At 36.1% G+C, this 72089-nt stretch overlaps 1 protein-coding gene across 1 annotated transcript; it reads left to right on the top strand.

The window, feature by feature from the left end:
* The first annotated feature begins 49453 nt into the window (after positions 1-49453).
* Positions 49454-50647, top strand: LOC145667925 (uncharacterized). Its single transcript, XM_081735349.1, has one exon. The coding sequence runs from the start codon at positions 49454-49456 to the stop codon at positions 50645-50647; it is 1194 nt and encodes a 397-aa protein (XP_081591475.1).
* Positions 50648-72089: the final 21442 nt, after the last annotated feature.

Below are 72089 nucleotides of genomic sequence, written 5' to 3'. Positions count from 1 at the left end.
AAGATGAGCATACGTTCACGCGAGACTTGCTAATTTCTAACACAAGATTACGGTATTTAGTGGTTCTAAATTTCTATGAGGTTTGAGTATTCTGGATATTGAACAAGAATGTGAGAGGGTGCTCAGTGGAATGATACAATCTCCACAATACTAAGTAAGGTTGATAAGAATGTCCAATAGGCAAGTGTGAAAGTGACATTTTGACTCGACGAGTAGTACATTAAACAATCTAACAATTGTACAAAATAGTTTTACTCTGTGGGATTTATTTTCATTGGCCTGATTCGAGTCACGATAACGATGAGAGCACACACGTTGAACAAGATAATTACAGATATCTGAGCACGGGAGAGAATACTCCAGTGCAACACGTGCTAATGTGGCGTTCGTAGCTACATTGTTGTTAAGAGGCTAATTTCCGCCAAATGATGACATAGTTTTCTTGCTCATAGCTTCTCTCAAGAAAATATTATGGTGAACGTGTTTAGTGAAGGTACTCTGAAGGTTTGTAATAAGGTTTGGTTTGGATAAGTTCACTACACAACGAAAACTAAAGCGTGTAATAGAGTGCCAGTTTTACAGCTGTTAGTTATAGAGTAAATACTAAATATAATCGTTGCAGACTAAATTCCGAATTGTTCACGTCTCTGACAAAGGCACAGCAAACAGAATTCTGTTTCTTCTTACACCGTTACTTTGGTTCGTGGATGATATCTCCAACATAAAATTTCTTGGGTTAAATTATGGTATATATTTATCTGTATTCTATATCTGTGACATACCAAAATTGTTATTGATACAGAAGTATTTTAATATGTAGTGGATAGAACTCTAAGCACAAAGACAGAAAAATACAGAAAGAATTGATGTCCACATTGAGCAGCAATTACTTTTGAGGAAGATATAATAGAAATTAGAACACAATCATTGTTCTTGAGGAACCCAGAAAATAAGTATTGTTTCATTAAATCTGAAGAAATCGTCTAATTTTGTCTAGGATCGAAGTAGTCCTTACTAAATTTAATGCTATTCCCACCAGGATTCTGCCGGCTACGGTCGGACAATTTGTCCGTGCCGACCAGATGCAGCGGTTGGATTGCCGGGGCCGGCGTCTTTCAACGCAATTTTCGACAGCGACGAATAGTTGTCTTGCTGAGTAGTCGGCAAACAGACGGAAATGAGCATTAAATACGCGGGGATCGCCGTCGGAAAGTTGTCTTGCCAAGCAGTTGGCAAACAGCCGTAAAGGTGCAGTAAATGCGCCGGCGCCGCCGTCGAAGTGAGGTTGGCATAAGCCGTCGGCAGAGGGTCGGAAAGAGGCCTTTCCGACTGTTTTGCCGACTCTGACGGTCGGCAACAGTCGGCCAAGGGCATTTTATTTTACGAATTTCCTGATGGAGATTCATGTGGTTATTACAACAGCAATTCATACATTTATTTCAGAAAACCATGTTGGAATTGTATCGGAGGATAAAGACATCCTCACTTTCTGTTCGCTCTAACTCCAAATCATCTTAGCTTATCCTCCACTTAGAAAGCAGATTGCATTTGTTTGCTAAAGTGTTCGCAGTAGTACAGGGCGTAAAATGGCCGGTCGCCAGGTTGCCATTGGCACCTAGAATTTTAGAGTTGACGACCAGCGTTCAGTAGTAATAGTTTCTGCCTAAACTCACAGGGCTGCTCAGTTTCTGTTTCGCACGAAAATAATTGTCACTGAGTGAGAGAAAACACAGAATGTGAAAGAGATTTATGATGTAAACTTCAATACGAGATTTGCAACTTTGCTTGCAATTGTCACATTTTGTGCTGTTTTACCTGTGAGTACCGCTTCATGTGAGAGACGCTTCAGCAGTCTCAACAGAGTTAAGACTGGATGATTTGCTGACAATTTCTATCAATGTCCCTTTACTTAAGGTCTTTGGTCCGAGAATTGCAATCTACAACTGGTACTTCAGTACAGAGAGAGAGCAAGTTACACAAACGTGAAGTCTTAAGGTAAGATATTTTTTATATGCAGGCTACATAAATTGTCCAATTCAAAATTCATTATCCTGAATCTAATTGTCTGGTTTTGAAATTTTACACCCTGATGTAATCTCTTTCTTTGCCAAACAAAACGCCGGAGGGGAGGGGAGGGAGAAGACCCGTCATAATGTGTACGTGAGAGATACTGGCGACTATCATTTTTGGATTGGCGAGTGCGCCTGACTTTGAAATTTTGCGCCCTGGTCTTGATTATGGTATACTATATTCCGTGTGTTCGTGGTATGATAGTTTCATTACTTGATGTTATTGTAGGAAACGTGTGGTAAACACAATTATTTTAAAATGGAAACTAAGTCTTGCACATTTTATAGTTTGTATTTCTTTAAATTTATTTTCTGTGCTTAGTTTCAGTATAAAATATTATTGCTTGTACGTATTCGAATTCCATAATCGAAATTTGTTATTATCTTTCGTGCACAATCTTTAGAGTGGCCTGTTATAATACAGTATTATTTCTTTCTTTTTGTAACAGAATGTAATATTCTGATATACTGTGTAAACATTATATGATTATAATCATTCTATACCCCTGAAAGTATCCATTTGTTTCGTGTTTCTATGTGCAAGCATAGAAACAAATACGAGAGAATAAGACTCTATTTATTCGTGCAATAAATTTCATCGGAATATTTTATGACTCTGTCTTTGTCCGCTATATTTCGATCCAGTATTTTTATTATTAGATCATATCTCGATGTACGCTAGAAAGAACAAACAATTTCATAATACTGAGTTGGTTGGAAGTTTTAATGAGCTATGTATGGCACCGTTATGTCTATATTTAGTGAGGAACAATAGTCGAATGGAAACTTTCGAAGTCTCACTTCGCAAAGATATGATTTCTCTTTTGTTTTGGTGTTTGCAGCATAGAGAACAAGGAGTACAACATTTCTGTTCTAAAGTTATACCTACTTGATTTTATAGTGATGAGCGAGTATTCATCTAAAGGAGTGGCGGCTGGTGAACTATGATGCCAGGTGTTGCAGTAAGAATAATACCAGACAGAAGGTAGAAATTTTACTCAAAAACTAACCAAAGTTACTGCGACGCATACACTAAGTGATGAACATTTGAAGCGAGTTCCCTTGAAAGCGTCGAATTTTATGTTCATATTTTACGATTTACAAAGTGAAGTTGGTTCATTGTCAGCTGGCGAGATATTATCAGGTGTGTAACTTGTTCGTCGAGAAGTCAAACGCCATTGACATTATACATCTTCCTATTTAGTAATACGTTAGATATCTAGGGTATAGCTATTGCACATAGAACATAATTATACTGGTAGAGAATAATAATGAACCAGGAATAATTATACGTAATCATTAAAGATAAACATCGGTCCAGATTGCCATTACTATGCATATCGAAACTTCCGAAGTTCTACGTAACAAGGCAGCGGACGTAATTTGCTTTCACACTTCGGAAACTGTTGTTACGGGATAGCTGTTGTTGATACAGCAGCCAGCATCATCTGTAATTTCAAGGAGAAAGACTTAACACTCTGCTTAAGTTCTTTATATGAGCAATTCAACGGTTCAAGTGAAAAAATAGGTGAGTTTTGTTTCACAGTGTGAAACTAGGGTACGCTCCCAAACTAGGGAATTCAATATTCAAACTCTAACATACATAACTATTGGTTGCAATAGATAAAGGCGATAGAATCAGTTAGTTAAATGCTGAATCTATATCAGAAAGTCGTTACTAGTTATGTCTTACTGCTTTGTTCTATGACGATATAAGTTGAAATATTCGGAAACGGAAATCGTTAATCTGGAGAGATTGCAGATTGATGGATGGTGAAAGAAGAGGATAGATTCAGTTTTAGTTAGAGTGTTGTGCGTTATGATAATATGCTTCCATGATACCTTGAAAAGATTGCAGAAAATCTCTAGTCGCTATCCATTACCGTTTTTGTTGTATGGCGACAAATGTTGATCGTTAATTTTAATCGCTTCCGAGTTCAATTGATACTTGTGGTAGGAGATAGAACTTACACTAGGGAAGTTGAATCGGTTACAAAAAATCCTTATCTCGATATCTGCTATCGTTTGTGCTCTATGGAAATCAGTACTGAAACAGGAAGTAGTATTAAATTCCAATCACTTCCGGTTTCAGTAGAAGGTTGCGAGTTGTGATAGAGTGATTTTTTGAAACCCTGAATCGATTGAAGAAAGATATTTTCTCAATCCTGTTTTGTTCTAGGGAGATAAGTGTTGAAACAAGAAATCGTTAATTTGAACTAGTTTCAGTTTGAATATGGAGAGTTAAAAGATGAGAACATCTATTCTTGGAAAACCAAATCGGCTGCAATAAAGTGTATCTCAATATCTCTTATAGTTTCTGTTCTATGAACATTAGTATTGAAAGCGGAAGTAATAGTAAATTTCAACCACTTAGTTTTGGTAGAATGTTGTGATGGTATGACTCTAAATCAGTTGCAGAAAGCCGTTTTCTCTATATTTTACCAGTATTGTTCCATGAGAAGTTAATTAGAACCCCTTCTTTTTTGAATAGACGGTTAAGGAAGAGGATAGAACCTATGCTTGGTATATACGATAAATGGATTACAAAAGAGTCGCAATCTCGACATCTCATACCATTTCTAACTTTGGAAATCAGTGTAGAAAGAGGAAGTAATAATAAACTTGAACAATTTTTGGGTCTGAAGAGTGTTCTAGGGAGTCATAGTAGGTAGTTTTGAGACGTCGAATCATTTGGCGTAATGAAGCATTGGACGGAAGTTTGTTTTACATTTTGTTAACTGTTATTACAGGACAGGAAATGTTGCTACAGCAACTGGAATCGTCTTTAATTTGGAGAGGAAGCTTTACTCATGCTTTCGAAGCTTTACTCATGCCTTTTATGGACTTTATATGGGCTGAAGCTGTCCAAATAATATTTAATATTAATAAAACATTTCTATTAAAATTACAATTGATCACCGTATTGTATGAGATTGATCGCGTTTTTCCAGCGTGTAGTGGTCGCTAGTATAAATCGAATGAAAAGCTTTGAAGAATAGTGTAGATCTGTGGATGTATCGAAAATACAAATAAGAAGCCATTTCAATTTACCAGGAAACGGTGCCAAGCTCTGGTGATATATATATTTTGTTTAATATACACTTCTAAAAAAAAATATAATTACATAACCGATTTTTTTAAGTCTCTTAAAATTGTAGGTTTGGCAACAATACATTCGAATTAATGATACGGGAAGTTATTGAAAAAAAATAACGAGACTTCCGAACACAGCTCGCAGTTTGTTGTTTGAAATATACAGTTCTCCTTTTCCAACTTAATGTAATAATACATCCCTAGACAATGTTATTTTGCATGAGTTACCGTTATCACGAGTCATGTAGTAGTTTTCGGTTTGCAGTTATTTAGAAACGCGAAAGTAAATACCGATTTTCTGAATGGTTGGAAATCGAAAGCAGATAAGAGAGTCATAATAACGGTATAACACGTAACATAATATTGTCTAGGGAGGTCTTGTGCCACTTCTCGATTATCTTTAATCTATTGTAAGATATCACACAATTACTGTAAAATTAGCGGTATTTTAATTTCGCAGTGATAGGGCCTCGTAAGAATATAATAGTACTTGATAAATGCAGAAAACTTGGTTGTAGGTAAAACACAGACGCATTTCGACTACAAAATTCGTTGAAAAAAGGGAGAGTTGTTAAGAAATTCGTTCTCTATCCATAAGATTGGAATGAAAGTTCGCAATTGCTTCGATAGCCATGCGTGCTAAGCCTGTACTTTCTGTGTGGATTTGGTACTTTTGAACCTGGTTCAAATCCCACTCGATGCTCTTACTTTTTTCATTTTGTAATTGTTCAGTTATTCTTGCCGTACACTTTTATGGTATATGTATTACACGGCAGTGATTGGCAACATTATAATTTATCAAAAATAGGAAGGTGTGCAGGCGTAAAACCTTTTCTATATATCCCAATGTGATTTCTCCTTAGTGCAAATCATTTCTTGCGTCGATCCGTAAATCTGAAAATAAATCCGGAGTTCTCTTGTCCAGGAGATCACTATCAGCTCTAATACCTCCATCACTACCAGAACGCAATTCATATTATTATTATTATTATTATTATATGCATCTTTGGCGTGGGAGACTCGGGTTCCATTCCCAGCGGGAGCTCATGTAGTTCGGAGCCTACGTTAAACAGTAGGTTCACGTATCATATAGCCTCGCTGCTGATGGGGCGCTAAACTTAAAATCAAATATTATTATTATTATTATTATTATTATTATTATTATTATTATTATTATTATTATTATTATTATTATTACTATTATTATTATTATTATTATTATTATTATTATTATTATTATTATTATTATTATTATTATTAAGCAGGGAATAGAAAAAGGTTTCAAGGTACTAAATTTGGTGAGACAACATTTTATTTATCTCCAGTTTGTTTTTACACCTATGTACTTTATGTTGCGTTGGTGTATCAGAACCATTTTAGATAGGGGTTCACGACGATCTCACATTTTTTAACTTAAACGACTTAATAGCTCTCAATAGTATCACCGTTTTCTAGAATCTATCTCACAAGAATGCCCTCAGTTTCATGAAAAATTGCCCATCACCTTACTCCAGACAATTTGACATGAGTATTTTGCGAGTGGAGATGAGGTGTGCTCTCTGCTCCTTTCAAATTATGTTTGTCTCAGGTTCAAAATAGTAGTGTTCTCAACGGCTCGAGCAGCTCGGATCACGGCTCAGTCACCGCCAAGTCGAACCGAGAACTGAGCCAAGCCAAAGCTCACCCAACCGAGCCCGCTCAGTTGGGCCGAATCGAAACGAGTGATAGCTCATCCCAACCGAGCCGGCTCGAGCCGATGGCTCACATGAGCCAAGCCGAACCGAGCCTGTGGCTCACCTGAACCGAGTGGAACCGAGCCAATGGTTCATTCCACTCGAACCGACTAGAGTTGTTGGCTCAGTTGAACCGAACTAGAGCTCGAGGTGAGCTGGACCTCAAGGCTCGAGTCGAGCTGACATGACTATTTTCAACTCGATAAAGTTTCTGCATAGCTATCTTAAAGAATTAATGGATTTAAGAAGTGTTTAGTAGTTTTCATCGGTTCTGGTGAATAGGGCCATGGTTTTCTTGCCTCTCCTTTGGTTATGATCCTGGTACTCTAAATCATATCTTTAACTTAAAGAGTTTTCTGAGCATACAGAAAACCAACAGAAAAAGGTGATAAATTTCCTTTTACCGCTTGTTGAAATCGTGGCAAGCAAGCTCACCGAGAATAGATCCGAGACGCACACGTAGAAGGCATGCGTATTCGCCATTTGCCATTCGCCAACATTATTTTAGTATGAGGAGTAATCAGAAAGCAACTTTTCAAAAGTAGCAGCACTACAGCTACAGCTACATGATATAAGTTGTAGCTCGCTACAGCTATTAGCTAGTTTTCCAGAAAAGTAGCTGAGCTACGGCTACTTTTAAAATGAACAGCTCTCTCTCTCTATAGCTATTCGCTATTTAAGCTCTTGTCACAAATACAGTTTACTTGGCATCATGCTTCATAATATATGTTAAGGCATCTATATGCGTAACTGAACTTAAAGTTTGGTTCAAATATTACATAAAAACTTTGTCTGCCAATTTGCATTTCACAGTAAAGTATGCATTTTTATGTTCTTTTTAAAGTATATAAAAAAATTGTATATGGTTTCCTTGCTAGAATGACATGTAGATCCATTTTAAGAGTCATTACTATCCTTTTGACCCATCGTTAACACACAATTTATTTCAAGAAAAATTCTTGTGATATTGTTGGAAAACAATTGGAGACAGAAATCAGAACACAATCATATATTCTCCGTATAATCATATAAAAAGTTACTAAAATTGTGAAGAAATGTTGGAGTTACAATTTTTTTTTTTTTTGCGTCCTGAAAAGGATTTATTTGTAGCTGTAGTGCAAAGTTCGCTACAAACTATAAAAATATGTAGCTCAGCTATAGCTACGAGCTACAGGTTTAGACTTCTAGCGCAGCTACAGATAGAGCTACAAAATTTATAGCTAGCTATTGTAGCTTCACTACAAATGACACACTACTTCCGAACCGAGTATAAGTTATACTAGTAACAACTATCACCTAGTATAACTTGGGTCATATAATGTATATAAGAAAAAGTTGATGACAAAGTAACGCGTTATATTTCAAAAGTAACTTAAAAGATTGAACTCTAGGTGAGATATTTCACGTTTCTGTTAAATTATATTTTTATATCAATGAAATATTATATCATTTGCTTTTAATCTGCCCATATTAGACCTATTCAAAAATCTCTGTGTATATTCAAAATTTTGGAATACTTTTTTTTAGAAAATTTATTTCCGATAATTCATGAATCTTCACGCTTAAGGTGTGAAGCCTCAGAGAACATCAACGTTTCGTTGTTACCCAAATTGATACTCATTAAACACTTTTCCAACTCCAACCAATCTCCAACAAAACATCAGTGTGCATTCAATAAAGAAAAAGTGGGGGTAATTGTCACTTGATTTTTTTTTCAATAAAAATCCTGTAGTGCTGTATGGTAATGTAAACAAAAACTGTGAAGCTTTATTTTCAATGAAAAAAAACATTGTTCTTTTAGTGTTTTTTTAATGCCCAATGAGAAAGCAGAGACCGTTGACTCTTTTCCACGCGCTTTCCTTATTAGCGAAGCATTCAGTCTTACAATCCAACTGCAATCATTTGGTGGAATATTTACTATAAACCTAAGGCTCAAAGCTTCTTCCAGTGCCGCGAACGAGTGATAACCAAACAAGTATCTAAGACTTTCTATAACAGAAACTGGAAGTTGCTTTTAGAACTTGACTATAGATGGATAATTTGACTATGTAAAAGTAAAAAATATAAAATATTTTCACCATTTCTGGGGAACTCACCCTGTCACGATATTGTAATAAGCATATTAAGATATGGGTGTTGATATCTGAATTTCTTCTAATTGATGTTTTCATTAAATATGTAATTTTTTAATTCAATTAAAAAGTATAGCTTTTCTCTGCATGAAGAAAGGAAAATTCTATTTGACAAGTCATTGCATTCAGAGAAAAGAATCCACTATTGCATGTAAGAGTGCTTTTATACCTACACCTCGGATCGGACTTAAAGAAACATAGACAGTATGGAATGCAGTCCTTACACATATAAATTTTACAATTAAATCGTAAATATCCCTTTCGTTCTACAGGGAGAAAAACACCATGATATGGGTAATTATTAACTAACTGTCTTGGGTACGGCATCCAGCATATAATACGGTGAGTTCACTGCACAAGGAAATCAGATCCATTTTTGATTAGTTTGGACGTATTTCATATTTTACGTTCTGATATTGTAAATAACCTATAATTAAGAAACTAGTATTAACGTTTCCATGTACATAATTTCAAATAACTCACCTCATCAAAACTTTCTTTTCAGCATGACCCCATTCATTGTTCTGTTATGTTTTATACAAACATTTGTTGATATATCTACAGAAGATATAAACAAGACGTTTCCAATCCAATATCAGAATCAAAATGATCACACAATTCTCATTGATTGCATCATAGATGTTGTTCAGAAACATTTCAGCATAACAAGAACTCTTATCATGTTACAAGAAGACAACTCAGAATTAGCTGACGGATTAGGGAGATCATACAGGAATCCACTACAAATCGTTCAGATTAATAATAATACTAACTTCCTCCAAAACAGTGACAATTGGATTGCATCTAAGTGGCTCTCCTCAAGACGAACTTTAAATTACCTTATTATATTGAGAAACATAAGGTCTTTCAGCCATGTGATCAACACAGTGAAACAACTTCCATTTTGGTATTCAAACTCAAAGTTTATTGTAGTTCTCCCAAGTACAAAGTACACAACTGAAGACATAACCGATATGTTTGAAACTTCCTTTAAAAATGACATACTGAATATTATCCTTGTGACCTGCATCAAGAACGGTAATTTCTTTGGATTTCATTTTGAAGATAACAAAAAATCGATTATTGCGTACACGTATTTTCCTTTCGTAGAAAATTGGGCAGATGGTTTACGTGTACCGGTATTGGATATTTGGAACAACAAAAAATTTTACTTCGGAAATGATTTATTCCCCAACAAACTGGTGAATTTGTACAAACGTCCTCTTTCATTTGTATCACTGTTGGTAACATCAACACCAACCTTTGTACGAAAAGCAAATGGCGAAATGGAATTTAAAAGTCAATTTGGTAAAGTAATTGAAGTCTTTCAAGACAGTCTCAACATTACATTGAACTTAGATGAAATTCCTTACAGAGACCTAGGAGAGAGATATCCTAATGGAACTTACACAGGCATTTATGCAAGCATCATTTCAGGATTGTATCATGGTTTGTTAATACCTAGAGCAGTACACTACAATACTTACCAATATTATGATTATATTTTTTCTAGACGTACAATTCAGGCTGTATGGACGGTTCCTGCACCTGTTATCTACCCTCAATGGATGAATATCTACTTTCCGTTTCAACCTGCGTCTTGGATTGGTATACTATTGTCTTACGTACTCGTGTCCATTGTAACGAACATCGTACATAGAATAGTGTTTAAAGAGCCAATTTCAATTCAGTGTTCCCTCCTAGACAATTTCGGTTTGTTGATGGGAATATCCATGAGGCCTCCAAAAAGTATTGCTATTGTGAGGACATGTTTTCTAATTTGGGTTTTACTTGGTTTCGTACTCAATAACTGTTATCAATCTGCTTTGTTCGGATTTATGACAAATCCCAAGAAATGTCCCCCGATCAATACAATGCAAGAAATTTTGAACGCTAAACTACAAATGGGAGGACTTCCGATACACAAGTTGCAATTTCAAGCACATGGAAACCGTGTATCGGAAATGATATCCAACCGTTGGATTAGCGTAAAGTCTCATATCGAAGGATATCGTAAGATAACTGAAACAAGGAATTTTGCTTTTTACTGGTCTGCAGGCGCTTCCAGGTATTTTATGTTCAGAAAGCCATTTGTCGATTATGAAGGGAATTCAGTGTTACATATAGTGAGAGAAGTTGTAAATTATTTACCTTTATTTTACATAATGAGACAAGGGTCACCTTATGGGTATAAGTTGTGGAAAATAATGCAAATATGCGATTACTCTGGCCTTTTTTCAAAGTGGAGAATGGATATTATTCATTTAGGTGCCGAGAAATCAAGAATACTTAGGAATTCGGGAGGTGCTAATCCTCTTAGTATTTTGGAGCTACTTGGTGCTTTTTCTGTCTGTACTTTTGGATTGTGTATAAGTGGTGTTGTGTTCATAACAGAACTTGCAGTTTACAATAGTGCCAGAAAGAGAAAATGAACTTGATGAGAAAGCTACAGTACATATGGATGTATAATATTCTGAAAGGAGGAAATGATGTTCGTATTGTATAATACTTACATATATAATCGTAAAGTTTGGAGACAAAAAAGGGTACGTAGAATAGCAATAGGGATGTTTTGCTTTCTAAAATTATCCACAACATTAAGGGCCAAGGACTGCCTTAAATCTGGAAAAAGACTTTCAGAAAACAGGCTGAAACATTCGTAGTCTTTACTAGTAACACTGAATCTTCTTTTTGTATTTGTTATTGTTCACGTGGAATAAGATGATCTTGAGTTGATACAACGTATCTTTAATGTGGGTAATAATGTAAAAGTATTCAGTGAATAATTATTTCCTTTGTAGGTACAGCAGAGCGTCGATTATCCGAAGTAATTGGGGGACATGGGTGTTCGGAAAACTGGTTTGTTCGGTTAATCGAACTGTACATGTTTATTTGTTAAAAGGAAGTGTGCTGATTGTTGAAACACAGTGACTGGCGGCTTGGCCGGTCAGCAGCGCCTTATGAAGGCCCCATTAGAAGCAATGTTCCGCCAGCGGTGGCTCAGTGCGGCGACTACTGTGGAAAACTTGGGTTGGGAGTGAGGAGGGTGACGGACGGTAGGGTGGGAGAGTAACAGGTGCGAGCGAATACACAGTTCGGATAAGCGGTCGTTCGGTTGACCGACGTTCGGATAATCGACGCTCTACTGTAATTACAAAGGAGATGTTATCGAAGGCCTAAAGTATACAGAAGTACCTCCGTAGCTTTGTCTAAAGGGCCTTCATCGTGGACCTTTTATAACACCTTTATACAAATTTGAAACAAATCAAATTATCATTATGAATTGTAGTTAATCCAATAAAGAAAGCACTTCAATATTTTTGAAGTTTAACCTAAAATTTGTATGTTTGATGTTAAACTGATGCCAAATAAAAACAAAGCTCTTAGCTCTTTCATACTTAAAGTATGTGATGTTAAAACTCAGCGTTAATTTTTGGGTTCAATTCTGTGTATTTATTATTTGTGTATTTCGACAGTAGTATACTGTGCCGATTTAATTGCAGCTTAAATGGTATTGTTTCAATTTAATTGTTTGGAAGGTATTTGAAAATATATAATCATATAGCTGAACTTGAACGTGGTTTCCGCATATATTTAGACAACAGTTGTGATTATGATTCGACTTGAGTATTAAATTTTCGCAGCTTTAAGTTAGTTCGTGGACAGGCAAAAACGTTAAAAGTAAACAATTAGAACTCTTAATAATAATGGTTTTAACCTACAGTGTACAGGGGACCAAAAGCTCAGTGAAATCAACTAGTATAGTATTGAACGTATGCGACGAGTACTTCATGACACTATGTTCAGTGTTTCCATGATATAATATTTTATAACATAAACTTATTTTAGGAAATGTGTGACAAACGTTCATTATTTTTCAATGAAGTTATATCATTCATATGTTATATCTTGTCAATGTGTTTCTTTCCATTATAGGTAGAGATCAGAAGGAAGTAAGAATAGGTAAATTAGTAAGGTAAGGATGTGAAATTTTACTTCTCTTGTTCAACGTCTATAAAGACGTAAGACGTCAGGTGAAGCTATGAAAGAATTCTTTGAGAGAAACGAGAAAGGCAAAAAAGTAAATGGCCAGACTTTCAGAACTTTAAGATTTCTAATGGCATAGCAATGATAGCGGAGAACGAAATTGACTTGCAAGAAGCAGTTTCAAACTTGAACGACCAACCGGAAAATCATGCAAAACCAAGATTAATAAAGAAGAAAACGAAAATGATAAAGTGCACAAGAGCAGGTCAGGAACGGGCAAACGTATGGATAGATGGAGAGAAAATCGAAGACGTTAAGACATTCTCCTATTTACAAAGTCTAATATCCTCGGACGAAAGAAGTGAAAAAAGACGTACGTTCCAGAACAGCGAATGCTAAACAAGCATTCAATAGGAAAAGGGGACTACAAACATCAAGAAATGTGTCGCTGGACGTTCGTAAACGATTTATTAAGACACTGGTATGGAGCGTGGCGCTTTACGGATCAGAGACGTGGACATTGAAAAAAGATGAAACATCCAAGCTGGAAGTATTTGACATGTGGTGTTGCCGCAGAATGCTGCGCATATCATGGATGGAAAGGAGAAGGAATGAAGACGTACTAAAGGGAGCTAATGCAGGACGGCAGATCATTAAGATGATGGGAAAAAGAAGAAACGGAATGCTCGGCCATGTTATTCAGCACTCCGATTGGTTCACCGTGCTGATAGAGGGAAAGGCAGAAGGGAATCCAGGAAGAGGAAGACCAAGGATAGAATATCTAGATGCAGTTACGAAGAAGAGACCTTATCAAAGTGTAAAACAGCTCTCCGAAGGGAGAGAAAAGTTTCAAAATTTCCATGTTGAGGTGAACAAGAAGAAATCTTTTTTCGTCTGATATTTTTTGTTTCTTTAATCTTTATGTATTAAATAGTTTTATGCCTAATTCCAGAATAAAAAGATTTTACTTGAGATTATTCGGGTTGTATGATCTGAGTGTGTTATTATTTTTTAAGATATGATGTTTAGGGAAACCCATAAGAAGGTTATTTTCTTCTCTTTACCAAAGAGTATAAATGTTTCGTGATACATACAATATTATGTGATTATAATCGTTCTATATTCCTGAAATTGTCGATGTTTGTTTTGTTTTTCTACAAAGAGAAGAGAGACAAACAGCAAAATAAAGTCATATTTATTGCGTGACCTAGTTCATTCGACTATTTAACGAAATTATATATGTTCGATTCGTTTTGAGCCAATGTTTTCCTTCGTATATCATATCGCTTTGCTCGCTATAAACAACAAACAACTTGTATAGCACAATGATGTTTATATTCAGCCAGAGGCTATATTCGAATGAATACTTTCAAAGTATCTCTTCGGAATAATATTTCTCTCTTGCTTTAGTGCTTGCAACATTGTGTTCAATGAAGACAAGATTTTTGTCCTATAATTATTCGTACTTAATTATATTGTGACAGGTAAATATCATTCTAAATGAATGGCGGCTGGTGAATTGTGATTGTGGGTGTCATACTACGAACAAGGCAAAATTGGGCTGAATAATTAACCAAATTCTCTTAAAAGCGATATATATATATATATATATATATATATATATATATATATATATATATATATATATATATATATATATATATATATATATAATTCTTAAGATAGTAAATAAATATTCGGATTTAAGAATGAGGAATAGAATCCGCCTTATAATCCACTAGTTGACCTTCAGAACTTCACTCTCTCGATTAAATCTATAGTTACTTTTGCACATATTTATTCATTAGTGTAGGGGTTAACGCGCTCAATTTCCTTCGTCAGTTCTGGCATTGCTCTCAAACTGTTTGCATGGACCTTTCATACTTCAAAACCTCTAACTGGAAGTACTTGCAAAATATAAAGTCACATGACTAAGAATAAACGGGAGACAAATATCGCACACTTTCTTCAAAATGTAGAACGCGTAGTAACTTGCGTTTGCAAAATCATGTCGTGGAATTCACTACAGGTAAAATTATAGTAACATTTGGTTATTATTAGCTGTTCAAGAGTTTCATTTTTTAACTCACTTCTTATTAGTCACGAATTATTCATTATAGAAAATATCCTCTCAGTCGAAACACTCGTGACAGGGAAGCACATACTGAGCTTCGCAATGTCATATACTTCGGAATATAGAATAGAATTTTCTTCAAAATGCTCGAAGAATTCACTCCATCCTAAATCTACCCTCATTTGAGCAGTGTTCTATTTTGTTTCAGAAATAACACACTTCTTTACATTTGTGATCTCGTCCAACAAGTAGGAATCCTTTGCTATCTTCCTGACTATTTATTAATGTACTTTAAGCTGATGTGGATATTATCCCATTCAACTACTGAGTTATGTCTTGTACCTGCCTTACTGATATCTCAACAAGGCTTTCTCGGTAAAAACAATGTATTCCAAAACAATCGTTCATTATTCTCTTTTCCAAACAATAATCTTTTGACGAGTGTTGAAAAACACATGTTCATCATTTCAGAAAAAGAGTCTCTGTAGTTCAAAATAATGTTTCATTCTTTATTCACAACAAAATGTTGCAAATAAGTTAATTCAGGACATTTCGCAGGACATTTTTTAAAAAGAAGGACATTTCTCGATTTTCTAGGTATCTTCGCACCAAGCAGGACAGCTCTTTGAAAAACAGTACTGTACTGCGAACATCATCCTATGTTAGGGTCATCAAATCTAGGAGTCTCAGGTGCGTAGGTCACTTAGCTACGATGGAAGAAAGTAGGAACGCTTTAAAAGTCTTAACTGGAAGACCAATCGGAAAACGACCGTGAGGAAGACCTAGGCGCATATGAGAGGACGAGAGATCTCGCAGAAATAAGAGTAGAAAGAAGAAACTGGATCCAGTTGGCTAAGGGTAGAACGTAGTGGGGAGCTTCTGTGAATTCTTATTGAACCTCCGTATAGTTACTTACACACGCCTAGGTATTTCATACAATAAAGCTGTGTATTGCATATATGCCATTATATTGTTACTCAGTGGCTTAGTTACTTTATGGCAATGGGAGATCCTGAAGTTTATGGGACGTCTGCGTTGAGCGACTAGAAACTAATAAACTTACCTGTATGAAGTGAAGTTGCAAATGTCTTGTGAATAAACAGGCTACGCCTATCGCCAAACTTTTCTGTAACTGACTTCCGTGATACCATGTTTTGAATTTGTATATGAATGCAATTTGTATGTGATCCTAAGTTACCTTATCGAATTCTATTCTATTATTTTCTCTTTAGACATTGTGCACTTGGCTTAATGTTCGAAGAATTGACAATTTTTCCAAAGCCAGTTCAGGTGCGATATTATGTGATAAGTCATTGGACTGTCTCGGAATGTTTCTTTATTCGATACGGAATGCTGCTTCCACTAGCCGATGTGATCTTTAATACTTCTTCAACGTTTAATACTTTGTTTACGTTACATCTAGAATTTCTCCTGTTCTCGTTTCTTTTCCTTTTCTTCTTAATTTTTGCCCTTTCTTCTGTTTTCTTAACATCATCTCCCCTTCAGTGTTGTTGCTGAACACCCTTAGAACTGTTTTGGTAGATGCCCTAATATGGGAGCTACTCAAAGTCGGCTCTCCTGATTTGTAACTAAATCCAGTTACGGGAATATTTTGAGAGCCTTATATATGAGTATATATTGGTATAGAACTAAGATGTAACATTTTGATATTTAAAAACTTTAACCATAGAATTTTCACTTTAAAACCACAGAGTTTTAAAAGAAAAAATCATCAGGTATAGTTTGAAACTATGTTAATGAATTTGTATATTATAATAATATCCATTTTGTACAATAAGCAAAAGAAATTACGCCAATCTTAAGAAGATGCCTATTTTTTCTTTTGATACAAGATAAAATACGTATTTGATATAATATCCCTTAATGGAATACACAAGAAGGTCTGTTTTCCATAAATAATATTTTACCGCATAAAGTGAACATGAAACAATTTTTATCCTATTAAAATTTGTTTAATACATCTATCATTTTAACGGTTTTGCATGGAATGATATTTTTAATTTTTGTTATTATCATTTCACCTTAGTTCACTAAATTTTCGATTATTTAAGTAGCACTTTACCGTTATAAGTAATGGCCGGATTTGTATGGAATTACATATTTTTCCTTCATATGTAGGTTCGTCAAATCCTTAAACGTTTGTGATTCACATCTGTAGAGTGCTTCAACTCAAGTTTCATATTACATATTTTTACATATTTTGACGAATATTACATATTTCTATGGTTTCTACATATTTTTTACATAAAACTGTCTTAAAATTTTGCGTTTACTGAAATTTTAATTTAAAATATAAAAAAATAAACTCTCCAAATGTGCAAGGCTTGCATCTAGATTCAATTTTCTCATATCTATCTTTTCGTTTCTTTGACGAAAGAGAAATCTCTCTCTCTTTTTTTTTATTTGTGAAATCATGTTTCGCAGAATTTTTGTCGATAACAAAAGAAATATAAGAAGAAAGAAGTGAAAATCCTCCCTCCGGGGTACATTAACAGCGCCCTTTATTCTCAACTCTGGAGGAAGACAGATCGCTTGGCTGACAGGCGACTGGCCAGGAAATTCCTAAAATGAAGTGTATTTGATTGTTATCGGAGGTCGGACGGGGAAAAAGATGAAAGCAAATCCTGTAATTTAAATTAAAACTGTATGCTAGTGTGTTTCCAGGAATTTACTGCAAGAGTTCGTCCCAAGTAGTTGGCGACAATGGCAATATCATAGCAGGTAACCTAAGTTTTCAAGAACTTCGCTTGTTCAACAGAATGACAGGAAGAAAGTACTCTAGTATTGCAGTTGCAAAACGCACGTGTTCTGTATTGACCGTCAAAGTTAGAAATGGCTCCGGTTGCCTCAACTTTATCCGCGAAATTGCGGTCGTGGGTAACTATCGATGATGCGTTTACCACGGACGGTAAAATGGTGTTGTGCCAAGTGTGTGATAAAAAAAATAGGATGTTCAATGAAATCTCAGAACAACATGTACGAAGTGCACTCCATGAAAAAAATAAAAATGTGCGAACTGAAAAAAGCAAGTACTCTTGACGCAAATGCATCAAGATACGTCAGTGGGTGAGTTTTTGAAAGACTTGCGCCAAGCAATGATAGCAGAAACATTCCTTGGAACAAAGTTCAAGTGCCAAAATACCGTGCTTTCCTGGAGAAGTACTGCGGGCGTCGAATTCCTGACGAATCCACTCTTCGAAAGTGTTATCTTGAAGTTTGGTATAGGGAAGCTAGGGCAGATACCATTAGGGCAGAAATAGGTAGCTCATATATTTGGATTTCTGTGGACGAAACAACAGACGTTTTGGGACACTATGTAGCAAATTTAGTGATTGGAAAGTTAAGTGAAGATGCTCCATCTAAATCCTATCTTATTGCGAGTAAATTGCTGGAACGCACTTATCCACGATTGCTTGCTTTGTAAACGATGGTCTTAAAGTGTTGTGGCCGGGAGGAGTTCAGGAAGAAAAATTCTGTCTTCTCTATACAGACAGTGCATCGTACATGTTTAAAGCAGCTAGAGCACTTACAGTCTTTTTTACCCTCACTTAATTTATTTCACCTGTATGGCCCATGCTCTTCAGCGTGTTGCTGATGAGGTGAGAGAGAATTTTCGCGAAGTAAATCAACTAGTTTCTTCCACGAAAATATGTTTGGTAAGGCGCCATAACGTGTTCAAGTTTATAGAGATCAACTGCCAGACGTGCCACTTCCTCCAGAGCCTGTGCTAACGCAATGGGGCACTTGGATACAGGCAGTACATTTCTACAATGAACATTTTCAAAAAATAAATAAATACATAAATAAATAAATAAAAATAAAAATAAAATTAAAAAAATAAAAATAAAATAAACCTGTTGTACATTCATTTCCATCGAAGTCTGCTGTGTCAGTTGGCATTGGTCAGAAACTGTTTAACGACTCAAAAGTAGCGTGTGATATCGCATATATACATAGCAGTTTTGGTTGGATACCTACAAGCATTAAAAAGCTAGAGACGGTTGGGCGCCCTCTCCCGGAATCCATGGAAATCATAGAGGATGCAAAGAGACTGCTGCAAGGTCTGTGTGTGGAGATATAGGAGAAAAAGTTCGAAAGAAACTAAATGCAGTGCTGGAAAGAAACCCGGGTTTCGACAGCCTATTGGCAGTATGAGAGATTTTTAGTGGTGAAACAAGAACTCCCCTGAATATATTTCCCCCAACTACATCTCCCTGTTAAAATACGCTCCTGTTATCTCATGTGATGTGGAGAGATCATTCTCTGCATACAAGAATATTTTATCCGATCGCCGACAAAATTTTACTTCTGATAATTTGGAAATGTACCTTGTAACCTATTGCGCAACAACATACAATTGAACTGCAGGCACATCGTTTGTAAGTACTTTATTTCAAATTAAAAATGTTCATTAGTGGAAATTTTCTTCAATCTTAGTTCAGCTGATATTGTTTAAAAGATATAGGACTGTTTTTACCTGTCTGAAATATCTATATATAAAACAATGCATTTCATCTTAAGTTTCTTTTAGTTTCTAAATACGTATATTGCGTATAATTCATTTCAAGATTGGGCCGTGGTGACGGATGCACATTTAGTGTAAAAGGTTCTAGATTTGAAACGGGACCACACCACACCACTTGAGATTTCTGACGTATTTTGAACATTATTCATAATATTTTGAAAAAAATATGGGAACGGTCTTCTTGCCCGCCCCCTAATGTTGATGACAGATTTACGACGATGGTGGACAAGAACAACTTGTACAGAGTTGATTTTTCTTATCATAATTCTCCTCTAATGATCATACGTGGCTTTAGTTAAGCTAATAGGCAACCCATATACTACGCACAGATTACCATCAAGGAACCCAACAATAATATTTATAGAGAATTTCCAATTTTTATTCAACTTATCTTTCTAGTTTTAAATGAAACATTGGTACTTTAATCTTTACATACCTACCTCATTCCTCATACTGGGTATAAATGTAAGAGAACGACCATACATAAATTTGAATTAGAGATTAGGAATTATTTCTGGGTTATCGGCATTTTGGCTATTTTAATCTTTCACATATGAGGGATGACGTCTCGATGACACATTACCTGGCGAAGTGGGGAAGTTAGACACAAAGTGGAAGGAAGGAAGACTCCTGGATCTTTTATTTTACGAACCATCCCAGTACCTGCCTCGTGTGAATGAGAAAAACCCATCCAAACCCTCAGTGAGTATGGCTGGAATGAAAACGCTTTTACACCTTTCTCTCTGAGTGTCTCCATCACAAGTCGAAACCGGGAAGGGGCGGACCAAGGCAAAATTTTCACCGACCGACCAAGGCAAAACTGACTTTTTTGGCGCCCTTCTAGTCCTAGTCTATATTTTCCATTTTATTACAGTGATATAATATTTTAACCCAAATGAGTACTCAAATACATGATATAGGTACATTTAGTGTTTAAAAATATACATATGGTATCAATAACATTGTGTTTTTTATTATTACTTATGTAGCAACATGCATAAACAAAAACAATATCGAAGAACGTGTATTGAATACTACTAATAGTAACATAATTACTGCTATATTGTAAATTGTTTTGTAATATCAATAACACCAGGAGTCATTCTATTATATACCCGACTATGTAACCATCTATTCTTATACGTCAAATACCAATAAGTACATTTGACATATGTTGAACGTGTTTTACGAACAACAATATAAACAACTCTTTTTATCGCCTTTAGTGTGGGAGACCTGGGTTCGATTCCACATGTGGTTCGGATTCCACATTAATCAGTAGGTCCACGACTCATATAGCCTCGCTGCTGAACGAGACGTTAAACTCCAAATCACCATCATCATCATCATCATCAACTCTTTTTATGTAGGTCCTAGTAGTTGAAGCCCATAGCATTCATTAAAACGTATCTCATGAATTTGTACAAAAGCTAAACACAACTTTCGTAACATTGAAAAGTAACTAAACCATATCAACGTCAATCTAGGGAAGTTTATGAGAAGGCGTTCATATCTTCCATGAAAACAGTAGCTTAAAATCTAGAATAATTTACGCAAATTGTGTTCCTAATTTTGCAAGCTTTAGCCTGAGGCGTGATAATTAATAGGATAATAAAAACTTAAGAAAAACTAAATAAAAAGTTAAATACCACTATTACTGAAAATTAGCAACAGATTAAACAGTTTTAAATACATTTTTTCAGCACCACACAACAATTACAGCATAACCATCTGAGCACTTTTGTCTACAAAATCTATATCAATGTTTGGAAGAATGTCGAACTCAATGTTCATCATGTTCTCCGTGTACTACCACATAAAAAGAGTAACACCGATAAAATCCAATAACCCTCATTGCCTGGAAAAAGTTCAGAAAGAACTTAGACCGTTATAAACAATACAAATTCCCCCTCCTCTCTCTCTTCTAAATACCATATCTTCATTTGTCGATACAGTCCCCCTATTGCTATGAAACTCTCTTCTTCCGTTATGGAATAGAAAAAGATAATGTAATTGACGCTGCTTTACAAGAATATAATCCAAAAAAGTCAGTAGAAAACACGTTATAAAATTTACTTTTTGAGGCTCGTTTTAGCGGTCCCTTACTGTGGCGCCCCAGGCAGTCTCTCTGGGTGCCCAGCCCTTGGTCCGTTACTGAACCCGGCACCGCTCTCATACCCAAAGCGTGTGAGTTTTAAATCTCCAATATTTTTTGAAAAATGAAATGAAATCTTTAAGTTTTATGCCCCATGGTTATGCCGATTAGGCTAAAGAACACGGTGATGATGAGAGAGGAGTGAAATGGTGGAATGAAGAAAGTGGGAGGAAACGGGAGGACTCCGAGAAAACCCACGAGCACGGTATTTGTGCACCACAAAGTCCTACACGGTGCGAGCTGGGTTCGAACTAAGGACCCCAAGCACCGAAGGTGAACGCTCTACAACTGAGCCACCGCGCACCCAATATTTTTTGAAGTTTAACCAAAAAGTCATATATTTGAGGTTAAATAGACAAACATGTTTTGCTACTTATTAAGTGAAGAGTTGAAGTTATATTTTTCAGTTTGAGCATTAATTATTATGTAGCTGCAAGTTACTTATTGGACAAGACAATAACGTGTTGAATATAAACAATTAGAGCTCTTAATAAGAATGTGTTTAACGTATAATGTACGAAAGCAAAAGTTTCGATAGGATTAATTAGTATAGTACTGAATATACTCGTATGTTATATTTTTTGATAATATGGTAGTTTTATTATTTGACCTTATTGTAGGGAACGTGCGACAAACATGTCCAGTTTTATAATGAAGGTAGTTCACCCACATTGTATAGTTTTGCAATGTGTTCGTTTGTTTGATATATATTCTGTGCATAATTTCATAATAAAATGTTTTGTTTGTACATGTTCGAATTGCATGCAAGAACTTTCTTTAATGAACAGTCTTTACGGACGTTGATCATTTGCGATAATATAAACATTATGTGATTTTAATCACTCTATATTCCTGAAAGTATTGACATTTGTTTCCTGTTTTTCTATGTATAAACAGAAAAATAAATATCAGAATAAAGTACCACTTATTTGCACGATACATTTCATTGCAATAGTTTGTGACCTTCTGTTTGTCCAGTTCGTCTCAGTTCTTTCGCTAGTAGATCACATCTCTGTGCACGCTAGGAAGAACTAACAACTTCACATTATGGAATTTGTGTAAAGTTTTATCGAGGTATGTTTGGTACCGTTATGTCTATATTGTGCCAGCTAGGCTATAGTGAGTGAATGAACACTTTCAAAGTCTCAGTTAGCAATGGTATGATTTCTCGCCTGCTTTAGTGCTTACACCATAGGGAACAAGGAATACAAAATTTTTGTCCTAAAGTTATAGTGTTTCATTTTATTGTGATAGGTGAGTCATTTTCTGTCCTAAAGTTATAGTGTTTGATTTTATTGTGATAGGTGAGTCACTTTCTAAAGTAGTGGTGACTCGTGAATTGTGATGCCGGGTGTTGTAGTAAGAATAATAGGAGACAGAATCGTTGACCTCTGCTGCTTGGGGTCCCGGGTTCGATCCCAGCCCCCGCCAAGTGAACTTTGTGGTGGACAAACACCGTGTGCGTGGGATTTCTTCGGGTTCTCCCGTTTCCTCCCACTTTTTCATTCCACCATTTCATTCATTTCTCATCTTCGCCGTCTCCTTTAGCCTAACCGGCATAATTAAAGATTTCATTTCATTTCAATAGGAGACAGAAGATAAAAATTAGACTCAATAACTTACAAACGTCACTATGACGCATACACTGACAGTAAGTGGTATATGAATACATTTAAAGCGAGTTCTCTTGAAAGCGATGAGTTTTAATACAGAATACTTACAAAATGAGAAATAGTTTTACATCATTCCAAGAGATAAATATTTCTATTTAAGAATGATAGATAACATCCGGTGTATCCTCCACTACTTGCTCTGCAGAATTTCACTATCTCGATTAAATCTATAATAACTTTTGCTCTTACTTGTTCATACATACTTTTACTCAAAACAATTTCAATTTCCTTTTTGAGTTCTAATACTGTTCATAGAGCTTTGATAGTTCAGAGGCCCTAACTAGAAGTAGTAGTAATGAGTATGGTCGCATGATCTAGGATCAATGGGAGATAGATTGCGCATAGTTTTTGTCAATGAGGAAAAAGCGTTTATTAGTTTATTACCGTACAGTACATATAACATGAAATAAATCTTCGTAGAACAAAGGACTTCCAAAGTTGTTAATTTCTTACTCATAATGGCTCCACAATATGGTTCCCATTGCAATGCCAAGATACTTAACCCTAAGTGCTCGCGTGGGGGTTTCCTGGACCCCCAGCAATTTTCCTTAGTGATTTTCTAGAAAATGGAGTTGCTTATACTGCTGCCACTTCCTGAGAAACATCAATATTTTGCCTTTTATTAATCATTGAGTCGAAAAGAAAGGTCATAAGGAATGTCTCTAGCAATGCTCACCGCAATATTTTAATTAACAGCTAAAAAACAACAAAAAATATGGGGGTCTGTGGCACCCCCACGAGAGTACTTACGTTACAAAAAATGGCGTGACTACTTACGGGTTAAGTGTATTAAATACTTCGCTTGTGTCCTTTTCCTTTCAGTTAGTTAGTTCTAGATAAGTAGGTACAATTAGGCTAGGTTAATATGTGTTTGGTTTAATTGCCTTAAATTTGCAATTTGCGTATGCTTATGCCAAACCCGTGGGTTCCTGTCACCACGGCATGGCGCGTCCTCGGGTTGCGGATCGAGGAGAAGGCCTCTAGATAAAGAGGTTAACTGCGAATATACTGAATAAGCAGTTGCGGACAGCCGACTAGGAGTGGTCCTCCAGCTTGGGGGTTTGGGTAGGGCTAACAACCTCATCCTGTAAAAAAAAAGCACTTGTTCAGAAATATTCGGTTCTCCGAAAACAAAAGCCTCGGACAAGGACTGATAACTTGGCACGATCTCAGCAAAATAAAATGGACATGAGATTTGGAACATGGAATATTAGGAGTCTTTATAGAGCAGGCGCGTTAAAATCCGTAACAAGTGAGTTAGAGAAATACAGGATGGACGTAGTAGGAGTTCAGGAAGTTAGGTGGGATGGAAATGGATCTGTGAATTCCGGAAATTTTACGTTCTTTTACGGGGAAGGAAATAAAAATCACCAGTTAAGAACAGGGTTTTTCGTTCATAAACGTATATTACCAGCAATTAAACGGGTTGAATTTATTACTGATAGAGTTTCTTTTATTACTTTTAAGGGACGGTGGTGTGATATTATTGCTTTCAATGTACATGCCCCAACTGAAGATAAGGATGACGATATAAAAGACAGTTTTTACGAAGAAGTGGAACGGATATTTGACCCACTCCCGCGATACCATATGAAGATTCTATTAGGGGATTTCAATGCGAAGGTAGGACGAGAGGATATTTTCAAACCGGTTATAAGGAACGAAAGTCTGCATAAGGAAAGTAATGACAACGGTGTTAGACTCGTGAACTTTGCAACATCCAAAAACCTAATCGTGAAGAGTACAAAATTCCTACATCGCGACATTCACAAATACACTTGGACATCAACAGACGGGAAAACACATAATCAAATTTTAGTAGATAGAAGAAGGCAATCTAGCATAATTGATGTCCGGTCGTTTAGAGGGGCTGATTGTGGGACTGACCACTACCTGGAAGCAGCGATAATAAAAGAGAGGTTATCGTTGAATAAAGGTGATATTCATTGTCCGAAAACGGAAAGATTCAATTTAAAGAAATTAGAAGAGAGCCAGGTAAGAGAGAAATACCAGATTGAAGGTTCTCGGCTTTCGAATAGGTTCTCGGCTTTAGAAGATTCGGAGTGCATTAGTGTTGAGGATACCTGGATTGAAATTAGAGATAACATTAAAATTTCAGCAAAAGAAAAATTGGGACACGCGAAAATACGTAGTAACAAACCATGGTTCGACCAGGAATGCATAAAACTAGCAGAGAAGAGAAAACAGGCAAAATTACGCTGGCTACAAAATACGAATGAAATAACTACACAAAATTTCGCAGATATCAGGCGGGAAACTTCCAAAACTTTTAGAACAAAGAAACCCGATTTTTTGAAAGCTAAAATTAAGGAACTTGAAGATAATAGTAAAAATAAAAATATTCGGGACATGTATAAGGGGATCCGCGAATTAAAGAAAGGCTATCAACCTCGTGCTTATATATTAAAGAAATCTGACGGAATTGTTCTCACTGACATGGATAGCATCTTAAATAGATGAAAAGATTTTTTTGGCGATTTGCTTAACACGCAACCAAAAACTAGTGTGCGTGGAGAAAAGGAGATACAAACCGCAGAACCGTATATTTCAGAACCCAACCGTATAGAAGTGGAAACCGCTATAAAGAAATTAAAGAAACACAAATCTCCGGGTGTAGATGAAATTCCAGCTGAGTTAATTTTAGCTGGAGGCGAAAAATTGTGGAACAAGATACACAAACTCATTCTCCTTATCTGGTACAACAAAGAATTGCCACAAGAGTGGAAAGAATCAATCATTGTTCTAATTCACAAGAAAGGCGACAAAACTGGCTGTAATAATTATCGAGGCATTTCTCTTCTGTCAACATCCTATAAAATCCTTTCAAATATTCTATTACCAAGACTGACCCCATACGCAGATGACATTATTGGAGATTATCAGTGCGGATTTAGACGAAATCGATCAACTATCGACCAAATATTTACCATTCGCAAAATACTCGAAAAAAAGTGGGAATACAATACCCCGGTGCATCAACTATTTATTGATTTTAGAAAGGCGTACGACTCGGTTAGGAGAGAAACATTATACAAAGTTCTTACAGAACTTGGAATACCGAGAAAGCTAATTAGATTAATTAAGATATGTTTAAATGAATCCCAAAGTAAAGTCCGGGTAGGAAAATATATGTCCACAAGCATTCACGTCGAGCAAGGAGATGCGTTGTTGCCATTCTTATTTAACTTTGTTCTGGAATACGCTATAAGGAAAATCAAAGATAGCAATCAGGGTCTAGAGTTGAACGGTATTCACCAGGTTATGGCATATGCTGATGATGTAAATTTAATAGGTGATGATAGGAGAACAATAGAAAGAAATGCAGAGATCTTATTAAACGCCTGCAGGGACATGGGTTTAGAAGTAAACGCAGAGAAAACTAAATACATGGAAGTGCGTCGGGACCGTAATACAGCAAATTATAGATGCGTTAAAATATTAAATAATACTTTTGATAAAGTGGATAGTTTCAAATATCTAGGATCAATATTAACAGAGGAAAATCATATCCACGAAGAAATTAAATGTCGATTAAAAGCAGGAAATTCGTGTTACTATTCGGTTCAAAATCTCTTGTCATCGCGAATTCTGTCGAGGAATTTGAAGCTTAAAATATACAAAACGATAATCATGCCTGTTGTTTTGTATGGCTGCGAAACATGGTCACTTACTCTAAGGGAAGAACGTAGGCTGAAAGTATTTGAGAACAGGATCCTGCGACGAATACTCGGACCCAAGAGGAACGGGAATGGAGAATGGGGAATGGCGAAAACTTCCTAACGAGGAACTACATAATTTATACGGTTTACCCAACATTGTTAGGTTCGTCAAGTCTAGGAGGCTTAGGTGGGCGGGTCATTTAGCTAGAATGGAAGAAAGTAGAAACGCTTTCAAAGTCTTGACTGGAAGACCAATCGGAAAACGACCATTAGGAAGACCTAGGCGCAGATGGGAGGACAATAATAAGATGGATCTCGCAGAGATTGGAATACAAAGTAGAAACTGGATGCAGTTAGCTAAGGATAGAAGTCAGTGGAGAGCTTTTGTGAACGCGGCATTGAACCTCCGGGTTCCATAGGCCATAGAGTTAGTTAGTTAGTATGCTTACGCCATAAGCAGGTGACCTGAAAGTAAATGCGGTAATGAAGGTAGAGTAAAGCAAAAAAAAAAAAGTATTGATATTGTCCCTGCGGAAAAATATGCTATTACAAATACTATACTGCAGTTTCAATAGTAGTTGCATCTAGTAAGCCTAAGAAGTGAAAATTAAAATATATATATATATATATATAAGTATATGTAGAATTGCAGTAATCCATATTTTATGAGAAGAAATATAGTACATAGGTTTTGTTATTTATCTATTAAAATGCTACAATAGCAGTAAAAGCGCTTTTTTAAGGTAAGGGATTAGGTTTTGGAAATTTCTTTTAATCATCTATTCTTGGTTTATTTCATCATACTTGGCTTCGTATCAAACAAATTAACCGCAGCCATTAGAGGGTTACGCCCTCTCTGTGGCATAGGTTTGAATACATGTAGGTGTTGCTAATACAGATATAATAGATGGTCTAAGTGCAATGCAAAACAACAACAAATTGAGAAAATAAAAAGCTACTTAAATTAGTCTTGAAAAACAAAACAATATATAATGTAGTGCAAGATAACATACTAATGGTGCAAATATACAAATGTAATATAATTAAAGGATAAATGTAATTAGGTATATGATATATGTATATATATATATATATATATATATATATATATATATATATATATATATATATAAGCAGATATGATAATGATATGAAGTGCACTGACGTCACAAACACATTGGGAACATTGGTGGTGACACATGATGATTATATCTTCTGTCTCGGGACGACTCGAGACTGGTGTAAGACGTAATGATAGCCCAATGTTAGCCCAATGTAGAACATGTGCTAAAATGGAAAAATATGAGGTATATGATCTGTGACGATGTAAATGTCAAAAATTGCTCTCTCTCTCTCTCTGCGGCCTCCAAGTTTGTTGTCTTAACATAGAGTGTGATGAGTATATTGAGGGGTGAGTGCTGGTATCGAGATGGAGCATCTGTAAGGGTATCAAGTCTTAAAGTGTCCAGATAGAGTGGATGAGTATTTCTTATGCGTGATTGAATGTATCTTGTCCGGAGTGTAGCAAGATGACCGAAAATGGCTGGAAAGTCTTTGTGTTCCTAGGTCATGTAATTTGGATATGGTAAGCGAATCCAATATGCCAGGCGAATAACATGGCGTTCCTTAACTGCTAACTCCTCGTAAAGTTTAGGTGAACCATGATACCAGGCAATGTGACCAAAGGTGAGAAGAGGTCAGAGAAAAATTTTGCATGTCTTTAGTAACACATCCACACTTAGTCCTCAAGTTGTGCCCGTAAGGCTTCGTAGAAGATTCAATCTAGTGGATGCTTTTAGCGCCAGTTTTTGAAAGTGAAGCTTCCAGGTGAGTTTGGTATCGAATACCACACCAAGATACGTAGCGGAGGCGCTTGGTCGAAGAAAATTCCCGTCAATTCATAGAGAAAGATTAGCGGGATTTCAGCGTACTTAAGTTCTACATTTAGGTGGAAGGAAAACAAGGGCTTGTGTTTTCTCTGAATTGACAGTTAATTTCCACTTCCTGCACCAGATGTGAAATTGTCGAGTGTCATTTGTAGGCTTCTACTGATCTGAAGCATAGTTTTCCCGAGCGATAAAAATGCTGTGTCGTCAGCATATTAAAAAATATAGACATTAGGCGGTGGTCGAGGCATATCTGAGGCATATAAGGTATATAATAATGGACTAAGTGCAGATCCCTGAGGTACGCCTGTGTGCGGAAAAATAGATCTAGATAGGACATTTCCTATTGAAACATACGCTATGCGATTACTTAAAAAAAGAGTAAATGAGACGAATGTAGCAAGTGGGCAATTTGAGTCACTTTATTTTGCGCAGCAAGCCATAGTGCCACACCTTATAAAAAGCTTTTTCTAAGTCCATAAAGACTAGACATGATGGAACAGCTTTATTATGTTGATTGGTGATAACCGTGGTTAGGCATAGCAGTTGGTCGCTAATAGAAAAGTTTGACCTGAAACCTGCTTGATGTGTTGGTAACAGAACGTGTTCTTTAAGATGAATATGTAGTCTGTTGACGAGAATCTTTTCAAATAGCTTGCTGAAGGCAGAAGTTAACTGAATGGGCCTGTAAGAACTAATATCATGAATAGGCTTGTTTGGTTTATGAAACATGCACACCTTTGAGACTTTGAGACTTTCAGCATCCTATAAGAGATGAAATCTATTCCTGGAGCTGTGTTGCGTTTTCGTCGGAGAGCGGAATGTAATTCGAGAACAGTAATTGGTCTGGTAAGAGGATGATTTAAGTCGATTTGGTGTGCTACAGAGGGTTTTAGAGAAGGTACACTGGAAATATCAACACGTTCGCTCTGGCATGGATACTCAGCTGGTGTGAATACTGCTTGTAGTTAATCAGCAAAAGCATTTGCTTTATCTGTGTCTGAGAGTAGTTTAACACTATTGAGATGGAGCGGATATGTTTTAACAATATTCTTTCCCATTAATTGATGAAATTTCTTCCAGTAGCGAGTAGGACATGAAGGACATGCTTCGTCTCGCAACTTATTGCAAGCACTAATCCAGTGTCTCCGTTTATATGCAATAAGGTAGTTTTGCACTGCTCGCTGCCATTGTCTACAGCATTGAAGATTTGCTTCGTTTCCAGTACAATGGTATTCTCGAATTTGCTGCTGTGCACGTTTTACAATGGCCAGATATTGAGACGGTAACTTTCGTCTATTGGGAAAAATTTTGTCCATAGTAATAGAGGTTAAGGTATCTGTAAGTCAGGAGATAGTATTATACAATTCAGATTCAGTAGTTGGTGCTGTAAGTTCAGTAATATCTTTTTCAACGGTTGTCCTATACGTATTCCAATCAGCTTTATCGTAACGTTTGATTGTACGAAACACCGAAGAAGTGTTGTAGTAACTACCCTTATTAATCATTAGTTTTACTGGGCAATGATCGCTGCCTATTGTTTCTAGTAACTGTATATTGCAATCGCCGACCAGATTAAGTGACGTAATTACAACATCTGGTGTTGTTTGACTACTTGGTCTGGAATGACTAGGTAAGGCATGGATATGTAGATGTAGCTGTTGAGTTACGTAGTTGATAAATTGTTGTTTTTCTTGCTCGCTGCGACTGTGAATATTGATATCAGCCATAACGATGATATGTCGAAAATTATGGGCAATATAATTGAAAAAATCAAATGGTTTTGGATGTCTCGGCCAGATATAGATTGTAGGAACGTTGAGAACAATGAAGGGATAATAAACGGACAACAGATGTTCTGAGTGATTGTCAAAAGCCTGTGGATGATATTGGCGGAATGGTAATTTAGGTGAGAAACCTACTGCAACTCTACTTTGAGCTCTGGCGGTAGATCTTATATAGTCATGTCGGTGAAGGAGATAACCCTTGATTCGAGCTGTGACATTAGGTTTGAGTGCAGTTTCATTGATAGCAAAAATATCAATTTATTCTTCCAGTTAAAGATGTTCTAATAGAAGTTTATATAGCTAGAAAGATTGAATATTAATAAACAATAAATTCATAATTACGATCAGAAAGGACATGGATTTAAATGACGGTTTCAAAAGGCGCGATTTGAAAGTGAGCATACTGTCTTTAATATGTACAATACATATTGATGTTAAAGACAGACTTAGCAGTGACAGTTATGGTGCAAAGTATATGATCGCGTTGAAATGGCAGTACGTTCTGAAGCACTGTAGTGAAGTAACGAAGATAATCTTCGGTACTGAGTGAATGCAGAATAGATTGAGCTGGAGGTGTAGGTTTATCAGAACTTCGAATGAGTGCAGTAAACTCCGGGCGAGTAGGATCTGTCGGGGGCTTTGCCTTGCAGCGGTATCTGTATGTGGGGTGCACCTGATCACATGTGGAACATTTCGCCATAACCTGGTTTCATGTTGGTTGCCACAATATCCGCATCGCGGTTGATTTGGACAACTGTTTGTGAAATGAGCGTTGTAGGTCTGACATCTCTCGCACCGCAGAGGCACTGGCCCAGGAGTTTTAGAAGTCTCTACCCTATGAATTTTCTTATAAATAGGTACACTGTGTGCCAGATGATTATCGATAGAATGCTGGTTTTCTGACAAAACAAGAATCATATATGTTGGCCCATTATTGTTTTTAATGCGTATACATTTGTCCGTGTTAATGCCCTCTTGAATAAGCTCTTCGCGCACTTCGTCGTCCGTGAACTCTGGAGGAACACCACGAATAACGACAGATAAGATTAGAAATTTCTTAGTTGGTGGTGCTTGTTTAGGCCTAGTATCAGACTTTTTTTTTTTGTTAATTTTGCGTTTTTACCAAAGATTTCATAAGATGCCTTATTATGTAAATAGGTTCCAAACTGTGGATCTTTTGATTTTATAATATATTCATTTTTTTGTGTGGAGTATTTGTCCTACATTTGCACGTGGAGCGTTTTTAATGATACGGAGAAAGATCATCTTTGGATGCGTGTAGTTCGGGTCAAATTGAATCATTAGAAAATCGCTTAGAGTTACGGATAATGATTCTAAAGTTGACAATCCAGTGTCCATTGGTTGGACGTTAGAAGATATATATCCACCACGAAATCTCTTAACAGACTAAGTAGACACAGTAGATGGATGTCTCTCTTTAGATGTGCTACTATTGGTTGACTTCACCAGGAAAAATGTCGGGTGCGAATGGTTGTTCCAGTAGGTGCAGCTTGAACACGCGAAGTGTTTGTAGTTGTAGAAAGAGAAGCTGGTAATCCTGAAGGTCGACCAATATGGCGGGTGTTACTGTACTTTGGGTCGAAGTTAGTAGGAAGAAAAGAATGCAATTTAGGACGAGCAAGGGTGGCTGCATATGACGGTTGCAATCCAACAGTAGATGTGCTAGGATTCCTAGAGGCGGTTTTCATTGGTTCCGATTCTTCCGGCTTGCGAATGTAGGTAGGAGAGCGAGATCTGGAACGCTTATCAGCTGACTCTAAACTACCCTCCGAGAGCTGACGGGTACGTCGATTGGTTCGCGTATCGCGTTTGGCATCAGCCACTGCTTTATTTGTGGGACCTTGAACTAATCCTCTCTCAATCTCCTATGTAGGGTGTCTGCACTGATCTCACAAGTACGTTTGCAATACTTGATTACTGCTTAGTACAGTAACTAACTACAAGAGGAGTTAGGTTCGTAGTAAGTATGAGTAAAAGTGCCTGAGCTCCAAAATCTAACTTTTAATTTCAACCCTTTGATTTACGCTTATTTGTGATTTTACGTTTAATAAGGTCAAATGTTTAATAAGATATATGTATTTTCAATGAATTATTTAAGTATATCTTTTTTTATAAAGTTTATCTTTTTAAATTATTGTTCAAAGCCTATGTATTTTAATAAGACTTCTCCAAAATCAATGCAAGTGAATTGTCCTGCCATCTTTGAAGTTCTTTTAAACCATACATTTGTGAACGTGTATATATTTGTGGCCAATCCTTTCGACAATGAGATCTCGGGAACTACAGACTCTAGAAAGATGACGTGTTCACTGATGGATTGCAAATTTTGCGTAGATTGTCCAATTCTGATTGAATATTTTAAAAAACATGGTCATTAGTTCTTTATTACATTTTTACGGGTACAATGGAAGTGTTGAAATAAAAAAGAACTAAAACAACATATCCTACTAGTTATACATTTGAATACCACACTATTGTATACATGGGGTTGCATATCTCAGACGTTTATTTCGTGGTCAAATTATAATGAAAAACGATGGAAAACCATTTCTATGATCTAAATTGAATCTTTATTGTTTGGAGTGTTTTGACCAATTAACACCATATATCACTGACATTATAATAAATTGTGTTAGTAATGTATTTGGTTATTACATACTGCATGCAAGAAGAAAGAAAACACTGGTCATAGATGAATTAGGAACTCCAACCGGAAGTAGGTTCAAATCGTGCAAAGGGTGCGAGATATTGAGAAAAATAATCGAAAAAAGTCTTTCCTTTATGATACCACTAACTAACGAACAAACTCTATGGCCTATGGAACCCGGAGGTTCAATGCCGCGTTCACACAAACTCTCCACTGACTTCTATCCTTAGCTAACTGCATCCAGTTTCTACTTTGTATTCCAATCTCTGCGAGATCCATCTTAATATTGTCCTCCCATCTGCGCCTAGGTCTTTCTAATGGTCGTTTTCCGATTGGTCTTCCTGTCAAGACTTTGAAAGCGTTTCTACTTTCTTCCATTCTAGCTACATGACCCGCCCACCTAAGCCTCCTAGACTTGACGACCCTAACAATGTTGGTTAAACCATATAAATTATGTACTTCTTCGTTATGAAGTTTCCGCCATTCCCCATTCCTTTTCCTCATGGGTCCGAATATTGGTCTCAGGATCTTGTTCTCAAATACTTTCAGTCTATGTCTTTCCCTCAGAGTAAGTGACCATGTTTCGCAGCCATACAAAACAACAGGCATGATTACCGTTTTGTATATTTTAAGCTTCAAATTTCTCGACAGAATTCGCGACGACAAGAGATTTTGAACCGAATAGTAACACGAATTCCTTGCTTTTAGTCGACATTTAATTTCTCCGTGAATATGATTTTCCTCTGTTAATATTGATCCTAGATATTTGAAACTATCCACTTTTTCAAAAGTATCATTTAATATTTTAACGCATTCATAGTTTGCTGTATTCCGGTCCCGACGCACTTCCATGTATTTAGTTTTATCTGCATTTACTTCTAAACCCATGTCTCTGCAAGCGTTTAATAAGATCTCTGCATTTCTTTCTATTGTTCTCCTATCATCACCTATTAAATGTACGTCATCAGCATATGCCATAACCTGGTGAATACCGTTCAACTCTAGGCCCTGGTTGCTATCTTTGATTTTCCTTATAGCGTATTCCAGAACGAAGTTAAAAAATAATGGCGACAACGCATCTCCTTGTTTCAGGCCATTTTCGACGTGAAAGCTCGTGGACAAAAATTTTCCTAACCGGACTTTACTTTGGGATTCATTTAAACATATCTTAATTAATCTAATTAGCTTTCTCCGTATTCCAAGTTCTGTAAGGACGTTGTATAATGTTTCTCTCCTAACCGAGTCGTACGCCTTTCTAAAATTAATAAATGGTTGATGTAACGGGGTATTGTATTCCCACTTTTTTTCGAATATTTGGCGAATTGTAAATATTTGGTCGATAGTTGATCGATTCCGTCTAAATCCGCATTGATAATCTCCAATAATTTCATCTGCGTATGGGGTCAGTCCTGCTAATAGAATATTTGAAAGAATTTTATAGAATGTTTACAGAAGAGAGATGCCTCGATAATTATTACAGTCAGTTTTGTCGACTTTCTTGTGAATTGGAACAATGATTGATTCTTTCCACTCTTGTGGCAATTCTTCGTTGTTCCAGATAAGGAGAATGACTTTATGTAACTTGTTCCACAATTTTTCGCCTCCAGCTAAAATTAACTCAGCCGGAATTTCATCTACACCCGGAGATGTGTATTTCTTTAATTCCTTTATAGCAGTTTCTACTTCTATTCGGTTGGGTTCTGGAATATACGGTTCTGCGGTTTGTATCTCCTTTTCTCCACGCACACTAGTTTTGGTTGCGTGTTAAGCAAATCGCCAAAGAAATCTTTCCATCTATTTAAGATGTTATCCATGTCACTGAGAACTGTACCATCAGATTTCTTTAATATATAAGCACGAGGTTGATAGCCTTTCTTAAATTCGTGGGTTCCCTTATACATGTCCCGGATGTTTTTATTTTTACTATTATCTTCAAGTTCCTTAATTTTAGTTTTCAGAAAATCGCGTTTCTTTGTTCTAAAAGTTTTGGAAGTTTCCCGCCTGATATCTGCGAAATTTTGTGTAGTTATTTCGTTCGGATTTTGTAGCCAGCGTAATTTTGCCTGTTTTCTTTTCTCTGCTATTTTTATGCATTCCTGGTCGAACCATGGTTTGTTCCTACGTATTTCCGCGTGTCCCAATTTTTCTTTTGCTGAAATTTTAATGCTATCTCTAATTTCAATCCAGGTATACTCAACACTAATGCACTCCGAATCCTCTAAAGCCGAGAATCTATTCGAAACTTCAATCTGGTATTTCGCTCTTACCTGGCTCTCTTCTAATTTCTTTAAATTGAATCTCTCCGTTTTCGGACAATGAATATCACCTTTATTCAACGATAACCTCTCTCTTATTATCGCTGCTTCCAGGTAGTGGTCAGTCCCACAATCAGCCCCTCTAAACGACCGGACATCAATTATGCTAGATTGCCTTCTTCTATCTACTAAAACGTGATCAATTTTTTTTTATGTGTTTTCCCGTCTGGTGATGTCCAAGTGTGTTTATGAATGTCGCGATGTTGGAATTTTTACGTCTTTCACTTATGTCTGTAAAGGTACATGTACAGATGTTGTGAGGAATGAGAAGCAGATTTATTCTCATATGCGAATGATGCGCTGTGTAGAGAGCGCAGGTTCAGCTAGTCTATATATTAAAATGCTACGATAGAAATTGAAACGCTTTTTTTTGTAAGTGACTAGCCGTTCCGGCTAGAACCCTGTTAGAGGGTTATGCCCTCTCTTAGGGAACTGAAGTATGGAAATAGTAGCTGTGGGTGACTTTGAGAGGGTCTCAGAGTTCTTCATTAAAGCTTGTTATAACTATCAAAGACTTAAGGACCTTTGCGGGCTTTAACATCAGGTAGGGAAAGGGTGGCAGAGCAATTACATGATGTACATGAATGATAAGTCTGAGCATAGAGGACGAGTAAATAAGATGCAACTTAGTTGTCATTATATAGGTTGTATACTGTGGAGATGAAGATGGTAGATGAGGCGAGGTGCATGATCAGATCATAACACAGGGAAAGTTAGTTGACGGGTGAAGTTATCTTCTCGGCTAGGGGCTACTGAGGTCATTGATGAAGACAGTCGGAGCCCATGTTAGTTGTGGATGGATTTATTGTGCAACATAGGATGGAAAGATAAGCGGAAGATGGTCATGAATTTGATAATCAGCAAGTAACTCCAAGTCTAGTGCATCAGGAGGTAGTGTGTAGCAGTACAGAGTATACAGGAGTGAGAGCGGTGGATGGAAATATCGAAATGCTGATGGGTGGAGTGCCATATGATGCATAGAAATCAGAAGTAGAGGATGATGTGCTTCATAACGATTGTGTATATAGGTGAGACGTAACTTTTCGAGATGAAACTGTAGAGATGGAAACTCAATGCGGTTGTATAACTCTGCTGTTGGGCTAGGTAACTTAATTCGAAATGCAATACGTAGTGCATGTCTTTCTAAGATTAAGAGCTTTTCGTAGAAAGAGCGTGCAGCAGCTATCCAAGCAGTGTGACCGTATGTTAGAGTCGGTCGTAGGAAAGCTTTGTAGGTATTTAATACTGTAGTAGGTTTCAAGCCCCATGTTGTTCCGGTTAACCTCTTTAGAATATTTTGTCTATTGTAAGCCTTGGCGGTGATTGTTTGAAGATGAGGTTTCCATGTTAGATGTCTGTCGAATGTAATGCCCAGATAGGTCACTGTTGAGCGTGCCTGTATAGGTGTATGGTTGACATGAAGTGTGAGGCGGTTGGGATTTCGACAAACTCGTGAGGTTTTCTTAGAGGGAATGAATACAATCGCCTGGATTTTCGTGGCATTAATTGTAAGTTGGCACTTATCACACCAGCGGAGAAAATCGTTAATAGCTGCTTGCAAAGATTTGTTCATTCATTGGATAGTCGATCCCAAAGCAAGGAATGCAGTGTCATCGGCGTACTGAAAAAGATGGACTTTATCTGGTAGTGGAGGCATATCAGCAACGTAGAGAATGTACAGAAGTTGCGATAAAGCCGATCCTTGAGGAACTCCGGATAGCAGAAAAATAGGGTGTGATAGGCGGTTGTTAATAGAAACATAAGAAAGGCGACCCACTATAAAGTTGTAAATCAGACGGATATATGTGAGTGGAAAAGGGTGCCGTATTAATTTATAGATAAGTGCTAAGTGCCAAACTTTGTCAAACGCTTTCTCTAGATCAAACAGTACAAGACATGGTGGCTTGACGATATTATAATGATGTGTGACCATAGTGGATAAGCGAAGCAGTTGGTTGTTGATAGAATAGGCTGGTCTAAATCCTGCTTGATGGATGAGAAGAAGTTGGCGTCTGTCGATGTACGCATGTAGACGTCGGACAAGAATGCTTTCTAAGATCTTACTGAAGGTAGACGTTAATTGTATTAGACGATACGATGATACTCTTTCAGGCGGTTTGTGAGGTTTTGGAAACATTAACGTCTTTGAAGTCTTCCACTGGATAGGAAAATAGCCTGTTCGAAGAATGAAGGTAAAGATGCTGGCAAGGAGAGTAAGCAATGAGAGCGGACTTTCTTTGATATGTCGATAAGTGATATTATCGAATCCTGGTGTACTATTACGTTTATTTCGAACAACAGTGATGGTGTCCTGAACTGTAATTGGTTCTGTCAAAGGTTGATTAAGTGGAAGAGTATGGAGTGGATGAGGCTGTAAAGAAGGAGATTAAGTATTGACTGTGTCTGCTGGATGGTGATAAGTAGGAGGAGATCCGTTAGGTGTGAATATTGTTTGAAGAAAATAAGCGAAAGCGTTGGCTTTGTCTGTATCTGTTTGAATGCGAGATTCCCCTTGTAGTAGTGGGTAAGGTGTTTTGGTGTATTTTCCACAAAGAGTGTTAAAACGTTTCCAATACTTCGTCGGATGATTGACATCAGAAAGAGAATTACATGTTTTAACCCAACAGCGTAGTTTATAAGTGCATATGTAGTTTTTGAACATCCGCTGAACTTACTGATAATGACGAAGTGATTCAGGATTGCCAGTCCTTTGAAAATCTCGATAAAACTGTCGAGAGCGAGTAACGAATGTGAGATATTGCGGAGGTAATGTAGGCCGGTATGGTGTGGAGGTAGAAACTGGAATGAATAGAGAACTTGCCTCCTGAATTGTGGTGTTTTTGTGAAGTGAACGAATGTTAAGAAATATAAACGTTAAAGCCATGATGAAACAGACAATGCTAAACTGTGGTTTCCAAGCGAGAGGTATGGAAATATACATTTAGTCCTGAATAAGTCGCATAAAAATTAATATGGAAAATCTCTTTCGCTGCATGAGTAATTTGCCGTAACACGTGAGAGTGATGAAATGGTTGAATATTTTGTAAAGTAAGTGTGAGAAAAGAAAGAAGATTTCGCACTGTTATAGGTGAGTCCATAGAAGGAGGAGCATCAGTGGAATAATTGTGTGTGCGCAATCGTACTACATATTCTGGATGATTTACTTCAGGAGCAGGTTTGCCTTTGCATTTATAGATATATGTCGGATGTGCTTCGTGACAAGTAGAACAAGTAGGTGGCCGTTCTAGATTTCGACAGGCACGTGTTAAATTCTCGCCAGTGCAGTAACCACAGACGTTGGTGTTAGTACAGGTGGCGGTAGTGTGTTGATTATAAGCCAGGCAAGGGTGCAGAGGAGCGAGAGGGTTCGACACGATTGAAACGCACGAGCTCCAACCTATAACCATGGCTTTCAAATCTTTCACTTACGGTTATGTGTGATTTTACGTTTAACAGAGACAAACATTTTTAGTACGAGTACTTTAAATAAATCAGTTAACTAGTTCTTTTTCATAAAGTTTATGATATAAAATTGTTGTTCAAAGCCTTTGTATTTTAACAAGCCTTTTCTAAAATAAATGCACATGAATTGTGCTTCCATCTTCCGAGTTCACTATATGTTGTGGAAATTTATATATTTGTTGCCAATCCTTTCGACAATGACATCTCGGAAACTAGAGGCTCTAGAAAGATGACGTTTTCACTGATCGATTGGAAATTTTGCGTAGATTGTCCAGTTCTAATTGAATATTAAAAGAAACATTGCCGTTATTTCTTTATTACATTTTTAGGATACACTGGAAGCATTAAAATTAAAAACAAAAACTAAGGCATCATATCCTATGCGTTATACATTCAAACACCACGCTGTTGTATATAGGGGTTGCTTATGTCTCAAGCGTTTATTTCATGTCCAAAGAATAATGGAAAAGAAATGATAACCATTTCTCCAGTCTAACCAGTAAGACGAATCTTTATTTTTGGAGCGTTTTACCCAATGAACACCATATATAACTGCCATTATAATTAATTGTGTATGTAATGCATTTGCTTATTACATACTGCATGCAAGAAGAAAGAAAACACTGGTCATGCATGAATTAGAAACTCCAAGCGGAAGTAGGCTCAAATCTTGCAAACGGTGCGAGATATTGAGTTCCCCTTTATGATACGCCTTGCCGATTTTTGTTAAATCAAGACTTCTTTCACTTGTGTCTGTAAAGGGACATGTACAAATGTTGTGAGGAATGAGAAAGATATTTATGCTCATATGCGAATGATGCGCTGTGTAGAGAGCGCAGATTCAGCTAGTCTATATATTAAAATGCTAGGTTTATACGTTTGTCACCTATCCTTTCGACAATAAGATCTCGAAAACCACAAGAGCTAGAAACGTGCCGTTTTCACTGGTCGATTCCGAATTTTGTGTAGATTGTCCAGTTTTAATTAAATATTTAGAAAACGTGGCCGTTATTTCTTTATTACACATTTTATTGTTACACTGGAAGGGTTGAAATTCTTAAAAAAAGCATAATATCCTGTGGGTTATACATTTCAACACAACACTGTTGTATATAGAGGTTGTATACAGCTCAGGCGTTTATTTCACGGCGAAATTATGATCGAAAACGAAAGTATAATCAATTCTTCAAGCTAAGAAGAATCTTTATTGTTGGTAGTGTTTTACCCAATGAACACTATATATGACTAACATTATAATTAATTGTGTGGGTAATATATTTGCTTACAGGGTGGAAAAAGTCATGATTTTTTTTTAAAAAAAAATCATTTTTGTTGATTTTTCTTATTTAAATCGATTTCTTTGATTTAAATCAAATCTTTCTCCTCGTATAATACAAGTCACGAACTAAAGAAAAGGCATTAGAAAAAGGCATTAGTATTAAATGCTAATTATGCCATTTAAGTGAAAGTATTGAGGTTGAATTTTGAATTATCACCAATCGTTATCAATCCCAAACAATGTTTCTTAACCCTTTTAAATTATGGCTCTTTTTAAAGGTAAATTATAGACTTTCAGTCAAGCAGCTACAGCATCATCCCTATTTATCCTAGGACCATGGTACATACATAACACTCTTTAGAATAGAACAGCTTTTGAAACGGTAACATTCACATTTCCTTATCATGTCCCTGAAGCGGGTAATTGTGAGAGTAATTGGCATATTTTACTCTTTTTTTAATTTTGATCCCCTCTGGATTTCCTTGTGTTACCGCACAGATCTCAAAATCAACTGGGAAATACTAAGGGGTGTACTAAATGTGTGTACAAAATTTCAAGCTTCTATCTTGAGTAGTAAGGGTAAGGAAACTATTTAACAATGAGCTAAGAACATTCCCACAATGACCCAGATGACTCGGATGTAATATAAAAATTTCCTCAGACATCCCTATTTATCCTAGGATCATGTTTTGTACATTATTCTCTTCAGAATAAAACAAATTTTCAAACGGTACCCTTTAAATGTCTCCAACATGTATCTGGGGCGGGTAAATCACGAAAAAAAGGAATTTTATGTTAAAATTATCTTCTTTTCTGTTTTTAATTTTTACCTCTGTGGGCCCCTCCTCCTGTTTTAAGGCAGAGATCTGAAACAAATCTGAAAAATACTGAGGGGTGCACTGAGTAAATGTGCAAAATTTCAATCTTGTACGTGCAAAAGTAAGCCCGCGAAAAATAATATTCCCCAAATACCCCAGATTCCCGTATAAAACCGGATCTCAGGTAACAGTTTCCTGAGACATTTCTATTTATCCTAAAAGCCTAGTACGTGCATCAGTTTCTTCAGAATAAAACAGCCTTTCAAACGGTACCATTCATATGTCTCCATCTGAGGCTGGAAAATCACGAAAAAATTATTTTTTGTTAAAAATATAATTTTTTAAACACATTTTTTCCCCTCTGGACCCAGCTGTTTCCACGCAGATATCTGAAAACATCCGAAAATTATTAAGGGGTGCACTGAACAAGTGTGCAAAATTTCAGTCTTCTGAATGCAAAATGTAACCCGCCAAAAAATAATAATAATACGCATGACAAAAAATATCTTTTTAAAATTATGACGTCATCACCTACTATGCCTCAACGTAGAAAGGCGTGAAAGCATATGTAACGTGTTCTAAAATGCCTCCTGTCTTGAAGAAAACGAAGTAAAAAGCCTTATTCGTACTTTTTTAATTAAATAATGAAGATTCTACCCTATCACCTAAAAATAGGTGATGTAATTTAAAAGGTTAAGCATTAAGGAAAACGTACAGCAACCTTTACCAACATAACACTTTTTTCACAAAAGTTACTGATAATTGGCAGGGGCCTATTTTTAAAATCTCAGAACTTAGCTTGCGGCATGAAATACATAAATTTCGCCTAAAGTTATAAAATTAACAAAACAAAAACATAGAGAGGAGACAGGACCCGTCTAAATACGCCCTATTATCTGGGAGCAAACAAACAGACACGCACAAAAAAGAATTTTCGTCTTAAATGTCGATGGTGATTTTCCCGTTGGAATAGATAACGATTTCAAAACCCAAACCCAATGTTACGAAAAGTAGAAAGCAGGATTGCTCCGTTACCTGTTCAAAACGGGATTTTCCCTAATCATCCTCTACATGACACTGGTTTTCATACTACTGTACATTTGAGTCTCATTGAATTATGATTATTAACTTCCATAATCGAAATAACAGAACAGAAACGGGATTTTACTTATTTTCACTTTAAATTAATTTATTTTGGAATTCGATTTAAATCAACGAGTTTTATTAAAAAATCAAGTGATTTAAATCTTGATTTAAATCGTGATTTAAATCTGACTGATTTAAATCAATCCACCCTGTTTGCTTATTACATACTGCATGCAAGAAGAAAGAAAACACTGATCATACCTGAATTAGAAAATGGTACCAAATCTAAAATAATTGAAGGGAATAAACTTGTAAACCTTTTTCACCATTCATTGATGTATTCCAGTCCCTTCCTCTTCGTCGTTCGAGTATATATTTTTTCTTCTCCACAGAAGATTTTCTTTGCCCCACTACCTACAGAATGAAACTGAAATTCAAGCATAATAAAACTCTTCGTGAAGGTGGATTCGAATGCGAGTTTTTCAAAAGAATTCTATTGCAGTAACCACCCATTTATCAAAATCAAACAACTGATGTTTTACAAAATATTTTAGTCACTAAAGACACTCCACGTTCTATTCGTTGAGAATGCAATATATATTTACTACGCTAATTTGTGCAAACTTAAACGCAAGGTTTCCATCGCCTGGACAGCAATCGCTAGGATATGATGTCCAACGTCTCAACCCTTAAACACAAGCTCTGAATTCTCGAATCCGGAAGCAGGCTAACTTCTCGAAAAAAATCTCCCCTTTACAATACCCCTTGCCGATTGTCATTACGATGCATACATGTACCTTATTGCATCTCTGTCAACAATTGGGGCAGCGGTGACTCAATGGTAGAGAGTTCACCTCTGGTGTGTGGGTCCCTGGTTGGATCTCAGCTCGCGCCATGTGGACTTTGTGGTTGCCAAACACCGTGTTGTGTGTGATATGGGGTTCTCCCATTTTCTCCATCTTTCTTCATTCCACCATTTCATTCAGTTCTCATAATCACCGTCTTCTTTAGCCTACCCGACATAAACGTGGGACGTAAAACTCAAAGATTTCAATTTTCTTTCGACTATTCCAACTACCGGAAGTATATCATATCTCGTAAACGGTGCATGATATTGAAAAAATAATAGAAAAAAATCTTCCTCTCTATAATACCCCTTGCCGGTTTTTATCAAGCTACATACATATACCCAAATTCCATCTGCCTACGACCTCTTCTAACTCTAAAACCGGAAGTAGGATCATGTCTTGCCAACTTGTGACATATCGAAAAATAATCGAAAAGTCTCCCCTTCGTGATGTCCATTTCCCCTCTTTTTTTGTCATCAAATTACATATTTGTATCATATTTCACCTACCTACAACAGTTTTACTCCAAAACTGTAAGCTTTCCCCGTTGGTGTGTATTCTAGTGTGCACAACTTTGGTGTAAATAATCATGTTTTCGATTCCCAGAGGGAGCATACAGAAAGAATAGTTCGGATTACACTTTAAATTGTAGGTCGACATCTCATATAGCATATCTGCTGATAAGAAGCGGTAAACGATGATCAATTAATCAATAAAAACCAGAAGTAGGATCGAATCTTGCAAGCGGTGCGAAATATTGAAAACATAATTAAACATATATCTTCTTTATTACACCTCTTGCCGATTCTTATGAAGAAACATACATAGGCCTATACCAAATTACACGTTCCTACAACAATAACTGTAACTCCAAAACCGGAAGTAGAATCATATCTTACAAACGGTGCGAGAGGAGATTCATGCTCATATGTGAATAATGCGCTGTGTAGAGAGCTCAGGTTCAGTTAGTGTTATTTAACTGTAAAGAGTACACATTTCAAGAGATGTGGTGTTGGAGTGATATTACATTTTATCATTGGACAAAAGAGGGTAATTTTAGTCTTCGCAACTGTTTTCTAGACTTCCAAATATTACGTATTGCACTAGGAAGCCCCATTGTTTATACTATCTTAGGTTAGGACATTTTAAACCACTTCATAAAAATGATTTTTTCCTAAAATTTCTAACCATTTTATAGCACTGGCCAAAGTGCATAAAACAACTACAGAAATCACTAGATAAGCTTTCCAAATAAGTATATACTTATAGGATGATCACTGTGTCTATACAAAAGCTACAACATGGACAAAATAACAGTTATATATTTATTTCACATTCTACGTATGCTCTGAGAACAAAATATTTCTTCATTATCTGGCTTTTGACGAAGACAAATCCTAGCTTTCCTGATGATCATGAATTCGATTCTACTATGAAATGTTGGCCCCAACGGCTAATTTCTTCTTTGTTAATCATGTGATGCTTCATCTGTCCCCCGGCGTCTTCTGACCCTTTTGATCCTAATTCGCTCTTCTGGTCATCACTTCAAAAGAGGACATGGTTTGGTAATTTCTCACACAACAAGGCTATCATCTTGCAGACGGTAGCGTTAGCTTCTTGAAATCCCTTGAGTTACGTCTAAATACAGCTGTGAAATAGCTGGTGACAATATTTCAATACCGTTTTTCCTCTTAAACTTCACGGTATACGCATCCTCGTCTTGAAAACTAGTAAAGCCCTATCACTCTACCAATCAAATATCTATACCACACGAATCATTCTATGGACAATGTCAGCTACCGAATCAAACAACGCACTACGGTAAATGGACTACGTATTCTCCAATCGAAAATTTGCGTGTTATGATTATCTGAAAATATTTAGTATTCTCCTCCGAAAAAGAATTCCATTAAGCATATTTAATCCATCGCTCTTGCTGGGGCAGCATTATATATACACATTGTAATATTTTTGTGGGTAGGGACAATGACAGTCCGGGATTCTAGCATTTTACTTAATTTATTTCACAAAATGTTACAAAAATTAGTCTTTGTGTCTACAAAGTTATTGGAGATCGGGGTATTCATGAACAATTAAGCTTTGATTATAAATAACTCTTTTATTTTTAGAGATAAAATTAATATTTCCTGTGTATAAAAAGCTTGGAGGTTTTCCTGTTTACTAAAGTGCAGAGGAAAGTCAAAGGTAACATTTTTCAACAAATCAGTCAGACGTTTCAAAATGTACTTATGTTCGGGATTACCCTAGTGGTAGGGGTAACATCAAATATACTGTTTACTTTAAATTTTCCTTTACGAAAGAAGCGAAATGCATTAAAATACATTAAAATTATACCGTAATATAGTATTTAAATTTTTAATAAGAATTATAATTACAAACATATTTTAAGTTAATGAGAAACATGACCAGACCTTATCATCTTTGAAACTATTACAAAAAGAAGCTAATAGGTAAAATGTTAAATATCTCACCCCTTATCAATAGGATTAATACTCATTATCAATACTATTGCCACTTGTTTAGTTATTTCAAGAAACAAATGTACTCTTACGAAAGAAATTCAGAAATAACGACGCATTAAGTAAAATATTATTTAAAATGTAAACGTTATTTGAAATTGTAGAAATCATAGATATAGACATTAATAGTTTGCTTCCAACGACAGATTCTTTATTAATTCAATGTTCAAATGCTGTTAATATTGTGAACAAAACTGGCTAACTGCTAATGGACGCTACTAGGCTAAATAAATTTGTAAAACACTCTGTGAATTACACAACGGAAAAAAATTGCAGCCTATGATGAAGAATCAGATGTATAATTTCGGGTTATCGACTATAGAATACTGAAGTAGGCTACTAATGGCTTAAAATAATAAATACATCAAACTATTCTAATAATTAAAGCTAATAACACTTAACTAAGACATGATCTGTTTCCCAAACCAATTTCATTAACTCATTACACACTTTTCAATAAAGAAAGAACTATTTAAATTGTTTTTGATAATTTATTTCACACTATGGGCCAATCAGGAACACTCCGGGGTAATGGCAAACATTCTGTCTGGCATTTCCCTATGAGACACCGTTTTATTGTTAAAGTTGGCACTAATTGTTGACTGCATACAGGCTAGTAACATTACAAAGAACTAATGCTTAAATATAGACGAATATATAGCCTTATCTGTAACAATATAGATAAGACAAGAGCCATCTTATCTAGCCCAGATTGTTGAATCAACGTTATAAGTGACTCGCCAAAAACAACAAAACGTCTACTGACCCCATCTAATTTACGCTACACTTTTAGAGGTTTCTCCGCTAGCGTGCAGCAAAATCGTCTGTTTCCTAAGAAGTTTCCTAGGGCGTAAATTGGGGTGTTTGGCATTACCCCAGTGTTCGCGAATACCCGGTTACCCCTAATATCTTAATTCTTCCTTATGGCCAGAGAGGTGAAGGAAGAATGTTTCATACAGGAACCCTTTTAGCTTATGGCAGCCTCCAGGATGTCTTGCAGCGACTTCAGGTTATGGTCCTTTGGTAACCTCCTTAGCTCATGCAGTCTAATGAGATGCGGTTTGTGGTGAGGAATCCCCTTCTCTCAAGACAGCCTCCAGAGATTTTAGACAGGGTAATGCACTTTCGTCCAAGCTGACCTCCAGAGCCGATATGGGTTAGTGATGAGTCGTTAACTGATGCCCCCGTCTTCTTCGGCTCCACTTTTATAGGCCCTCTTCAGGTGGCTCGTTCTTTTTCGGTTCTCATCGTGTCGTGCTTCGTGTCTTCCTGGTTTTGTGTATCGTCTGCTGCTTATAAACAATAGCACCTGTTGCTTGTATAACATATGCTCACGCTGTACGGTAGGGATTCATACATATTGGAAATATGTACGTGCTAGTACAAACGATATTATCTTATTAAGTTATTTGTGAATTTAAATCAGGCACTAGCTTCGCAAATTATAATATCACATACCTTTCTTACTCATCTATTTACGTTCTATGCTTTCATTTTTCCTCTTCTTTGTTTCCCACTTTGTAAATTCTACTTATTTGTTCTTATGATCATCAACTTCCTCATTTACTATTGTTCCGTCCAAACTTTAGAATGACCTGTTATGCAAGAAAAAGATTAATCTCTCTTTTTCAACTGCCCTAGCTAAGGATAGAAGTCAGTGGAGAGCTTTTGTGAACGCGACATTGAACCTCCGGGTTCCATAGGCCATAGAGTTAGTTAGTTAGTTAGTTATTTCAACTGCCCAAATAAATTTTCGAAAGCGAGAGTACTTTCTCGGAGAATGATTCGTAATTAGGGAAGCATATTGATAATTCATGTAATACGTTTCGAAATACTGGCTTATTAGTATTTTGCTTTCATGAGGCCGTAAAACTAGCCTGCAGTATAGTACGATAGTTATAACACAATCATATGACTATATTCTTTGCATTAACTACTTCAAAATACAACTTTCCGGCATATTTTTGACACTAATACTCTTCATCTTTAAATTTGGGTTGAAATGCAAATCAGTACTTGGTAATCAGTTCTTGGTTGGTTTTAAAATCCTTCTACGTTGCGTTCTTTCCTATTAGCGTAGTAAAATGATTACTTTCGCTTAATTGAAATATTCAAACAGCCAGACATATATAAATTTGACTTAATAGCAAAAGAATATTGTAATTGTGGTGTTGAAAAAGTGTCTACGATTATCTAAAGGAGAAGGTAGCACTTGCTTTTAAAACTTGACTATAAGTATATAATTCTTTACTATGTGGTAGTAGAAATGAGAATTATGTTCGTAGTGTCTAAGCAACTCACGCAGTGACTATTAGGATATGATTGTTGGTACGTGAATGTTTTTCTAATTAGTGTTCTAATTAAATATATATTTCATTCAATTAAGATATATAGTTTCTTTTCCTCTGCAGGAACAGAGAAAAAATGAATTTAACGAATAATGCATTCATACAAAGGAAACAAATGTTGAAAAATGTTCTTTGATAAGTACACCTCGGTTCAGACATAGGGATGAAGAAACGTAGAGAGAACTAAATGCAGTCTTTCTACATATAAATTAATATTAAAATCGTAAAAGCAACTACTTGTAAATCTATTCCCTTCATTTTGCAAAGAGAAATACACAATTATATGGGAAACTGTTAAGTAACTGTCGTCTATTCTATATGACCTGCTGCATGTATAATGTTAGTGTAAAGGTAATCAAGTCATTTTTGGGGAACGTCGCTCTGCCTTCTTTCAAAGTTTAAAAGATTGAAGTCGTGATATTGTAACTAACACGTATAATTAAGAAAATAGTGTTAACGTTTACATGTGCTTATGCGTACATTAAAATTTCAAATTATTCTAATCTGATCATATCTTTCTTTTCAGCCTCTGGTGTAAGAACATGACTGCATTCATTGTTCTGTTATGTTTTATACAAACATTTCCTGATGTATGTACAGAAGATATAAACAAGATATTTCCAATCCTATATCAGAATCAAAATGATCAAACAATTCTGATTGATTGCATCACAGATATTGGACGCAAACATTTCAGCACAATACGAACTCTTGTTGTAATACGAGAAGAGAACTTAGAATTAGCTGACGGATTAATAAGAGCTTACGGGAATCCAGTTCAAAGTGTTCATATTAATAATAATATTAACTTTGTCCAAGATAATGATAAATGGATAGCATCTAAGTGGCTCTCTTCAAGACGAACTTTAAATTATCTTATTATATTGAGAAACATAAGGTCTTTCAGTTATTTGATCAACACAGTGAAAGAACTGCCATTTTGGTATTCAAACTCAAAGATTATTGTAGTTCTTTCGACCACAAATTACATAACAGCAGAGATTAGAGATATGTTTGAAATTTCCTTTAAAAATGACATATTGAATATTATCCTTGTGACCTGGATCAAGAACGGTAATTTCTTTGGAATTAATTTTGAAGAAAATAAGGAATCCATTATCGTATACACCTATTTTCCTTTTGTAGAAAATTGGACAGATGGTTTCCGTGAGTCGGTATTGGATATCTGGAACAACAATAAATTTTACTTCGGGAATGATTTATTCCCCAACAAAGTGGTGAATTTGTACAAACGTCCTCTTTCATTTGCAATAATGCGTACAACAATATTACCATTCATTGAACGAAAACCAAACGGCGAAATAGAATTCAAGAATTCTTATGGCAAAGGAATAGAAGTCTTTCGAGATAGTCTCAATATGACAATGATCCTAGATGAAATATCTTTCGGAGATTTCGGAATGAGATATCCTAATGGAACTACCACAGGCATTTTTGCCAGCGTCAAATCAGGAGTTCATCAAGGTTATTTAGCACCTATGGGTGTACTATACGATACTTTCCAGTATTATGATTATATTTTCTGTAGACAAGTTGCTCAGGCTATATGGACGATACATGCCCCTGTTTTCTACCCTGAGTGGATGAATATCTACTTTCCGTTTCAGCCTGTATCTTGGTTTTGTATATTCTTATCTTACGTAACCATGTCTATTGTAACCAACATCATACATAGAATTGTATTTCGGAAGCCAATTTCAATTCAAGACTCCTTCCTGGACAATTTTTGTTTATTGTTGGGAATATCAGTGAAGTCTCCTAGAAATATTCCAATTGTGAGAATAACATTTCTGATGTGGGTTTCACTTGGTTTCGTACTCAATAACTGTTATCAAGCTGCCTTGTTTGGATTTATGACAAATCCTAAGATACAACCCCCTATCAATACAATACAAGAAGTGGTTGACGCTAAATTACAAATGGGAGGACTTCCCATGAACAAGTTCATGTTTCAAGCACATGGTGATTCTTTTTTGAAAAAGATATTCGACAATTGGGTTAATGTAAATAATCCTATGGAAGGATATCGTAAAATAATTGAAATAAGAAATTTTGCTTTTTACTATGGACTAACCCAATCCAAATATCTTATGTTCAGAGAGCCTTTTGTCGATTCTGAAGGAAATTCAATGTTACATATAGTGAGAGAAGTTGTGCATTATTTCTTTTTATTTTTCATTATGAGACAAGGCTCACCTTTCGGATATAGAATGTGGAAAATGATGCAAATATGTGACTACTCTGGTCTATTTTCAAAATGGAAAATGGATGATGTTAATTTAGGTGCCGAGAAAGCAAGAATATTTAAGAATTCGGGAGGTGCTAAACCTCTTAGTATTTTGAAGCTAGTTGGTCCTTTTTCTGTGTGTATTTTTGGATTGCTTGTAGGTGGTATTGTGTTTATAACAGAACTTGCCGTCTACAATTGTACCAGAAACAGAAAATGAATTTCGTGCAAAAGTTGCACTACATATTTGTATGTTTGAAATATTCTGATATATGGGGTATTCGGGCACAAGCAGTCGTAAATTCTTCAGATAAAGTTTACATGAAATTGTTAATAATGTTCTTATATTTTCGAAAATTACAGTTTCCGAAGAGAGACTGTGTTATTTTAATGTAGGTGTTGATGGATAACTATTCAATAAATAGTTATTTTCTCAGTAAGTAATTACAAAGAAGACATTATCGAAGGCCCAGAGTGTTCTCCATTTTTAGTACAAAACCATCTCCGTAGCCCGGTCTTTTCCTTATTGGTCGAAGAACGAAAATATGCATAAGTTTTTTTGATATTAGGAGTTCAGTTTATATACGAGCTCGTATATTTTGTGTGATGTTATATTACAACAATCCATCACTCTCACCAAGTCATCTCATTCTCTCTGTGAATAGATTTAATTCTTTCTTCCTTTATACCAAGGTATAATTGTCAGATCTTTAATTTACTTGTAGTCATTTGGAATTAAAAAGAAAGTGTTGAAAACTATATACTGAGAAGAATGTAAGGAGATAAAACTAAGGTATTTTAAATTTTTATGTAAATAATTTTGATTTATTTGAAATGTATTGACGTTTAGAACATAGTGATACTCAATAATGGATAGAAACAACAGAAGTTAGTTTTTACTTAGAAATTAGCGTATCTTATATTTGGGTACAAGATAATTTACTCATTTAACCTAATGTCTCTGATTTGAGTTGTTGGAAAGTTTGTTATCTATGAACTGAACTTTTACCGCGGATGATTTGCAAGGATTCAGCTTTTATGCTGGTCTTGTTTACTTAATGAATCAATGTTATATCAAGATTTTAGAAATAAGTATTTTCTGGCATTAGCTGCTGTCGATTTTTCCTAGGTCTCTCACTGTTAGGATTCTTTAAGTAGTACATTAGCATTGCATATAGATGCTTTCTCTACCTTTACATATAGATGTTCTGATGTATCCTAAAATACATGCTATAGATACCTGGTGAAATAAGCAATTGACTTTAGCTTTTAATATCCCAGGAAACAGGTCATAAATTTGTACACTATCTAAAAAAGGTGATACTTCTTTAGCAGAGAAATGATTAAAGGTTTGATTCTAAATTTAATTTGTACTCTACCATTTCATGTAAAACACAAGCATCTCTACCGGTATATTTTAGGTAGCAGTACTTAAAATTTATTTAAAATTATTTACCGCTTGATTGGGTGGAAAATAATATCAGTTACATACATATAGTGTGCATTGTAGCACTGTATTTTCGAGCGCTGTTTCTAGGTAACGAAGGTCACCAACGTGCTGTTGCCCGTAGTTCAGAAGATTTGTTAAACGTCTTAAGTTTGTTGCCAGACCTGCTTGCTCTGTTGCTGAGCCTCTGGCAACAGCGCCTCCAATACTCCACGTGCTCTACCCAACTATCAGAAGCCACCTTTCCTTGCACACAGTAGCTTCCCTAACATTGGATCCCTACCAATAAAAAATATGTGATTGGTGCATTCTTTCTTTTCTTAGTGCAAATGATAAATCTACCACGCATTATTCCGTGAGATGTGTACGAACGTTATGTTACGTCCGAATCTTGGTCATTCATCGAAAACATAAATTGTGATCAAGTGTCCGGACTAAAACAATGAAAAATAAACGGGTGACCTGGCTCACTGCAAAGGTATTAAGGAAAGTACTATAGCCAGGTAGTACTTGTAGGTAATGGAGAATTGAGGTGATCTATCATGGAAACTGAACTTTGAAGAGGAACATTAGAGCAGCACAATAAGATGGGTCAATCACGCATATAATACGATACAGGGAGTCCGGAATGGGACTGGCGGTTTCTAAAAGTGTATAGTTTTAGTATGGTCAGAGTTACAGAACAAAATAGAACATTCATATTGAAGGAAAACTCAAAAAGTTTTGTTCAGCAAATTTTCATACTTGAACAACTACCGGTGACGGCGCTAGTATCGCCGATAAACAGAAATGGCGTCGGCACTCCAAAAGGCGCAATAGGTGTAGTGGTTTGCAGAGACAAAAAAAAGTGTGCAACTGGACATCTTCTTGTGGAGGTATGTGAAAGACCTTGTGTATTCTGATGAAAAGATGCGTAACTTTGATGAATTGAAGAACCGTATTAGGAATACGATTGCTTCAGCAACATCTCCGATGTTACAGAATACTTGCAGAGAGATTGAGTTCAGGCTCAATATTTTAAGAGTTACAAATGGAGCTCACGTGGAGTTACAATGAGTTAGAATGATTTGTAACTAAGACCAAATAAACTTCTTGAGTTCTCCTTTAATATGTATGTTTTTTCTTCTCTATCTTTGACCATATTAAAACTATACACTCTTAAAAACCGCCAGTCCCATTCCGGACACCCTGTATTAAAATAATGAAGAATTTCTTTGAATAGTTCAAATTCTAAAATCATTGAAGATGATGACAAAATTAGTTGTAATTCTGCCGAAAAGTGTTGACATGAAGTTATATCTGTAATGGTATGGAAGCACACTTTAATTGTACAAGTTGTAACATGCCTTCAAATGCTCCGTCCTGGGCCGCTGGTTATATAAACCAGGACAAATAATGGTTAGCGGGATTTGTAATTTTCAATGAATAAAGGATATAATTATAAGTTACGACTTAAATTTTTCTGTAAGACCCTTATCAGGTTTCGTTCTACATTATTGGCTATTTTTACTAAACCTATCTCTATTACTTCGTAGAATAGTATTAACTCCCAATCCTCAAAAAAATTTGTGAGAATACTAGGTAATACAGATAATTGAAATATTTGATTTTTAATTTGAAAATTTTATAACAAAATTACTAGAAAAATAAATATGAAATACAGAAATATAATTTCATCAAAACATAACAATTAACAGCTATATGGATATTTAGAAAATTTATCAGAAAATTAACTTGCTTTTAAAAGCTAGGTTGAATGGCTCTGTGAAATTATACAACAAAAAGTACGCTTTTAATACAACTTTCAATTATTATTCTAATATATATTAGACCTCCTGAATTTTATCAAACCAATTAGAAATCTATATTTATTCCTTATGAAATATAAATATCTAAAGAGAATATGTTATAATCAAAAATTACACTCACCCAACTTATTAAGTTATATACAACCATAGTCCACCTTCGGGAGGAATGTTTCGGTACGTCTCTTATAACCCTTATATAAATACACACCAAATATTGAAACTTCGAAACCTCGCACGAATAAATAGGTATATAATATAATAACTATTATCAACTTCACGTTATTCTCGATTTAGTAGAATATATTTGTAGGACTATTCAACTTTCATTAAAGGCCGTAATACATTCACCTATCACGACGAGATTAACTTTCCCCAGTTCAACATGTCGTTTCGAATGGCTGTTCAGGCTACCGGCAGCTCATTCGAAAGTACGTGGTTCAGAAACTTCCACTACAGGCGCTCAAGTACCCAAAGGTTCAGGAACTGATAGCATAACCTTCTAGGATAACAATGACCATATTAACTTTTATATATATATACATACTGCGATAAATTATCACACGTAACAAAGTCAAACAAAACAGACAAAACCCTCTTCCTTCACTAATCGATTACCAATTATTATCAAGCCTACAAATTTGTTCCGGATCCACGAACTGCGTTTGAGCTTTTCACATGAAAAAAAGATCTTGTAAATGCCGTGTTGAAACAAAACACACTTCTAATACTATTCGTGACTTCTTATAACGTGATTGTTGTGGTTCGTGTATAATAGTTTCTGCTCGAAGTTGGTTATTACTGAAAGTTCGATATATGATCATTATTCATATTTAACCCATATTCATAACTGGTATCATTGATTAATTTATTGATTAAAGACTAATGGTGACGTAAGCAGCGAGGGTACTTGTCCTTTTCATGATAAGACTAATGGTTAGCCCAAGTTCCATTTTACGTTTATAAAAAGTACAAGTCAAAAGTACGATCTACAAATTTAACCCTGGTTGGTATACGTCTGTGATGTCACACCGTTGGTATACGAGTGAGCGCCACGCTCCCATTTGTTTTTCTTTTGTTTTTGGTATTGTTATTAGCTTCTGTCAATCATGGTACAGTGGAGTCACGATTATCCGAGTTTCTATTACCCGAGGTTTCGTGTTATCCGAGCTTAACCCAAATAAACAAACATTTAAAAACCTAATCCCGTTACAACGATAATCAGTTTACAGGTTTCTTGTTTCAGCTATAAAGCAAACATAAAGCTGGCGTAAAGATGACTACTCCGCCCGACATAGCCATACTTAAACTAACGAGCTTCAATTGTTGCTCGTCTTGAGCTTCAGTTTGAGAAGGCATTGTTTGACGTGGAACAGCAAGACGATAAGACACCAGCTGATATTATGATGTTGCTATGTCTGTGCAATATAGTGGCCAAAAACGTGACAGCTTAATGAAGCAGAATACTGATTTTCTTAAAAGAAATAAATAAAAATAAGGGTCTATGTGTATGCTAAACAGTATTTTATTTGTCTTGTATTTAACTTATGCGCGTATCAATATGAAACATCATTTTATTTACTGTATTATGGCTAATTACTGACATACATATGTATAATTACTTATATGTACTGTACTGTGTGTACAATAAAAACAATTCATACAATAATAATGAATATTCTAATAAAGACAAATAGTAAACAACCATAATAAATACTGTACAAAATTTTCTATGTACCCGTCCGTATCAACCGAGTTATTGCTTATCCGAGATAGATCCTGTCAACATTAGCTCGGATAATCGATACTCTACTGTACTTACAGAAAAATATGAGAACCATTTATAATGCAAGAAAAGCGTATTTTAATTAATAATATTACTTTGTTTTATAATGTTATTTTGTTTATGAAATGGTGTTACCATATACTTAGAATCTACAAAGGTTACTTATTTTTTTTCAATACTGTTATATTAACTCACAAGCTCATATTCACTCAACAAGCAGTTGATATGACGTACGATATTACAACGTTTTTGTTTGATAAAACCAAATAATTGTTTTTGTCATTAAATATACTGAGGTTCGTAATTTTTAGATGTTACAAACACAAGTAGTTTTAACGTTACAGAAAATATTACTTGCATTATCTTGAATAAATGGTTTTATCTGTATCAAGAATTGGACGTGTTTTGTATTAAATATAGTGAATATATAAATAATGCTAACAAACGCTGTGTTACTATTTACGGTTAGAAAAAAAAACAGAATACCAGTAATTACTCACTAAGGTGCATTTACATATAGAAATCTTACTTTAAGAATAGTGCTTAAACCCGTTGAAAATGATGCATTATACTTCACTGACTCTATCTAGCCATGTTAGGCACTACTGCAAATCCCGGGAGAGATGAGGGAGATATGTTACCTCCAATCTTGGAACTGGGGGGACTGTTTCCCCCAATAATCCGATTTCAAATGTACTTTTGGGTGAAATGTGATGATTTTGTCCGATTGCCACAAAGGAAAATGAGATTAAATTGATGTCCTCAGAATAAGCCTCAAATCTGCCCGCCTCCCAATGTTGAAAACAACTCTGTCCCTCTCATCTTCCACAGCATTGTTTTTCAAGTTCATAAATATTTTGAACATTGCTAAAAAAGGAAGGATTGTCTTACCCTCCCTCTACCCCCCCCCAATGTTGAAGACAGATCTGCGCCGCTGATGTTAGGACTTGCTTTTGACTAAACTCATATCACACGAAAGTGCCAAATTACGCAAGTCTAAAAGGAATAACAAACTGTGAGTCTAGAAAAGAATATTGTCGCCTTTGGTATACATGTGAGCTCCACACTCACATTCAAAACATGCTACTGTTGACAATGCTTGAACTTCAACTCACCAGGTTGCGCCACGACAGTAGCTTTCATCCCCTGAGTACAGAAAATACAAAGAACAGCTAGAAATAATTTCACAATGCTGCTGTTAGCAATATTTGAGAAATAAATATTTGAGAAGTTTGCTGTTAGCAATATTTGAGAAGTTTCACCTCAAGTGAGCAAGTGAGCGCCGTATCACACGTATACTAATAGAGTGTTAAGGAAACCCATCTAAAAAAGAATAAAAATTAAACCAGCTGCCGGAAAAGGTAACAATTAACAAAATATATAAGAAAATGGATGAAAGATAGGAATAACAGAAACTCATCATAGAAAAGATCCCCAAAACGCTCATAGCCATTTACATCGTTCAATTACATGTAGAATACAGTCACTCATGATCCCACTATTTTGTAAGCACATTACGACATTTGGGTAGTCTTAAACGTTCCACGAGATCTAAACATCATGCATATTCAAGAAGAATGTGACAGATAAATAGTGGAGCGATACAATATTCACAATATTCACAATAGTGGAGCGATGCAGACGATTAGCACTATGCACTAAGGAAGAATGATTAGAAACCTCAAGTGCGAAGGTAATACTTTATCTCAGAGAGTAACAAGAAACGATGTCTCACAATTGCCCAAAATAGTTTTATCCTGTAGAGTTCGTTGTCATTGGCCTGATCAAAATACTAGTGTCAACCCACAATAGAATGCTCACTCTTATTCCAAATCACCTTAACACAATCTAAAACATGGAGGCAGGTTCCATTAGTTTGCTCAGATGTCAAACACATATAGTTTGCTCAGATACAGATAAACATAGTAAGTACGTATGATGTGGTAACTGCTTCTATGTGACGTAGCGCAACTTGAAAGAAACTGATACGATCTAATATATGTACCGGAAAAGAATTAAATCTTGTTTCAAATCACTCGAACGAGATAATAAATTACAACAGTTTATAAGTATATTTAAGGAATATGCTTAAAAATGCTAAACAACAAGAATTTTAGGAATTATCAAAAAAATGGATCAAAAGATTGCGATCTTGCCTAATAATTAGATGTCTGGTCAGTAGCCACAAAATTTTTGAACGGCCCCTAATTCGAGTTTCTGTATAATTTACGGAAGAAGCACATCATTCTGAGTTAAGTGATAGTTTGATTTTGGCAACACTATATGTAATTATCGAGATATAAGGCGTACAAAAAATGTAATAGAATAAAAACATTGGATTGTTTGTATCACGGCCCACAAAAAATTTGAATGGCCCCTAAATCGAGATTCCGTATTTTTTACGGAATAAGGACATCATACTGAGTTAAGTGGTAGTTTTGGTTTGTCTGCACTATATGTAGTTCTCGAAATATAAGGCGTACAAGAAAATATTTGATTGAATAAAATATATTGGATTTTTTGGATCAGGGGTCACAAAAATTGTGGATGGACCCTAAATCCAGATTTCCTATTTTTTACGGAATAAGCACATCATACTGAGTTAAGTGGTAGTTTTGATTTGGATTCACTATATGTAGTTCTCCAGATACAAGACGTACAAGAAAATGTTTGAGTTAATGAAATGTATTGGATCTTTTGGATCAGGGATCACAGAAATTTTGAATGGCCCCTAAATCGAGATTTCGTATTTTTTTTTTTTTTTTTTTTTTTTTTGCGGAATAAGCACATTATACTGAGCTAAGTGGTAGTTTTGGTTTGGCTTCAGTATATGCAGTTATCGAGATATAAGGCGTACAAGAAAACTGTGATTGGATGAAAAACATTTGATTTTTTGAATCAGAGGCTACAAAAATTTTGAATGGCACCTTAATCGAGTTTTCGTATATTTTACGGAATAAGCGCATCATACCGAGTTAAGTGGTAGTTTTGATTTGCCTGCACTGTTTATAGTTCTTGAGATATAAGGCGTACAATAAAGTATTTAATTGAATGAAATATATTGGATGTTTTTTTTTAAATCGGGGGTAACAAAAATTTTGAATGGCCCCTAAATCGAGATTTCGTACTTTTTACAGAATAAGTGCACCATACTGAGTTAAGTAGCAGTTATGGTTTGGGTACAATATAGTAGTTATCGAGATAAAAGGCGTAGAAAAAAATTGTAATTGAATAAAAAGGATTCGATTTTTTGCATCCGAGACCACAAAAATTTTGGACGGCCACTAAATCGAGATTTCTTTTTTTTTCTTTTACGGAATAAGCACATTATATTGAGTTAAGTGGTAGTTTTGATGTAGCAGCTTTATTTGTAGTTCTCGAGATATAAATCTTAAAAGAAAATGTTTGATTGAATGAAATATATTGGATTTTTGGATCAGGGTCCTCAAAAATTTTGAATTGACCTTAAGTCAAGATTTCATATTTTTTGCAAAATAAGCACGCCATACTAAGTTAGTGGCAGTTTTGGCTTGGCTACAGTATATGTAGTTATCGAGATATAAGGCGTACAAAAAAATTGTAATTGAATGAAAAAAATTGGATTTTTTGAATCAGGGGAAACAAAAATTTTGGATGGGCCCTCAATCGAGATTTCTTATTCTTTACGGAATAAGCACAAAATATATTGAGTTAAGTTGTAGTTTTGATTTGGCTGCACTATTTGTAGTTGTCAAGATATAAGGCGTAAAAGAAAATGTTTGATTGAATAAAATATATTGGATTTTTTGAATCAGGGCCATAAAAATTTTGGATGGCCTCTAAATCGAGATTTCATATTTTTTGCGAAATAGGCACACCATACTGAGTTTAGTGCTAGTTTTGGTTTGGCTACAGTATTTGTAGTTATCGAGATATAAGGCGTACAAAAAAATTGTAATTGAATGAAAGACATTAGATTTTTGAACCAAGGCCACAAAAATTTTGAATGGCCTCTAAATCGAGCTTTCATATTTTTACATAATAAGGACATACTACTGACTTAAGTGGTAGTTTTGGTTTGGCTACAGTATTTGTAGTTATCGAGATATAAGGCGTACAAGAAAATTTGTAATTGAATGAAAAACATTGGGGTTTTTGGATCATAGCCTCGAAACTTTTGAATGGCCCCCTAAATCAAGATTTCGTATTTTTTACTTAATAAGCACACCATACTAAGTTAAGTGATAGTTTTGGTTTGGATACATTATATGTAGTTCTCCAGATATAAGACGTACAAGACAACAGGACAATGAAATATATTAGATTTTTTGGATCAGGAAACAAAAATTTTGATGACATGCTCTTGTCGTCAATACTTCACATACATTGTTCTTATTTCACTCAAGGATCTTCTCAGTTTCGCCACGAACAGTAAATTTAAGTAGACACTACGCGTCTAATATGTACCATCAAGTGCAACCTTATGTGGGGCAAGACATTTCAGTAACTGACTGAGAAGAGGAGAAAAAGTAAAGAATGCTACCTAAGTGGCATTGAGAATACAAGCAACAAAACGGCATGACAAACATCTCGGCATTTGAAGGCGGCACTCCAAGTTCCTTTTAAATGCTGTTAGCAAATGAGAGGCCAGCGGTATTGCCACGTTTATTTTGTACACATCCACGTCTATCCTCTGCCATCTGATCGCACTGTAGTTCGTCTGCTTAGCCATAGCCACGCCCCTTATCACTTGGCAACGTCGCGTCAGAGCTTGCGTTTTATTCGTTTAGCTGAAATGCCAAGATGTTTGTCACCACAGGCTTTAACAATTTTCTGAAGCAGATATATTTCAAATATACGATGGCTGTCCAGAAAGCACCATACATTTTGGCCTATCACGGTAGGAGGCGGATCTAGAGTCGCCATCTTGATGTCAGAACGTTGCCATACTCAAAACTCATCGACCTCTGGTAGTGTGAGAACTTGTGACGTGTTACAATGTGCACTGCAGTAGAAAATTCTGTGTCTTCTGAAGTGTGTTCTGTGATTAGGTTTTGTTGACAAAAAAAACACAAGCAATTAAAATCTATCTCCAACTGTATAAAGTGTACGGACATGGAATAATGAGTAAAGGTCGAGTGAGGCATGTCCACATACTGCCAAGCGTACCCTAGATCTCCTGGATGGTTTTGGGTGGTAGGTGTTCGATCACTCACCATACTTAGCGCAGAGTCACTACGACCTCTTCAGAGAGATGAAGAAATGGCTCACTATATAACGCTTTGATGCCGCACTGTGACGCTTGTGTAAACGAATGGTTGAAGTTGCAGGTGAAAGATTTCTACCACGACGGTGTTGAAAAACTTGTGCCACGATATGATAAGAGCCTTTTTTATGGAAAAATAGCTTAAGAGTTCACCTTTCAAATGTATATAATACAATTTGGTTTGTACATTCTGATACTTCTGTATTTCGAAACGTCTGTTACATTCTGGACAACCTCGTAAAACTCAAATTGGTTTGAAGTCTCAACTGTTATTTTGTTGAATTTGTTATGCTCACATTAGCAAGGGAATCACATACAAGAATAAAAAAAAAAACACATTATGAAACTGACGTTATCATTATCTTAGAATTCAATTTATTCTTACTCTTTCTAAAATAAAATTTAAACAGTTTCCATAGTTTATAGAATACACAGCTTTGATTGCATGAAGATTTCTCTAGGGACTATCTTACTAAACAATTGTACAGAAAGATTATTTCAAAATGCACCGTATTTGGTATGCAAAGTCAATTTTATTTACAGGATACTATGTCGTAAGATCCAAAACTGTAGAATTGAATCTAAAGTAAGAAATAAATGAAAATTCAATTGGTTTGCAATATTGAATGAATTCAAGGTATACAGCACCGTTCAAAAGTTTCGAACACCCCGAATTTTTGTAAGCATCTACAATGATCCTATTATTTTGGTACGAGAAGCTCACCGAACTACATAAAGTTTACCGAACTATAGCATCAACTTTGGTGACAGTTGAATCGAGATATGAGAGGTACTGCAGATGATATGTCAAATCATAATTATTAAAATTAAAACCAAAAAAGATAATTTAATGTAGATATTGCATAGGATAAACAAAAGTGTGAAAGGTGAGGCAAGATAATAGTTTTCAAATATCTTTCTGAGGAGCTACAGTCATTACAAATTTATTATCAGCTATTCCCTATCTAGGAACAATATTAGTACAATGAATTTGTTTGGAAAGTGTAGACATTGAGGATCAATGTAGAGACAAACATTTGAAAGAGAAAGTAGTGTGTTCATACCGTATGACCAGAGTTGTTCTTTGTTAATATGCAGTCCTTAGGAAAACCTACTACAATATCATTTCCTTCTCTTTATGAAAGAGTATAAATCGTTCATGACATATAATATCACACGTATTTACTCATTGTACATCCTTGAAATTGTCGACGTTTGTTTTGTGCTTCTACACAGAAACATAGAAACAAAGAGTAAAATATAGCCACGTTTATTTGCGTGACATAGTTCATTCGAATATTTAATAAAGTTCTATGTTTGTTTCGAGCCAATATGCTACTTAATAGTTACAAAAAACAAACAATTTCACAATATTGAGTTGGGTTGTCGTTTTAGTGAGCTATATATGTTTCCATGACGTCTACATTCAGCCAAGGACTATACTCGAATTAACACTTTCAAAGTCTCACTTCGCAATGATATTATTTGTCACTGGTGTTAACGCTTGCTACATGGAAATCGAGGAAGATAACATTTCTGTCTAACAGTTATACAAATTTGATTTAATTGATGACAGATAAATGCTCTTCTAAAGGCGTAGGGGTCTATGAACTATGCTGCTGGTGTTGTAGCAAGAAAAGTCGGAGACACAAGGTAACAGCAGACATCAATAATTAGCCATATTCTCTTAAAGTGCAGTATTAGAAGTTCTAAATATAATACTGTATATTTAACATAGATAAATATTCGGATTTAAGAATGAAAAATTACATCTGAGATATCCTCGTCAACTTACTCTCTAGGACTTCACTGACTCGATTAAATTAGTAATTATATTTTATGCATATTTGTTAATTCATGTAGATGATGACACGGGTTGAATGTTCTTTTTGAGTTAAGAGATTGTTTAGAAATGTTTGCATAGACATTTGAGAGTTCAAAAGACCCAACCGGAAGTAGTTGCAAAGAGGAAAGTAACTTGAACGAGAGACAAATGTCTGACACTTTTTGTCTCAACAAATAAAAAAAAATTGTTTATAATGTTATTACCGTCCAATTTAGATTACATGAAATTGGTTTTCCTAGAGCAAAACAGTTCTATAATAGCTAATTTCTTCGCAGTCAAGTGACAGTTCAGTTTCATAAAAGACACTCTGTTCATCTATCTCCTCGGACAGGGATGGCCGGATGCCACTATGAGCAAGTGAATTTGGAAACAATAATTTAATAGACCACAACTTCTTCTTAGAGACGGAAACAGTCTATTATCTACTTTTCTATATTGCAAGAGCTCATCTGGATAAACTGAACAAGTTTCATGGAATGATTTGGTAAGCTTATTCTGTTGTAGACATTGCATCTTCACTTACTTCTAGTTACCCATTTCAAAGTTAGTAATGAATCTGTTACTACCAGACAACAAATCGGGGATGTAAGTGTTGGTTAAGATGAATCGATGGTAGAATGTGTCCAATACTCCATCCACTTTGATAACTCTCATTCTTCATGTAATCTGAAAACAAAACCGTTATTCGTAACATGTATCATGTTCGGAAATGAAATGAAATGAAATTTTTGAGTTTTACGTCCCACGGTTATGCCGGTTAGGCTAAAGGAGACGGTGATTATGAGTGATGAATGAAATGGTGGAATAAAGAAAGTGGGAGGAAACGGGAGAGCCCCGAGAAAACCCACGCACACGGTGTTTGTCCACCACAAAGTTCACTTGGCGAGGGCTGGGATCGAACCCGGGACCCCAAGCACCAGAGGTGAACGCTCTACCACTTTTTTTTTTTTTAAGAAAATTTATTGTAACTCAAGAATCAATTACATTGAAGTGGTTATGCTTTTGTCACAAAGAAAGGAAGTTACTAGAACAATGAGTTGGCTATAAAATTTGCAAATAGCTTATTACGTACATCCTTTGCTAATTTGGAGTATTCTTTTTGTAAATACTGTACATAGAAGGCTCCCCCTGCTTCTAAGTTGGAATTAAAAATATATTTGACGGTCGTTCCTATATACCAATTGACACTATGTTGTTTACTAACGGGATAAAAACGATAATCAGGTCTTAAAACTATGCTAATATTTATATTGCGTTCCGAACTACGAGTAAGAATGGCTAAAAAGTGACGTAACTGAGACCAGATTTTTGTGGATTCCAGACATGTCGTGATTCTATGAATCAACGTATCTATATTGTTACATCTATTGCAAAGAGCATCAGGACTAAAACCATATTTGTTTCTCTTTTCTTTAGTATCAATAACGTTATGGACAATCATAAACCAGATAGATTTGCTGGCAACACACAAGGTCGAGTCATTGATATTGGCCCAAATATTGGACCAATTACACAAGCACTCATCTAACACAATTTTAGGTGGCACATATAATCTAGTCATTTTAAAAACATACAGCTTTTTACTACTTAAAGTTTTAAAATCAAAAAGCTGAGACAGATATATATAATCACACAAAACAGTTTCCAAGTACTTACAGCTTTGCGGGAGGTCAGCCATACACAGGGGTAGACTCCTGTCTGTTCGTGCTAATACGTAAGTGAGCAGTTGTTGTGTTACACTATTAGCTTCGTCTGTGTACAAGGTCATTGAGCGAGTAACATACAAACTTGCAGCTTTTTCTTGTACATTGAACAGACCGATGCCACCTTGTGAATGTAAACAACACATTACATTATATTTAACACGAAAGACCTGATGTTTCCATAGAAACCAACCACATAAACTTTGAATTTGTTTTCCTATGAGTTGAGGCATAGGTAATACATTTGCCAAATACCAGATTTTGCTTAAGAGATAAACATTTATAAATTTAGCTCTAGAATATAAACATAGATTTCTGGATTGATTTACATAACCTGAATGACGCAGTGTGTTTACAATATTCATATAGTTATGATCAATAGTGTGCATTATGTTTGAATAAAAGGTAATTCCTAAAATTTTGATACTGTCGGCCTGAGGGACGGTATCTATATCATTAAAATCAATACTATTGTTTATGTTTAACATATGTGATTTACAAACATTTAATCTAGCCCCAGATGCTACCTCATATTCACGAACACATTCCATCATGAGAGAATAATCTAGTTTAGAAGAGACAAAAACTGTTACATCATCTGCATAACTAGCCACCTTTATAGCAGGGTTAATAATATTTAGACCAGTTAGGCGGTCATTCATAGCATATAACAGGGGTGCAAGGCTAATAGCAAAACTCAACATTGAAAGGGGATCACCTTATCTTATTGAACGTTTGATGGGAATGTTGTTGGATAGGTGACCGTTAACATTTAACTTCGTATGAGCGTCTTTATAAAAATATTTCATCCATGTAACAAATTGTTCATTAAAACCGAATTTTCTGAAAACAGACCATAAGTACGAGTGTTCAATATTATCAAAGGCATTTTTAAAATCTAAATTTATCAGAGCCGCTTTAAGAGCGCAATCATTACAAATAGTAATACTATCTCGAATAGTTAATAAAAGGTGATAGATGGTTTTCTGTTTAACAGCCACATATTGCAAATTTTGTAATAACTTATCCATGTAGTCCTGTAGTCTGTTTTTAATACATCTACTAAAAATTTTGATATCTGTATTAAGAAGGGATATAGGTCTATAATGGCTAACATGAGATGGTTGAGCAGTTTTAGGGATAAAGACCGTGACGGCTGTATTAGGGCGCTTGATAGTCTCTGAAGCAAAGAACCATTCATTTACAATCAATGTTAGTGTATCGCCCATTATATCCCAAAATTTAACATATAAACGGCCAGAGATAGAGTCGGGCCCAGGAGATTTTCCTTTTTTTGCAGCATTTACAGCTCTTTGTACTTCATTTTTAGTAAACGGAGCACATAAAATTTGATTGTCTTCATCATTTAGCACTGCAGGCACACTGTCAAGTAATTTATTTTCGCAGCCGGTAGCAGCAGCGACCCCAAATAACTGGTAGTAATAATCATACAGGGTGTTACGAATATTGTCCTGAGTAGTCTGAATGGAGCCTTGAGCATCTGTGAGTGACGTGATAAGTTTCCTCCGTCCACGTTTGGCTTCTGTTAACACATGTGTAAGAGAGCATTGTTCTTCTTCCGGAAACCCTGGAACTTTACTACGTAACCTAATCCCTTCCATTTTATGTTTATGGAATTGTAATAATTTGGCTTTGTATTTACGTACAGAGATAAGGGCCGAGCGATTTGTCATCGCTTCAGTTTGTGCCTCTAATAGACATCTATAATAGAAATTATAAAGTTTTCGCTTATCAGCATAAATTTCAGAGGAATACCACCTACAAAAGCTTCGGATTTTGTCCTTACAGTATTGATTCCACCACTCAATATATGTTTTAAACCACTTCTTTTGTTTAAGCCAATAAGCCCACTTTTTAGAAAAGAGCTGACAAAATGACTCATCATTGAGCAGACTTTCATTCATGTGATAATATCCCCGTCCCCGAGCAATCTTCTGGTCATTAATTTTAATTTCCATTATTAAACAGAGATGATCAGTGAAACACGTGGGATATCGGTATACAGAAACAACCTGGGATTTGAAGTTATCATTTACATAAATCCTGTCTATCCTTGAGCTCGAAGTTTTTGTAATAAATGTGTCCCCCCTTAAATCTGGGTGTTTGAAGTCCCACACATCTACCAAAGACAAATTCTTTACCAATTCATTTAAGGTAGGGCAATAATGGTAAGTTGGTTCTGTTGTGTGAGTTATACTTGAATTATGATCTCCGCCAAAGATAACATTATTTGGGCCACTAAAAAACGGCGCTACCTCATTTGCATAAAAATTATTCCGTTGTTTTCTATTATGGCTTCCACTGGGCGCATAAACATTGATTAGAGTTATATCATTAACCTGACCTTTGATAATTCGACCATTAGGATGTAATTCTACATTTGTAAGCGGGATGCCTTCTTTAACCAAAATTGCAGTACCAAGGCTATTATATGTACAATTATTATATACATTATATGATGGATGTACGTTTACAATCTTTGGACCAACTTCTTGGAGAAAAGCTACATCTATTTCAGATTTAAGTAGAAAGTCATTGAGAGCTTCAAGTTTGACTGGCGATTGTATTCCGTTGATATTTATAGTTGCTAGTTTTAAGATAGTACACATAAATATTGTTATAGAAAGTTTTCTAATGTTAGCAACACACTTCATAATACCACACCACTATTTGGCTGCAAGCACTGTGCTTCTGAATGTTTAGGTAGGAGTAGAAACTGTTGGTGACTCACCTGAAGAAGAAACTGCGGTATCAGGTAGATATTCCGTACTCACTAATTTAGCTACAGACGACCGGGTGATCCTAGGTGATACTTCTAAGGGTCCCTGATCCGTCTTCTTAGGTTGTTTTACTTGAGCTATAGCCGTTCCTGCTTTCTTCCGTTTCTTGTCTTGGGAGGCTTCCTGGGAATTCCGGGCATCAGATCCTTTTTTCCCACTAGGACAACTCACAGGGGGGAAAGGATGATCTTTTTTATGGACTGAACTGGGAAAATGGGACTTACAGAGGAAACTTCCGATACACTATATATGCACTCTAGCTTCTGATCACCATCAACAACACTAGTGGAGGAGGAATCACTGTCTATCAAAAGCTTCTTTGTATCTTGTTCAATGACAACTTGATGTTCCCGTGGAAAATCTGACTCAGCCAGTGAAGAAGTACCATGTAAAGCTGGAGGGGCTGCAGATGAGGTCCTGTCCTGACTATCACTAATATCCTTGGGAGAGACGTTTTCGTTAATTGCTCCAGAACATGGTCGGCTAGGAACACTGTCGTTTGGCACTATCGGAGTAGTGTTTAGAGAACGGCCCTGTATCACAGGGGTAGTAAGCTCAGTCATTAACTTTGGAAAGTCAACATCTGACGTTAAAGTAGGCAAATTAGCAGGTTTAACCACATTGATTTCTTGGGTTGGCGAAACCCGAGAGCGTTCCTTATCACTTTCAGTATGTTCTATGGTTGTTGTTGAAACAAAGGCCCGTTTTTGACGCTGAAAACATTGATCTTGTAAATGATCTCTAGATTGGCAGTAATAACAAGTACGGTCCTGACCGAAATAAGTTACTAGGAACTTCTGGTTACGAATATCCAGGAAGGACGATATAGGTTTAAACAAATACATAGTCACGATCTTTCGTCCAGATCTAACTTTATAAATATGAGTATCGTCATAAATTTCGTCTTTTATACTTTTACACTCTCCATAGATAGACAAGGCACGCGTAACATCAGTATCACTATATTCCGTGGGAATAGCATGTATTCGCACATAGGTTAAAGGTCGATCAGCTAATTCTAAAGTCACTGGGTATGTTCCACTATCATCGTGAAATTTAACACTATCACCATGATCTCTTAACAATTTGTCACACAACAAGTCAGACAATAACTTAATATACACACATTTACGATAAATATCCAACTCAATACTTAGTATTTGTTCTTCCTTTAACTTAAACGTAGTTTGAATAAACTCATGGATTTTTATTGTGGACGGACGGTTAGGAATCGCACGAAATCCTAATTTTAATGTATTGACACGTTTGATAGACATTTTATAATTCTAAATAAACTCACTAGTCACCACTAAACTGAAATATATTATAATCAAGTCAGCGTAAATTCCAAGCAAACACAAAGTACACTGGGCGCATTCAATGCCTCTCGCACGATACGACACTGGACGGACGACCAGCGAAAGACGTGTTACCTCTTGGGCAGCTAACACGCGAGTCACCACTGAACCACCGCGGCCCCCGTATCATGTTCGGTTAAGATCCATGCGTTGCAGTGTGCATATTATAATATGAAATACCATGGTTACTGTCTCGACGGAAATATAAGGATATGGATGTCAACATGTACATTCGCAATAAATGTGGTGAAAGATGCCATTGAAAATAACCACGAAGCAGTTTTCTCTTCTGTTAATTTAAGGTACAAACGAACTTAATTTGAGTATGGTATAAAAGTAGCATCGAGTGCAAATGGTTGTATACATTCACGTGCTTGGCTGAATAAGTTGATTAAGCAGATACCTGAAAGAAAACAAAATGATTGAAGAAATTGAAGTAAAATACTAAAATATAAATGTAAAATTACAAGTATACGTCTCATATAACATTGATACTATGAACGGGCCATTAAATTTAACGAACAAATAATATTCGACACACGAAATAATGTAACACATACTGTTCTTTCATTAATATTGTGGCATTACTTCAAATATTAGCTGTCTTTCAAGTTTATGCATTATCAGAAATTTTCTTCAGGTATTATTAAATATTGAAAGATTTTTCGGTGAGAGTAATTTTGTTTTTCTCATGATGTGTATATATAATTAAGCATACAAATAATAATTTTAAGCTCATAATATCAGGTAACATTTCAAAGCTACACTGCTCCACAAAACTTCAGCAACCCGAGAGAACGTGGTATAAGCGACGTGTGGGGCCCATTCAACACTGGTTAGTGGCATGCACATACACAGAGACGCGTCAGAGACACACAGGCAAGGCGAGCACACGTTCTATTGCATAAACAGCACCGTTTCAAGCACGGTGAACCAATTATGCCATGAGGCGTACACCTCAGCCTAGTAGTGTCCGAGGCTCCAAGCATTGTGTTAGTGGTTCTTGTGTGGGGTACACACCTTGCAATGACTGATAGACGACATTTGAGTGACTTTGACCGCGGGCGAATAATTGGGCGGTTGGAATTGGGTCGATCGCAAGTGAAAGTGGCGCAGGAATTCAACGTGAACAAAAGCGTTGTGTCAAGGCTGTGGAGTCGCTTCCAAAATGGAGGTGAAGTCAGTAGACGTCATGGAGGAGGCCGTCCGAAGAAGACGTCGGCCGTCGAGGACAGATTTCTCACAATTTCTGCCAAACGTAACCGTCAAGAGTCACGCTCTCAACTGGCCAATGAGTTGTTTCAGGCTACAGAACAACGCGTGAGTCGTGAAACTGTTCGTCGTCGGCTCAACAGAGCAGGACTGTATGCAGGAAGGCCTGTGCTGTGTGCGCCATTGAAAGTGGAGCACAACCGTGCGCGTTACACATGGTGTCAGGAACATGTTGCATGGGGAAACACCAGTGGGCGCGTGTCATGTTCTCTGATGAGTAGAGATTCAGTTTGTCGTATGATTCTGGTCGGACTTTAGTGTGAAGAGAGCCAGGAACACGCTATCATTCAAACTTCATTGCTGAACGGCCTTCCTATGGCGGTGGTTCAATTATGGTGTGGGGTGAAATTATGCTGAATGGGAAAATGGACTTCCATATTGTGCAACATGGCACTTTAACAGCACAACGGTACCGGGATGAAATTCTGAATGCACATGTGCGCAATTTCCGCGGAGCATTTGGCCCAGACTTTCTGTTCATGGATGACAATGCCCGCCCACACCGTACACATCTTGTTTCCGACTATCTGGAGAGCGAAGACATTACGCGTATTGCATAGCCTGCATATTCGCTGGACTTGAATCCCATCAAGCATGTGTTGGATGCTCTTGGACGGCGAATAGCGCGGTACAGTCCACCACCACGCACTCTCCCTGACGTAATTAGGGACGTCTCAGTGAATATACTTCTGTATAGGGTAACATGGGGAATTTTTTGAATTTTATTTTTTGGCTGGCTTTTTTAGCACCTAGAAGATTGAAATTGGGTACAAACATTCAGTCCACCGAGTAGTATTTAACAGATTTTTTTCAGATTTGTGCGTTAAAATAGGGGGGTCCAGAGGGGCTAAAAGTTGAAAAAAGGGAAATTTAGATCAAAAAATCCCTTTTTCGGCGATTTCCCGCCTTAGATACATGATGGAGACATGCGAATGGTACCGCCTGAAAGGCAGTTCTATTCAGAAGAGAATATGGGCCACACATGACCCTAGGGTAATTAGGGATGTCTCAGGAAGGTTTTTTTTCCTGAGATCATAGTGTTTTATGGTAATTTGAGGCATTGTGGGAATTCTTGAAAAAAATTCTCCCGCCCTTACTATTCAAGATAGAAACTTGAAATATGCCACACACATTCAGTATACCAAGTACTATTTATCAGATTTTTTTTAGATGGCTACGTTCACACAGGAAGGTCCAGGGGGGCCAAAGTTCGAGAAAAAATTTTTCCCTCCGAAATTTTCCTTTTGACATCATTTTCCCCGCCTTTTGGTATATGGTATGAGCATGAAAATGGTACCATTTGAAAGCCAGCTTTATTATGAAGAGAATGAGGTATGAAACATGATCCTAGGATAAATAGTGACGCTGCAGTAGCTGCTTGACTGAAAGTCTAAAAAATAGCCCAAAAAGCCAAATGTATATATATATTTTAAGCTATATATATACATGTCGAGTTCAGAAATTTAGGATTTTATGAAAAGTCAATAATATTGCACCTAAGCTTGATGAGTTCTATTACGCTGATAAAAATATAAGGAATGTCAGAATCTTCGTCACCACTAATGCTGTGGACTTGCATTCATTATTTTCCTTAAAAGACCCATTGTTTTGTCGGATAAATATTTACAAACATGCAGAACAGTGCATAAAATGGTACCCCAATTGTGCGCCTTTTCTTATGAGGATTGAAAGTGGTATCAAGATGTTTCATTTGAAATAACTTAAACATGTGCCGTCTCGAATTATAGTGCAAGGTTGCAAAGTAAGTGTACATATGATAAAGACCTATCACTTTTTTCACTGCCAATCACATTTTTACACAATTTGTGTGTGTTCCCTGAAGAAATCGAAAATCCGTCTATCTTCTGCTCAAAAGTCCTTTCTCAAATGATTGAACAAAGAAAATTACCGCGAAAACCTTCATTTTCATCACATCAGCGTTTAATTCAACACAAATTTCTAGCTCCCTCTCGTGGCCGATTTTTCAAAATTACTTATCTTGCAGAAAGTGGTTACTGTACTACAAAATTTGTCGGCAGCCCAAAGCGATTTCATCTTGAACATCGCACCTTTGCTTTTAGAGGCCAAGAAGTTGGTGTCATACATTCTGCATTTTCTAGTTTGTTTACCCAAAGAACATTTAAAATATCAAATTGCCCGACTACTAGCGAGCCAGTCTATATAAAACAGTCCAAGAAAATCAACATGTAAATACAGTGCCTTTAGACATCACTTTAAAACAGAATAGATGAAACGTGTCGCAAGCACGTAAGAAAGAAAATTGTTTGCTTCTATCTCAAGTCTGTGTAGCAAAAATACAAGTCACTCGTAAATTACATTTTCAGAAATATGTCATTAAAGATTCCTATCTGCCCTTAGGCTTGGTGTGTGTGAATTTT

The sequence above is a fragment of the Thermobia domestica genome, chromosome 13 (assembly GCF_964235325.1).
Source record: "Thermobia domestica chromosome 13, izTheDome1.hap1.1, whole genome shotgun sequence".
Taxonomy (NCBI): Eukaryota; Metazoa; Arthropoda; class Insecta; order Zygentoma; family Lepismatidae; genus Thermobia; species Thermobia domestica.
This window is presented reverse-complemented; position numbering and strand designations above follow the sequence as displayed.

Excerpts from the sequence above, each read along its gene's own strand:
- LOC145667925 (XM_081735349.1), top strand. The coding sequence starts at position 49,454 with ATGCGTACAACAATATTACCATTCATTGAACGAAAACCAAACGGCGAA.